This window comes from Salvelinus fontinalis, chromosome 41 (genome assembly GCF_029448725.1).
Source record: "Salvelinus fontinalis isolate EN_2023a chromosome 41, ASM2944872v1, whole genome shotgun sequence".
NCBI classification, from domain to species: domain Eukaryota; kingdom Metazoa; phylum Chordata; class Actinopteri; order Salmoniformes; family Salmonidae; genus Salvelinus; species Salvelinus fontinalis.
In genome coordinates this window covers 20,992,304-21,064,392 of record NC_074705.1, presented here as the reverse complement: position 1 = coordinate 21,064,392, position 72,089 = coordinate 20,992,304, and the positions used below count along the sequence as shown (strand labels likewise).

Here is a 72,089-nt window from a genome sequence, read left to right as displayed (position 1 = left end):
AAGTCACTTGGCTCTGTCATATCCTCACATGGTCTCTCCTATCATTGCTATGCAGACGACACACAATTAATCTTCTCCTTTCCCCCCTCTGATAACCAGGTGGTGAATCGCATCTCTGCATGTCTGGCAGACATATCAGTGTGGATGACGGATCACCACCTCAAGCTGAACCTCGGCAAGACGGAGCTGCTCTTCCTCCCGGGGAAGGACTGCCCGTTCCATGATCTCGCCATCACGGTTGACAACTCCATTGTGTCCTCCTCCCAGAGTGCTAAGAACCTTGGCGTGATCCTGGACAATACCCTGTCGTTCTCAACTAACATCAAGGCGGTGACCCGTTCCTGTAGGTTCATGCTCTACAACATTCGCAGAGTACGACCCTGCCTCACGCAGGAAGCGGCGCAGGTCCTAATCCAGGCACTTGTCATCTCCCGTCTGGATTACTGCAACTCGCTGTTGGCTGGGCTCCCTGCCTGTGCCATTAAACCCCTACAACTCATCCAGAACGCCGCAGCCCGTCTGGTGTTCAACTTTCCCAAGTTCTCTCACGTCACCGCGCTCCTCCGCTCTCTCCACTGGCTTCCAGTTGAAGCTCGCATCCGCTACAAGACCATGGTGCTTGCCTACGGAGCTGTGAGGGGAACGGCACCTCCGTACCTTCAGGCTCTGATCAGGCCCTACACCCAAACAAGGGCACTGCGTTCATCCACCTCTGGCCTGCTCGCCTCCCTACCTCTGAGGAAGTACAGTTCCCGCTCAGCACAGTCAAAACTGTTCGCTGCTCTGGCACCCCAATGGTGGAACAAACTCCCTCACGACGCCAGGTCAGCGGAGTCAATCACCACCTTCCGGAGACACCTGAAACCCCACCTCTTTAAGGAATACCTAGGATAGGATAAAGTAATCCTTCTAACCCCCCCCTTAAAAGAGTTAGATGCACTATTGTAAAGTGGTTGTTCCACTGGATATCATAAGGTGAATGCACCAATTTGTAAGTCGCTCTGGATAAGAGCGTCTGCTAAATGACTTAAATGTAAATGTAAATGTAATGATGAAACATCCTGATTTGCGGTTCCTCCTTTAAAAGTTGTGTCATACTGCGGTACACCTTGCGTGCTGCTGCGGCATTCTGGGGCAGTCATTCAATTCTCAGCCATTCTTTCTGTTACAGCAAGTTATTGCTAGTTTGACCACCAGAGGGCATCTTTGAGAAGCATTTAATAGTATTCCGTATTTGCATTACCAGAGAATTTCAAACCTTTCTTGTAATAACATAGTATATGGGATTGATTTTAAGAAATTTGGCCAAATTAATTTGATTGATATTATGGTGTTTCCATTCGGAGAAAGAAGAAAAACTAAACCCTAGGGGTTTCTGTTAAGATGGAATGGAAAATATGGCGCTGTACAACGTGATTGTCGGGAGTAGGCTACAGGATTGGGGAATTCTAAATTGTTTGCCTTCATTAGACAACTTTGTTACAATATTTCTGTAAATCAGTGATATTTATTCCCAAAGTAATTCGTTATGGATCCATAACTAAATAAACATCTGCATTTTGAGAGAGTATTTTTTAAATCTTTATTTTATGAACGAAATGTGTTTATTTGTTTATTAGGCTACTGTGCAGTCTACAATACATACTGTAGTAAACATGGGAAAGTGCCTAATTCCTTACATAAGGGAGAGCAGGCCATGTCTGTAATACAGAATGCAGGTCACACGGGAGGCCAGTGTTATTTCATAGTTGTGATGTCTTCACTATTATTCTACAATGTAGACAATAGTAAAAATAAATAAAATCCTGGAATGAGTATGTGTGTCCAAACTTTTGACTGGTACTTGCTTAATTAATTTGATTAATATTATGATGTTTCTACTCCATGTAAAATGAAAAACCCTCTGGGTTTCCGTCAGGATAGAACAGAAAATATAGCGCTGTACAACGTGACGCTCATAAATTCAGAGCATTGTCGGTTTGTAAATTCAGACCGTTTCGCTCTCGGAGCGCACACTCGACGTTCGTGCCAAGGAGTAGGGTTGATTTGAGCGTTCTGGCCTTACAACGGCCATAACGCTGGCTAGCTACTTCCAGACACAAATGAGACCACTCTGACTATTTTTCTCGCCCTAGCAGAGCTGGTAAGGCAGTTTTTGTGTTAACCAGAGTGTTGATGACTGTAAATGTGCTGCTGGAAATATTCAACGGGTATTGAGCGCTCGTAAAGTAATTATTCTGCGCTCTGGTACACTGACGAGAGTGCTCTGAAATCCGTGTAGATAGAAGGCTGGACACATGACATTTTTAACAACGTTCTTTTCTGATAAAAAACTAGTTAATTGCATCCGCCATGGAGCCCAGTTTCATAATATGACCATATTTCCCAGCTGCTTGCCGTCGTTTTGAAGTAATCACGAAAAAAAACAGGCCTTAGTGCATTTTTCACCCTGCCAGCTCCTATTAGTTATATTGAGCACCGTGGTACCAACTCGCCTTCCGAACGTCCTATGCCCAGTTTATTGTTCAACGTCACAATGCCTGCTTCGCTATTGTTGACAATGAGACCTGCTCACGTTGTTTTATAGTTAAAATGTAAACAACAAAAATAATATTGGAACTCTGCGGCCTTCCCATTGTTTCCTATGGGGGAAATATAGGCATGTCTGTCTATTTCACAAAATATCTCGCAATGTGTATATTTAGATATTTTTTCAAGTCGACGCCATTTTAAACATGAGAATCCCCTCTTTTTAATTATGTAAGCCTGGGCAGCTAGCTCGGGTGTCATCAAATGCTAGCCCCAAAATATTTTTTGCCCTTGGAACGCTGAGCTCCCCCCATTGTTTTCATATGGAAAGGCATACCGGTCTATTTCGCCAAAAAGTTTTTGTTCAAGTAGGGCACCATTTTAATCAGGAGAATCTCCACCTTTGTAATTATATAAGTCTGTGCAGCGAGCTCGTTTGTCATCGATCGCTAGACCAGAAAGTCAGACGTTTTTATTTTTTCCCTACTTTTTCTTTCAGAGACATAAACACAGTTGACACCATCGAGGTGCGGATGATACTTTCTACACAAGTAGTTTTTTTCCAGTTTCGTCCCACAAACAGATTGTAGTGGTAAAAGAAAAAGGGATACATTTTTTATGGAATTCTAAGCATCACTCCAGTAAAAAACGGCTCTGCGAACATTCGATTCAATTAATTTGCTATGGGCTCGCGCTAGTGTTCCAGTTTAGCCAACATTCTTAAGCTGTTTTTCAGCCTTGGGTGATTTTTGACTCGTTCTATTGTCCAGCCTATAGATAGCCAGAGCGAATATACGAAAGCACCCAAATGTTCATTGAGAAAGCACAACGACTATACTATTTAGCTAAACTAAAAATTACGATTATAATCAAGTCAATAAACATTGGGTAGTTAGTTAGCCTATAGTTAATATACTGGCAAGTTTGATGTATAACTACTAACGTTAAGCTGACTGTGACGACCCTCCCACTCTGTCTGCCGAATTCTTATTCTTGGCTCTTGTTTTCCTTAAATAGGATGTCGGTGGGCGGAACCGGGAGGGTGGTCAGTGAAATGGGACACACCTGGGCTCGGCTGTGTCCCAGGATAAATGCACCTCTTCCCCAATCATTGAGGAGACTCTCCATACAGACACAGGCAGATTTTGGTTGTGGCTATTTGGTTTGTTTGCGTTGGCACCTTTCAACACCCCTCATGACATGTATACACGTGACCACTCACTTACACTACTGACTAAACACACACCATTGTTAATTGTATTTACTTTACTTCAGTTAATAAATATGTTTTGTTATTTTTTATCTCCACGTTGTCTCCCTTTTTGTTACGGGCTTCGAGCCGGTTCGTGACACTGACATACCAGTACATACTGCTGTAATGATATGCTATGTGGTTCATAAGGACAGCGTAGCTAGCAAATTGTCAGCCAACATAACATGCAAGGTAATTAATTTGAAAAGTAATTACTGTATTACATTGAGTAGCAAGCTACCCCTTGGTCGTTAGGTCAAATCTGGTCTGTGATAGGAGTTTTTTTTCTTCTCACACCTAGCTCAGCTATTAGACTATTCTTTAGTAAAGGTTTTATAGTCTATTGTTCAGCTAAGAGCCCCCCTCCCCAACTTGCAACAAATTGTTGTTGCCATCTCATTCCTTTTCCTCTTCCATGTGTCATCATTCTGCTCCTGAGTGGCTCGCTTGTGGGCGTGCTGGCAGGATATGGCAGCATCTTCGGTTGTGTGTCAAGAATTCTGCATACAGTAGCACATTTGTATGAAAGTGTGGTTCTTCACAGGCAAATTGTTATATGCTATGGAGGTACATTTTGTGTCTTTTTGTCGAGAGAAAAAACTTTTTTATTTTCAATCAAAAATAATTATTCTGAAAGCAACTTTTTCTCGACACAAAGGAAGTCAAAGCGGACACCTACGAAGATGTCATCTCAGGTAAGCAGCACTGGGCTGTATTGACATATCCCAAAAAGGACATATGCTGATTTAAATTGAATGGTCATATCTCAGTTATTGTTTTCATATCTATAAAAAATAAGCTGTTTTCTTAACTTTCAGAGAGCGAGCTGATCAAGGGGTCGAAAATGTAGATATTGCCAGATGTTCACTGTCCGAGGAACAGGCCATGGAAGCTTTATTGCTGGCAAAAGTGTCCATAATTAATTAAACTGTTCTGTGTTCTTTTTCTCCATCTCTGTCTGTTTTTTTGTGCATTTTTTGTACCTGTCTCACATGCATTAATTTAAAACACTTTAAGATGTCAGCTGCTAATTTTCAGATTTACACCACATTAACACAGCCATTTTTTCACCTGTTGTTGTTCTGTTGCTGCCAAGTCATGATTTCCCTGGTGGTGAGACACATAGCCCTCTATATTTAAATGTTTCACGTACACTCCGATAGGTGTCTGCGTCACATACAGTATCTTCTATTGACATTATCTTCCATTGTTTGTCCTCATGTGTCTGTTTTTCAGCATAAAGTACTCTGTAGCCACTTAATGTGGACACCAGGTGAGACCACACACACACACAATAACAGTCTCTCTTCTTCACTTCATCCCTCTCCCCCTTCTCCCTAAATCCTCTAGGTTATATCAGCTGTTTAGGTGAACCCCTCCCGCATCTGAACTGGCTGACACTGAGGGCACAGCATGATCATAGGTGAGATGTCAGTTGGTCTGGTCAACAGGAAGTATTATTAAAGAGATGCTTTACATTGAATTACAGACAGAGATGTAGTAGTCCCAGAGTTAATGATCCAAGGTCAGTTTAGCATTTCACCTCCTGATTATGATGACTGACCCTGTTAGAATAAAAAAAACAAGGCTTAATCATGCTCTCTCTCTATCCATCTGTCACTCGTCTGCAGGTATGTTTGGATGTGAGAGAGGAAGCCAGTCCCGTCATCGCCACCTCACCCGCTCTTAAGATAAACAGGGGGCCCAAGGAGACTCCGCAATTGTGATGAACTGAGAGAATATTAGGGTAGCACTGTAATTCATGAATCATATGCTGTCTGCCAATGTTCTTACCTCTTTCCCTTTCTGTCTTCTACACCTCTCTCCCCACCTCAGAGCAGGAGTGGTAAACACTGTTGAAGTGTATAATTGTAATACATACATGCATACTTGCAGATATGCAAGCAGACCGTGTTTAAACCACGTACAATATGCACTCAAGTTTAACTGAAGTATTATCAGAAACCTGTTTCATCGTTTTCTCAGCTTCTCATTTCGTAAAAACCGGTCAAACTGATGACATTTCGCACAGGAACAATCTTTCCACTGTTTTGGAGTTATTGCATTTATTCGGTCCCTAAACGAAATACAACTTAACTCAGTGTTAATTAGAATACTAATACATCATCTTTTTTGATGTAAGACATTATTCTGGTGAGCACTACTTTATTTAGTCTTCTGGAGAAACAAGTTATGACAGAAGAGAACCTGCATGTATCTAACTACAGTTAACAAATAAATGGCCTACCAAATGTCAGAAATTATAAGCAGAAATGTATCTAAATTAGGGATAAAAGTAGCCTAAGCCAGTAGACTACAAGGTCCAGTACAGAGCATCGTCAAAATAAATTATTATGGTGGATAGAACTGCTCAGCTAGCCTACATTCTGAAGTGATTTGTTTGACAATTGAATGAAAACATCACACAACACCCATGATCTCCGAAACTAAGCCTACGCAGACCGTGAAAAACAACTGTAAACTGGATCAGATCAGTTTACATGCCACAGTATCCTGTCTAAAATCAGCATATCCCAGGCATCTTATCCGGGTTTCTCATAACCAGAATTCAAGGTTTTCGGGTTATTGTAAATGGGATATGATGTTTATAGGAGTCAAAAACAGAATACTTGAGTATCCCGAATAACAATGGGATATTGGAGTGCATGTAAACGTGATCAGTGATATGCATGGGCATATTTTGGGGAGGTTGTGATGCAGCTCTTCCTCAGTGTAGAATCAACTGGACATGTACTGTTACTGTCCTGACCCCATTCAGAATGTACCCCATACACTTGATTGACCCACATGCAATCCACAACCCGCCACACCATAGTCCCTGTGTTTATGCATGAATGCCTCCGGCAGTGTATGTCTGTCTCAAACATGTATATAGCGAGAACACATCTGACTTCATGTACAGTATCAGCACAGGTTTTTAAAATGTTTTTTTTTTTTCACTTGTAATAAAAAGGGCAACCTTCATAAAAAAATATATTTTTAAACAAGCATTTTGTTTGCTTTATTCAAAACGAGAAATACCAGGATGTAATGCAGAGATGAAGAAATTGAGCGACGTCGCCGTGATATATTAACAACCATCTAATTTTGCCATTCATCTTAAATAAATATTCTACGGAATGTTAATTGTGTAGCTCCACTGTGTAACCCACAATAGATCAGGTGAAAAGAGCAACGTTAACTTTGCTGCACATTATGCACATTACAAAAGGCTACATACAACCACATAACATGCTAATAATATCAGAAATAACTCATTATAAAACACAGCAACACAATTGTGACCTTATTTGGGGATGAACATCTGTTGAAACAATCAATCAATCAATCAATATTATTTTATATAGCCCTTCGTACATCAGATAATATCTCGAAGTGCTGTACAGAAACCCAGCCTAAAACCCCAAACAGCTAGAATGCAGGTGTAGAAGCACGGTGGCTAGGAAAAACTCCCTAGAAAGGCCAAAACCTAGGAAGAAACCTAGAGAGGAACCAGGCTATGAGGGGTGGCCAGTCCTCTTCTGGCTGTGCCGGGTGGAGATTATAACAGAACTATGCCAAGATGTTCAAAAATGTTCATAAGTGACAAGCATGGTCAAATAATAATCATGAATAATTTTCAGTTGGCTTTTCATAGCTGATCATTAAGAGTTGAAAAACAACAGGTCTGGGACAGGTGGGTGTTCCATAACCGCAGGCAGAACAGCTGAAACTGGAATAGCAGCAAGGCCAGGCGGACTGGGGACAGCAAGGAGTCACCACGGGCGGCAGTCCCGACGCATGGTCCTAGGGCCCAGGTCCTCCGAGAGAAAGAAAGAGAGAAGGAGAAAATTAGAGAGAGCCAAGATTTTCAAAATGTTCATAAATGACAAGCATGGTCAAATAATAATCAGGAATAAATCTCAGTTGGCTTTTCATAGCCGATCATTAAGAGTTGAAAACAGCAGGTCTGGGACAGGTAGGGGTTCCATAACCGCAGGCAGAAGAGTTGAAACTGGAATAGCAGCAAGGCCAGGCGGACTGGGGGCAGCAAGGAGTCACCACGGCCGGTAGTCCCGACGTATGGTCCTAGGGCTCAGGTCCTCCGAGAGAAAGAGAGAAGGAGAAAATTAGAGAGAGCCAAGATTTTCAAAATGTTCATAAATGACAAGCATGGTCAAATAATAATCAGGAATAAATCTCAGTTGGCTTTTCATAGCCGATCATTAAGAGTTGAAAACAGCAGGTCTGGGACAGGTAGGGGTTTCGTAACCGCAGGCAGAAACAGTTGAAACTGGAATAGCAGCAAGGCCGGGCGGACTGGGGACAGCAAGGTGTCAGCATGCCCGGTAGTCCTGACGTATGGTCCTAGGGCTCAGGTTCTCAGAGAGAAAGAGAGAACGAGAGAATTAGAGAGAGCATACTTAAATTCACACAGGACACTGGATAAGACAGGAGAAGTATTCCAGGTATAACCAACTGACCCTAGCCCCCCGACACATAAACTACTGCAGCATAAATACTGGAGGCTGAGACAGGAGCGGTCAGGAGACACTGTGGCCCCATCCGAAGAAACCCCCGGACAGGGCCAAACAGGAAGGATATAACCCCACCCACTCTGCCAAAGCACAGCCCCCACACCACTAGAGGGATATCCTCAACCACCAACTTACAATCCTGAGACAAGGCCGAGTATAGCCCACAAAGGTCTCCACCACAGCACAACCAAGGGGGGGCGCCAACCCAGACAGGAAGTTCACGTCAGTAACTCAACCCACTCAAGTGACGCACCCCTCCTAGGGACGGCATGAAAGAGCACCAGCAAGCCAGTGACTCAGCCCCAGTAACAGGGTTAGAGGCAGAGAATCCCAGTGGAGAGAGGGGAACCGGCCCTGGAGAGACAGCAAGGGCGGTTCGTGAAACAACACAGGAAACCATTTCAGGTTGTTTATTTGTAAAGGCGTCATTCACGTTTTCTGGTAAATCTTTTACAGCTTGCTGTAATTATATAATTTTTTCTGACTATTCATATATGACTCAACACTATACACGCCAACTACTACAGCAACTGAAATGACTGCAAACCTTAACAAAGAGCTGCAGTTAGTTTCAGAATGGGTAGCAAGGAATAAGTTAGTTCTAAATATTTCCAAAACTATTGTATTTGCGACAAATCATTCACTAAACCCTAAACCTCAACTATGTCTCGTAATGAATAATGTGGAAATTGAGGTGACTAAACTGCTTGGAATAACCCTGGTTGGTAAACTGTCATGGTCAAAACATATAGATATAACAGTAGCTAAGATGGGGAGAAGTCTGTCCATAATAATGCGCTTCTCTGCCTTAACAACACTTAACAACACTATCAACAAGGCAGGTCCTACAGGCCCTGGTATTGTTGCACCTAGACTACTGTTCAGTAGTGTGATCAGGTGATATGATATGTGGTGGTGTAGGGACGTTATGTGATGTACTGTTTTATCTTTAGCTCATTCATTACAAACAGTTCACTGTTTTATCTTTTGTTTTATATATAATGTGGGTGCTTTGGTGTGTTTGGACCCCAGGAAGAGTCTAATGGGGATCCCTAATAAATACAAATTATACACTGAGCATACAACACATTAAGAACATCTGCTCTTTCCGTGACAGACTGACCAGGTGAAAGCTATGATTCCTTATTGATGTCACTTGTTAAATCCACTTCAATCAGTGGAGATGAAGGGGAGGAGACAGGTTAAAGAAGGATTTTTGACACAACAGTGGGAAGCATAAAGCATTGAAGTCAACATGGGCCAGCATCCCTGTGGAACGCTTTAGACACCTTGAAGAGCATGCCCTAACTAATTGAGGCTGTTCTGAAGGCAAATATTGAGTGCAACTCAATATTAGGAAGGTGTTCCTAATGTTTGGTAAAACTCTGTGTCTGGGACAATCTTCACTTTATGGGTTGGCTCAGCTAAGTTCCTCCCCCGTCAGCCATGTTTGTGACATTAGTGAAGTGATGTGGTGACTAGTGTCGTTGTGAGCTCGTGAGATAACAGCGGCGAAGACTTGGCTTCAGAAGCTGGACAGAATCCAGTATATAGCTTTAAGGATATGTTCTGGTGCATTTAAATAAACATCTGTATGTGCCTTACTAGTGGAGGCAGGTGAGATGCCTTTGGATATACAGAGTAAAAAATTGTCATTAGCTTATTGGGTTAGGTTGAATGGCTGTGAGGTTGAGCATCCCACTGCTACACTTCTAGATAACGGTTGGGAATATACTAGTAGACAGGCAGTGGTTTTGGTTGGACAGTTGGACAGTTGGAAGCTTGCTAATGAGAGTGGTTTGAAGGAGTTGGAGGTTGGCCCTTCTGTGGTGATAGGGGATGTTCCTCCATGGTTACTCCCAGATCCTGTTGTTGATCAAGCCTTGGTAGAGAAAAGAGACGATTGGTCACAAGTCAGTGATAGAGGGTAACTGGTTAACAATTACATTGTCGGAAGTTTTTCACAGATGGATCCAAGGACCCAGAATGTGGGCGCACAGGAGCAGGCGTTTATGTTCCTGAATTTGATGTGCAGATATGTAGAACAGTTACAGATGAACTGTCAGTATACTCAGTTGAACTGTTGGCGATAATAGTTGCCTTCCAGTGGGTGGAGGAAGTGTAACCTGTTAGAATTATAGTATGCTCAGATTTGCTGTATGTATTGAATAGTTTATCATATGGTAAATGGAATAGGAGTGACCTACTATTGGAGGTATTCATGTTATTATGGAGAATTGAGAGAATTGGTGTATTAGTGAGATTCTGCTGGGACCCAGCACATTTGGGTGTGGAAGGGAATGAAATTGTAGACCAGTTCTCCAAAAGAGCTTTAAAATGAGATATAATTGATATTAATGTTCCACTGGGTAGAGGTGAGGCCAAACATAAGATGTGTGGCAGAAGAGATGGGACTCTGAGAAGAAGTATTTACAGTGCATTCGGAAATTATTCAGACCCCTTCCCTTTTTCCACATTTTGTTACGTTACTGCCTTATTATAAAATGTATTAAATAAAAAAAATGTCCTCATCAATTGACACAATACCCCATAATGACAAAGCGAGAACAGATTTTTAGAAATGTTTGCTAATTTGTTCAAAATAAAAAACAGATACCTTACACCCTCTAGTGGTGTGGGGGCTGTGCTTTGGCAAAGTGGGTGGGTTATATCCTGCCTGTTTGGCCCTGTCCGGGAGTATCATCGGATGGGGCCACAGTGTCTCCTGACCCCTCCTGTCTCAGCCTCCAGTATTTATGCTGCAGTAGTTTATGTGTCGGGGGGCTAGGGTCTGTCTGTTATATATGGAGTACTTCTCCTGTCTTATCCGGCGTCCTGTGTGAATTTAAGTATGCTCTTTCTAATTCTCTCTTTCTCTCTTTCTTTCTTTCTCTCTCTCTGAGGTCCTGAGCCCTAGGACCATGCCACAGGACTACCTGGCATGATGACTTCTTGCTGTCCCCAGTCCACCTGGCCGTGCTGCTCCTCCAGTTTCAACTGTTCTGCCTGCGGCTATGGAACCCTGACCTGTTCACCGGACGTGCTACCTGTCCCAGATCTGCTATTTTCAACTCTCTAGAGACAGCAGGAGTGGTAGAGATACTTTCAATGATCGGCTATGAAAAGCCAACTGACATTTACTCCTGAGGTGCTGACCTGTTGCACCCTCGACAACTACTGTGATTATTATTATTTGATCATGCTGGTCCTATATGAACATTTGAAAATCTTGGCCATGTTCTGTTATAATCTCCACCCGGCACAGCCAGAAGAGGACTGGCCACCCCTCGTAGCCTGGTTCCTCTCTAGGTTTCTTCCTAGGTTTTGGCCTTTCTAGGGAGTTTTTATGCTCCTACACCTGCATTGCTTGCTGTTTGGGGTTTTAGGCTGGGTTTCTGTACATCACTTTGAGATATCAGCTGATGTAAGAAGGGCTATATAAATACATTTGATTTGATTATTTACAAGTATTCAGACACTTTGCTATGCGACTCGAAATTGAGCTCAGGTGCATACTGTTTCTATTGATCATCCTTGAGATGTTTCTACATCTTGATTTGAGTCCACCTATGGTAAATTCAATCGATTGGACATGGGCTCCTGAGTGGCACAGCGGTCTAAGTCACTGCATTTCAGTGCTAGAGGCATCACAACAGACACCCTGGTTTGAATCCAGGCTGTATCACAACCGGCGGTGATTGGGCGGTGCACAATTGGCCCAGTGTCATCTGGGTTTGGACGGTGTAGGCCGTCATTGTAAATAAGAATTAATACTTATTAATACTTAATACCACCAATACTTTTCCTAGAGCTGGTTGCCCGGCCAAACAGTAATCGAAGGAGAAAGGCCTTGGTCAGGGAGGTGACCATGAACCCGATGGTCACTCTGACAGAGTTTCAGAGTTCCTCTGTAGAGATGGGAGAACATTCCAGAAGGACAATCAATCTCTGCAGCACTCCACTAATCAGGTGTTAATGGTTGCGTGGCCAGACGAAAGTCACTCCTAAGTAAAAGGCACATGAAAGCCCGCTTGGAGTTTGCCAATAGGCACCTAAAGAAACAAGATTCTCTGGTCTGATGAAACCAAGTTGGAACTCTTTGGCCTGAATGCCAAGCGTCACATCTGGAGGAAACCAGGCACCATCCCTATGGTGATGCATGGTGGTGGCAGCAATTTCTGCTTCAACAAAGTACTGAGTAAAGGGTCTGAATACTTATGTAAACGGAAGGAAGAGTTGGTGTTTGCTCGATTGCGCTTAAGAAATTGTACATTGAACTTGTCATTACATGTGGCTGGCAAGCATGTGAATGGTTTGTGTCTGGAGTGTATGGTCGATGAAACGGTGGAGCATATGCTGTTATTTTTGTAAGTATGTTGAAGAGAGGGTTGGATTGAAGTGTAGGGTCATTCAGGTTGGGAAAGGATTTTGTGGATGGGGGAAGGGTCTATTAGAAGTTAGTAGTGCTCTTTTTTGTTTTCTCAGAAGTACTGCGTTAGGTAGGAGGATTTAGAAACGTTATAAACCGTGAAGGACCACACACTCCAGCACAGTAGGTGGCGGCATGCACCTTTAACGTTGGTTTGCGGACCACTATTATATCATAGAAGAAGAGCTCGCGAGATCTGGATGTATTGTACGAGGCTAGTTGTGAACGGAATGCAACTTTGTAACGCCGAGTACAGCAGCTTTCAAGATTCGGTTTATGCACGTGGGCTTTACAATCAAATATTGAAGCATGTCGAGGTAGCGATCAGGCACAACGGACGACTTAACGACACATTTGGAAGTGGCAGTTGAGTTGCCTGCTAATCTACATTACTTAGCTATATTGAGAACTGTCAAGCTAGCTAGCTACTTGTCTGTCACACTTGACACAAGAGACTGGACGAGTGGCTCCGTCGCCGGGTACATCCTATTCTTTTGCACTCAGTTGTAACCATGTGGCCCTGCATAACAATATTTAGGCCGCTTCTATTGAAATTAAGATGCCGGTATGCTTTCTCAAAGGACATTCAGCTAACGTTAGTGTCACCAAGCAAACTGATCTTCAGACCCAGTGCATCATGTACAGGGGTGGGGAAGAAATGGACTCGACCAACAGGATACGACACGGGGTTGAAGACCTACAACAGCCTCACCAAACAGAAAGAACCACTGGTATTGGCGAAGGAAGGAATTGCTACTTGGTATGGAAAACATGGGATTTCATATAGCTAATTTACTGCTGCTGACAGGGGTATTGACGGTAGTAACTATTTGTACTGTTACTGCAGGTATAGCTGTGGACCCACTGTCTATGACCATGCTCACCTGGGGCATGCATGGTAACCCACTCTCAAAGTATATTTTCAATGATACAAAATGAAATGTCATAAGTTGATTTTGCTGTACCCAAACGGCTGAACTTGAATCTCTCTTTTAGTTCCTATGTCAGATTTGACATCATCCAGAGGGTTCTATCCAGGGTCTTTGGCATCAATGTCATTCATGTCATGGTCATCACTGACATCGATGATAAAATCATTAGAAGAGCTTTGGAGGTAGGCTTATTATACCTCCAATTCAGACCCTATAATCGAGATGCTGATGATATTGATGTATTTTTTTGTACTTTGATTATATTTTTGATGACATTGCAGAAAAGCATATCTCCAACAGTCCTCGCCAGAATGTACGAGGAGGAATTTAAAAATGACATGTTAGCCCTGAAGGTGTGTGAGTATGTAATGTTTGCTGGGTGGAAGACATTTGAGCTTTTGTTAGCTGTGTATTATATAGTACTTACCCTGCATACATTAATTACTGCACATATATTTGATATGTTAGCAAAGATATGCATGTTTATTTATATTTTTCAAGGTTCTTCCTCCTGCTGTGTACTTGAGGGTCACTGAGAATATACCTCAAATCGTGGCTTTCATTGAGGGCATCATCAGAAATGAACACGCCTATGCCACAAAACAAGGTATGTCTATATGTAAAAGTCATTGTTGATACATTCTCGTTGTTACTTTCTCAAGCCAAGATCAGTTTGTAAATAGTTGCAGGATCTGAATTCCGGGTGTTCATTCTTCTGCAGGGGACGTGTATTTCGATATCGGGTCCATCGGGGACCGTTACGGCAAGCTTATGGGTGCTAGAGATGCAGCTGGTGAGCCTGGTACGTGTTTACATCACTTCATTGTGACATTTTTTTGTCATACTTTAAAAAAAAATGTATTTCACCTTTATTTAACCAGGTAGGCCAGGTAGACCTGGCCAAGATAAAGCAAAGCAGTTTGACAAAAAACAACAACACAGAGTTACACATGAGATAAACAAAAGTACAGTTAATAACAATAGAAAAATCTATATACAGTGTGTGCAAATGGAGTAAGGAGGTAAGGCAATAAATAGGCCATAGTAGTAAAGTAATTACAATTTAGCAAATTAACACTGGAGTGATAGATGTGCAGATGATGATATGCAAGTAGAAATACTGGTGTGCAGAAGGGAGAAAAAAACAATACGGGGATGAGATAGGTAGTTGGATGGGCTATTTACAGATGGGCTGTGTACAGCTGCAGCGATCGGTAAGCTGCTCAGATAGCTGATGCTTAACGTTAGTGAGGGAGATACGTCTCCAACTTCAGCGATTTTTGCAATTCGTTCCAGCCATTGGCAGCAGAGAACTGGAAGGAAAGGCAGCCAAAGAGGTGTTGGCTTTGGGGATGACAAGTGAGATATACCTGCTGGAGCGCATGCTACGGGTGGATGTTGTTATGGTGACCAGTGAGCTGAGATAAGGCGGTGCTTTAAGTCAGAACCTTTCAGAGTAGTGATGCTGGTCGGGCGAGCGGGTGCAGGCAGCGATCGGTTGAAGAGCATGCATGTAGTTTTACTAGCGTTTAAGAGCAGTTGGAGGCCACGGAAGGAGTGTTGTATGGCATTGAAGCTCGGAGGTTTGTAAACACAGTGTCCAAAGAAGGGCCAGATGTATACAGAATGGTGTCGTCTGCGTAGAGGTGGATCAAGGAATCACCCGCAGCAAGAGCGACATCATTGATATACAGAAAAAAGGGTCGGCCTGACAATTGAACCATGTGGTACCCCCATAGCGACTGCCAGAGGTCCGGACAACAGGCCCTCCGATTTGACACACTGAACTCTATCTGAGAAGTAGTTGGTGAACTAGGCGAGGCAGTCATTTGAGAAACCAAGGCTGTTGAGTCTGCCGATAAGAATACGGTGATTGACAGAGTCGAAAGCCTTGGCCAGGTCGATGAAGATGGCTGCACAGTACTGTCTTTTAACGATGGCGGTTATGATATCGTTTAGTACCTTGAGCGTGGCTGAGGTACTAAACGCTGTGATTGCACAGCCATGATTGCAGCTGTGATTGCACAGCGGAAAAGGTACGATGGGATTTGAAATGGTCAGTGATCTGTTTGTTCACTTGGCTTTTCGAAGACTTTGGAAAGGCAGGGCAGGATGGATATAGGTCTGTAACAGTTTGGGTCTATTGTCACCCCCTTTGAAGAGGGGGATGACCGCGGCAGCTTTCCAATCTTTAGGAATCTCGGACGATACGAAAGAGAGGTTGAACAGACCAGTAATAGGGGTTGCAACAATGGTGGCGGATTGTCTAGCCCAACTGATATGTACGGGTCCAGGTTTTGCAGCTCTTTCAGAACATCAGCAATCTGAATTTGGGTGAAGGAGAAGCTGGGGAGGCTTGGGCAAGTAGCTGCGGGGGTGCGGAGCTGTTTGCAGGGATTGGGGTAGCCAGAAGGAATGCATGGCCAGCCGTAGAGAAATGCTTATTGAAATTCTCGGTGGTGATAGTGTTTCCTAGCCTCAGTGCAGTGGGCAGCTGGGAGGAGGTGCTCTTATTCTCCATGGACTTAACAGTGTCCCAGAACTTTTTGGAGTTAGAGATGGAAGGATGCAAATTTCTGTTTGAAAAGGCTAGCCTTTGCTTTCCTGACTGACTGTGTGTATTGGTTCCTGACTTCCCTGAAAAGTTGCATATCGCAGGGACTCTTCGATGCTAGTGCAGTACACCACTGGATGTTTTTGTGCTGGTCAAGGGCAGTCAAGTCTGGAGTGAACCAAGGGCTATATCTGTTCTTAGTTCTACATTTTTTGAAAGGGGCATGCTTATTTAAGATGGTGAGGAAATTACTGTTAAAGAACAACCAGGCATCCTCTACTGACGGGATGAGGTCAATATCCTTCCAGGATACCCGGGCCAGGTCGATTAGAAAGGCCTGCTCGCAGAAGTGTTTTAGGGAGCATTTGACAGTGATGAGGGTTGGTCGTTTGACCCCGGACCCATAACGGATGCAAGCAATGAGGCAGTGATCGAAATCAGCTGAGATGTATTTGGAGGGCAAGTTGGTCAGGATAATATCTATAACGGTACCCATGTTTACGGATTTAGGGTTGTACCTGGTGGGTTCCTTGATAATTTGTGTGAGATTGAGGACATCGAGCTTAGAGTGTACTTCCTTTGTGTTTGGAAGACTACAGTATGCTTTTTCAAAACCATAGGCAATGATTGACTAACTGATACATGTTTTGGGTAGGAACTAAGCTTTAACATACTGTTTCCTAGGGGACACAGAGAAACGGGACAGCAGAGATTTTGCCCTGTGGAAGGCTTCCAAGCCGCAGGAGCCCTCCTGGGAGTCTCCCTGGGGCAAGGGAAGACCCGGCTGGCACATCGAATGCTCCACCATTGCCAGGTGCCAACCTCATTTTACTAACCCTTGGTTATTGAAGAATAACCCTATATTCATCATTTAGGACTAACATAGTACCAGATCTGTTTGTGCTTTCTTGCCAATGAAAATGACCACTGGAGTTGGCAAGACGGCACAAACAGATCTGGAACCAGGCTACTTTAGGTCATCATCATGTCTTTGCTTTTGTTTTCAACTCATTCTCTGTCACAGCAAGAAATATTTGCCTACCTACCATGGCCTCTGTTTAATCTGATAAAATATGCATTTTATTATCACCATGTAATTTATATGTTGGGAGTTCACCGTATGGAGTTAAATAATCCCCCTGGTGTCTGTCACTTTGGGCTGAAAGTATATGGGAATGCATTTCGATCCGTTTTCCGAAGGTTTACTTTCACCTCTCCGGTCTCCAGCTCTGTGTTTGGAAGTCAGCTGGACATTCACTCTGGGGGCGTCGATCTGGCCTTCCCTCACCATGAGAATGAGATCGCCCAGTGTGAGGCCTACCACCAGTGTGGCCAGTGGGGGAACTACTTCCTGCACTCAGGTAGGACTCCACAGTCCTGTGACACGTAGGTCGTATTCAGTAGGGCACACCGTAGCAAAACGGAAATGATTTTCTTCTTACTGTACATGTCCAAGGGAGTCTCTTTATGTTTCAGTCGGTTTTATTTAGATTGAAAGATAATTAACATGACTGTGATGTCCACTTACATGGATAATGCTTTACTCACGACCTCCATGGGTAACGATAGAGATGATTCATATCGGTATTTCTACTTTTACTTTCTTTTCTTATGCAGGACATTTACATCTTAAAGGAAGTGCTGAGAAAATGTCAAAGTCCTTGAATAATTATATATCGATAAAGGTAAAGTGTTGATCTACAGTACATTACTACTTTTAAATCGGTAAACATCATTACATGGTTTCAGGCTTGCACTATAGAAAAGGTCATTCGTTTTATAACAAGCCTTCGTTCTTCCTAATTTGAGGTAATATGTACTTCATGTGTATTCATCTCTCTCACTTGTAGGATTTCCTAGAATCGTACTCCGCCAATGAATTCCGAATGTTCTGCCTTCTGACCAAATACAGATCAGGTGTGAACCCTTTTTGGTTGTTTTGATGATGGTAAACTGGTTTTAATTTTACTCAAGTGATGTTGAGCTCTGGGGTCATCTTTTTTGTTGTTCGCAGCAATCGACTACAGTGACGCCAGCTTGAACGAAGCTCAGAGCTCCCTGGCAACCATTACTGCCTTCACCCATGATGCCCAGGCCTACATGAGGGGCCAGCTGCAGTGCCAGGCTGTGCAGGAGGGGGCATTATGGGAAAGGTAGGGCCTACATCTCCTTTCTGCTATTATACTTTATATGCAGTGTAGTACCGCATTGAATACACACACACACATTCATTCTAGTGCAGGAACGTCGCATCAGGAGAGTCACGTGCATTCTCAGTTCATTGAGACATCACTGCCATTTTCGTTTCTGATGACGCCTTTGTCAGGGTGATACGTTCACTGGCATATTTTACACAAGGTGGGTCACTTATCTATGTTTAAGTGTCGTAGGTCAGGTTGAACAGTTCATTTTCCTACCATATCACATGTCCTTCGGAAGGTAAGCAGATTAACCTCGACCAATTCCTTGGCGTCTGTGTTTTCAAGGTTAGCTGAAACCAAAGCAAACGTTGTCAGAGCGCTGGCAGATGACTTTGATACGCCAAGGGTCGTTAATGCCATCATGAGCCTTGTTTACCATGGGAACCGCCATCTTCAGCCCGTCACTAAGGTAACCTGTCCAAGATGAGAACCATGACAAATGTAGCGTACCACTCTGAGGAACAGTTTCAGGCAAAGAAAGTCAACGTCTCAGCATGTCAACACACAACTAACCTGAATAAGATGTAACATAATCACAAGTCATACCTTCACACATTGCATTGAATTGTTACAAAGATGACACAATTTCTCATGTAGATATTCCTGTGTTTCATAAGGGGATGGCTTATACTGTATGGTGAATGGTTCACTGTTACTTGTTGTGCCTTGTCTGAGTAGCCTGACAGTTCACCAAGGAGCCCAGCTGTGTTTGGGGCCTTCCTCACCTACATCAGGGAAGTCTTTGATGTCCTGGGGGTCGACCTGCTGGACAGAAAGGTCCGAGATTAAAGTTCATAGTAACACACAGCTGGCTGACATTATGACGGCACAATAGGAGTGTATCTCCTCAAATACTCAGCGCACCACTAAGGCCGGGGTTCAATCCGATCGGGCTCTGCACCTTTTAAAGCAATGTTCGCGGAGACCGTATTCACATTAAATGCAGCATATGTCGGCTCAATCAGAAATAGACTTTAAATATCAATAAGCACTATTATACGGATCTACCACTGATTGGATTGAATCCTGGCCTTATTCCAGTGCAACATATGATTGTGTGTCTGCACCGTTTTAATGGTAAATGTCCATAAACGATTGCCACCATCTCTTTGATGTAAATGCCAGCAGTATTGGTAGTATGTTGTCTTTTTGATGCAAGTTACTTTTTTTCTGTGGTTAAAATGGCACCTATTATTGGCCTAAAATCAGGTTAATTATAACCATTTTATGTTACATTTGACATTTTAGTAATTTAGCAGACACTTTTATCTAGGGCGACTTAAGTGTAAGTGCATACACGTAAGTGCATACATTTTTGTACTGGTCCACCGTGGGAATCGAATCCACAAACCTGAGCCACACAGGACCATAACCCTAACTGCTTTACTTGTTCCATATCTCACCTCTCTTCATCTTCAGGAGGCTCATTCTGTTGATTCTTCGGGGACCCTAGAGAACGTGGTGGAGCAGTTGGCTCGTTTCCGTAGCGATGTGCGGGCCTTCGCTTTGTCCGTGGAAGACACGCTCCCTGGAGAGCCCGCCTATGCCAGTCCAAGACAACGCTCCGAAAAGTTACCCCTCCTCAAGGCCTGCGACACCCTGCGGAAAGACCTTGCGTCTATGGGAGTGCACATAAGGGTTAGTGTGTGTGGAGGCTCCTCAAAGGAGGAAGGGGAAGACGATTGTACTCAGTGAGTTTCATTAAAAATAGTGAAACATTAAGAAAGTTATCATTTTTAGATAAATCTATACTAAATATATTCACACCAAATAACTGATTAAAACACTGTTTTGAAATGAAGGTCTACAGTAGCCTCAACAGCACTCTCAGGTAGCACCATGGTGTAGCCAGAGAACAGCTAGTTTCTGTCCTCAGGTTCTGTATTGAAGTCAATAAACCCAAGGAGGCTTATGATTCTCACCCCCTTCCATAGACTTACACAATAATTATAGCGACTTCCAGAGGACGTCCTCCAACATATCAGAGCTCTTGCAACATTAACTGACATGTTATCCTACCAATCAAATGTGTGGACATTTAAAAGCTAAAATGAACGAGAGAAACTGTGCAAATTACTTGTGCTAATTTTGTTAGCATTTTGGTAATAGACACCCAATGGACTTTTTGCATTGTTAGCGCCCCCTTGTATGCTAAACTGGTAATAGCATAAATCCCAGAATGGCAGAATAACAGTATAAAAATCTCGATAACACCCAAGCATATTGTAGCGGGTTTACTAACGCGTTTTCTTCTAGTAGCTATGTTGACTGTGACATTAACTAATATGGTGATAATTGTAGGCTGTGTGTAGCGGTTAGCGGGTATGTTATGAAAATTTGTCTTGGAGAGGTTTTTTCACTGGGTCATAGACAGCTGTTGTGCACCATGGTCCACAAGTGAAGAGAAAAGGTAAGATGCGAGAAGGAATTATTCATCGAGCAAGGTGATGATGCTGTTTGTATGTGGCTGCTATGAAAGTGAACTGTGTGTGGGTGATCAGAGGTGTATTCCTTCTGCCAATTCTGTTGCAAAACTTTTCTTAAATGTAAGTAAATGAGATGGACCGACCTGCAATAGAAACTCTTGTTTTGGTTGTAAAATGGAACAAATGTTTGGACTAGATGCAGGCAAGAGTGTGCAAGGCGGTATTGAATGTGTCACTGCCACCTTTCTCTCAAACTCCTGTGCACCTATGTTAATACGTTATGAACTTACATATGTAGGTTAGGTTGTAGCAACCTCATGATGGGTATAGGGCAAATTCAAGTATCATGTAGAAGCCTAAACCTATCGATGTTACATTGAGCGGGGTGAATGGAATATGAATGACATGAGTAAAGAACGTTTTGGAAGCACTGGATTAGCTCTCATTTAGCATTTAATTGTCATTTCCTTTAGGCAAGTAATATTTGAATGAAGAAAAAAATCACATTTAACACTTGAAATATTTTTCCTCAAAAGTAAAACCTTAGGTTTTAAAGTAAAACTAATCCAAGAAGTTGAACACTTAGAAACTTTATGCCATCTATTGTCTAAAAATACATCCTGCATAGCTATGAACTGATATTGCAAAATATGCCATACTGTTATAACTTGCTTGAAAGACTTGAGTGTTTGTAGTATGAGGTTTAACTGGGTGACATTCCTTCATTATGACTCAAGTTGTTCTTTTTTTTCTGGATTCAGGACAGAGGCCCCAACTCCACGTGGGAGATTTCGCAGAAGAGGCCAGCTGGCCAAGACAAGAAATAATAGAACAGAATTGCGAACAGAATGTGCTTAGATTGAGTTTTGTATGAAGATTGAGGACTACCACAAAGACTGGGAGACATGGTTGGAGCTGCTATGATGTTGACGGTTTACTCAAGACTTTGGAAGGATTGGTATAATGGATTTGTCAAAGGGCAGGTTGGACTATATCACAGGCATTGGATATGATACTATCACATAGTTATAAATGGGATTGTCATAAAATTATACTTAGGTCTGCAAAAAAGTGTTGACAGAATTGTATATAAAATATTGTTAATGTAAAATATTTTTCACCAAGCTACTTGATTCAAAGTAAAATGTATTTCAGGGGAATGACTATCAAATATGTAAATCTTTTGAAATCAGAATTGTCAAATTATTCCTGTGCAAAATGCCATTTAAATTATTACACACTAAAACAAAATATAAATGCAACATGTAAAGTCTTGGTCCCATGTTTCATGAGCTGAAATAGAAAATCAAAGACATTTTCTATATGCACAAAAAGGTTATTTTCTCAAATGTTGTGCACAAATTTATTTACAACCCTGTTAGTGAGCAATTCACCTTTGCCAAGATAATCCATCCACCAGACAGGTGTGACATATCAAGAAGTTGATTAAATGGCATTACACAGGTGCACCTTGTGCTGGGGACAAAAGGCCACTTTAAAAGGTGCAGTTTTGTCACCCAAAATAATGCCACAGATGTCTCAAGTTTTGAGGTAGTGTGTTATTGCCATGCTGACTCCACGAATATCCACCAGAGCTGTTGCCAGATAATTTAATGTTCAATTCTCTACCATAAGCTGCCTCCAACGTTGTCCAGTGGATTTTGCCTGCTATTTTTGTTCAGTGTTTGTCTTTCTGTTGTTACATTATACTAATTGCTACTGATTTCATCAACACACACACATTAGAGGGGGAGGAAATATAGAAGTAAAAAGATGCCAACCATTGTGATAAAATGTTAATTTCTCAGTTTATTAATTGTTATCAAATAAACGTCACAAGACAAATATAGCACAACAAATACAATAGCTACAACCATGCAAATATAAAGGGAAACTCCTCTTTGGGTTGGTGGAGAACATTTACATTTTCCAATCAAATCTCAGTAATTTGATTGATGTTTCTGCATGCTCGTTGGCCAGATACTACTTTAAATCGACCAAGTTTCCCCTGTCATCATTTTCTGAGTGAACTCTGATCATTGAGCAAGCTGTGTCACAATTTCATTGATATATCCGTTCATGTAGAAACGAGTCATATGCTTTTTATTCTGCGGTGGATGCTAAATGGGTAGAAGTTGACTCACGGTTGGTTTGGTAAATCCTATGCATTCTTTCGCTTTAGACCGACAGATGTTCTATGCATGTCAAAACCGAAGGCCACCTGACAGACTGGAACAGTAAGGAAGCTTAATTGCTTTGACAATTTTATCAAATACGTTTTTAATGAAAGTCAATTGCACTTTTGAGATCGTGTCGCCTGTTCGGGTGTCTAGACGGAGAATGAAAAGACCCATGCCTGAAATGAAAAGGGCGAGGAGGCCCGACGTGAAACTGGTTATATTGGGGGACATGAACGTTGGGAAGACCTCTCTGTTACACAGGTACATGGATAAACAGTTCAATGATACCATTAGTACCGTCGGCGGTGCGTTCTACTTAAAGCAGTGGGGACCCTACAACATATCGCTTTGGGACACCGCAGGTAGTGTAATAAATACCATTTAAAATAACACAAACATATTGTATTTTTTATGATAAAAATGTTTTATTTCCAGTACTAGTATAGCACATGGGGAAAGTGCAGTGTCAATTTCTACTTTTATTTAGCATTTTTAAGTGCACAGACAGACTAATTGCAACTAATTATACTATACCCATCAAGCGTAATTTGTTGACAGACGCAAGCATTAATATGTATTTTCCAAATTCACAGGGTTTCAAGAAAATATCTTTTTGAAATTTGTATTTTATGTCTAATTTTGGGGGAGGATTGTTTACAGTGAGGAAAGAATGGGTGGAGGTAGTGCTTGCCACAGTAGTTAGGTCTACTTTACATACAGAGCTCAACTGAAGATAACATCTTATCTTGAGTGACTGGATTGAATGGAAAAATCCAGCAACCAGTAGCTTTTGTGTGTGGAATACCCACAGCATAATACAAATGGGTATATATGGTAAAAGTTTCTGTCTGCCCATGTATTGTGGAGCGACCGTGCATTCATAAACGCATATAAGGGAAAGGGGCTTATAATATAAAATAAAAAATGGTGGAATCTAATTGGAAAACATGTGATGTGGTTCCATTCACTGGCTTAATATATTACCTCATATTGACTCCCGCAAGGGAGATGGGTTTCTTGGAACAGTTCTTAGCGTGCAAGTCTGTTACCCAGAAGGCTGAGGGTTCGCAGACCACCTTGGACAAGCTCACTCTCCCTTCTTGATTCCTTACACTATGTAACCATCTAATCATGCTTAATGTTTCACTACTAGGTCGGGAGCAGTTCCACGGGCTCGGCTCCATGTACTGCCGGGGCGCGTCCGCTGTCATCCTTACCTACGACGTGACCAACTGGCAGAGCCTGGCCGAGCTGGAGGAGCGCTTCCTGTCTCTCACCGACACAACCAATCACGACTGTATCTACGCCGTGGTGGGCAACAAGGCTGACCTTACTGACCCCCCCAATGTGGAAGAAGACTATGAGGGGGGTTACCCCGTCCACACACCGCTCTATGCCTGCCACCTCATCCCTCCAGCCTCCCCTACTACGGTCTCCCCCGTGGCCAACCGAGAGGTTCGAAAGGAGGACGCCGTGGCGCTCTACCAGCGTATCCTCCGGTACAAGGCGCTGGATGAGTGTGTGAGCCCGCCTGCAGAGCGGATGTGCTTTGAGACGAGCGCCAAGACGGGTGCCAACGTGGACGAGTTGTTCGAGACGCTGTTCGAATTGGTGCTGCCGTCCATCCTGAGGATGAGGTCGGAGAGCGAGGCCTCACCCACCATTGACCTGGAGGACTATGGGCCGGTGTCCAGCAAGCAAACCAAGGGGGGCTGCTGCTGAACGGTGTAGGGTGAAGTAGCCCCAATATGCTGATCTTGGGTCTATTTTGCATTTTCCCCACATGGGTAAGGTTAGGATTGTGGGAGGCGAAGCTGATCCTAGATCTGTACCTTGGGGAACGTTTACCCCAGAGCCTGCTGAAGACAAGGAAGTAGTCTTGGGGAGAATCTCAATTGTATACTCCTCGCCTCTTCTCTCCTAGTATTCTTCTCATAACCCATTGGATAAGAAAGCCTGAGGTCCCTTCCCTCTGACCATCTCCAAACCTATTGGAGGAGCTGGAGAGAGGATGCGAGGAGTATGCAATTGAGAATCTTCCCTGGAGTTAGGGGTTGGTATTCACAGACGTACACATACGTACACCCACATTGTTTCTACTTTAATACAGAGGGATTACTCATCAAGTGAGCTCAACTGCTCAGCTAGGCCAGGTTACCGAACAGGCACTGGGCATGTGCCCCCGGGCCCCTAACCCATGTTTTTGTTGCATATGATACCAAAATGTGTAGAATTGTAGGAAATGTAGGTTTAAAACTGCAAAATTATCTTAACCTCATGGCAAAATGTGAACAAAATTAGATGCATTATAAAATACCAATAAAACCAAAAATCTGCCCAATGGCAAAAGTGTAGAATTGTATGAAATTGGCTTTAAAACTGTATTTGTCAAAATTTGCTCTTAACCTGATGACAAAATGTGTAGAATAGCATTAGAAAACTTCACTTTTTTCTCTCTGCACCATGGCAAAATGTGCTAATTCTGTAAGTAAATCCAGTAGTCCGGCACTGCTGTTCAGATTTGATGGTTTCACACTAAAAAGGAAATGTCACTTGTTTTTTAGTCAATTCTGATCTTGGGGAATTTTTGGACTGAGTTGCACAAAAATGTCACTTTTCTGAGCTGTTTGTCCTTGATAGAAAAATGTAGTTTCACTTGATTTTTGTGGCATTTGCCATTTTCAGACACCTTTTTATTTCTTTGTCTTTGTTTACCATCTGCCTAAATTAAAGCCATTCTACCTCCAATAATAGTTATTGAATTTCTGCTTTCTGTGAATAACATGTTTTTTAATTTCGAAGGCACCATGTTATTCAACATATGGTGTAAAATACTACCACAAGGGTGTAGTGTAGGGACTGTTTTTAGAGAGCTCCTATTGAAAATGGAGGACTAGGAATATGGCCAAAGAACCAAAATATCCTCTTTACCCCAAAAGACATTATGTTGCCACCTTGACTAAGAAATCAAACAGAATTGATGTACTGGTGAGACTGAGTCCCTGATGAGATTTCAAACTACTGTGCTTCATTTTAAACAACATTTTCACACATCCACTACTCAATGTTCTTCGAACATTTTGATTCTCTGGGAATTTAGAACGGAAACATTTCGAGATGTTCAGAATCCACAACTAGGGCTGAATGACATGTTATTGTGGCCACTTTACTCACCTGTCACCTTAGCCTTTGGAACAAGTGTTCTAGTAAGAGGTTTACATGCCCGAGTGTCAGTCTAGAACTGTGCCGTGGATATGATGGTGTTTGTTTGTCTTGAGCTGGTTAAATTAAGCTCCCTACCTGACAATCTGGGATGGACTGGGACCAGAAATGTTCTAGATAGATACTCAGCCAAAATAAAAATGTCCCTTTTTCAGGACCCTGTCTTTCAAAGATAATTTGTAAAAATCCAAATACCTTCACATGTCTTCATTGTAAAGGGTTTAAACACTGTTTCCCATGCTTGTTCAATGAACCATAAACAATTTATGAACACGCACCTGTGGATTGTTCATTAAGACACAAACAGATTACAGACGGTAGGAAATTAGGTCACAGTTATGAAAATGTAGGACACTAAAGATACCTTTCTACTGACTCTGAAAAACACTTTGCGTTTATCGTCAAAGGAATGAGCGTTACACCGAGGCCTGTACTCTGGAGCGGGATCGAGGTGTAGGGTCCGTCGTGGTCTGGGGCGGTGTCACAGCAGGCAATCTCAACGCTGTGCATTACAGGGAAGACTTCCTAATCCCTCATGTTGTACCCTTCCTGTAGACTCATCCTGACATGACCCTCCAGCATGACAATGCCACCAGCCATACTGCTCGTTCTGTGTGTGATTTCCTGACAGGAATGTCAGTGTTCTGCCATGGCCAGCGACGAGCCCGGATCTCAATCCTCGAGCACGTCTGGGACCTGTTGGATCAGGGGGTGAGGGCTTGGGCCATTCCCCCCAGAAATGTCCAGGAACTTGCAGGTGCCTTGGTGGAAAGTGGGGTAACATCTCACAGCAAGAACTGGAAAATCTGGTGAAGTCCATGAGGAGGAGATGCACCGCAGTACTTAATGCAGCTGGTGGCCACACCAGATACTGACTGTCACTTTTGATTTTGACCCCCCCCCCCCCCCCTTTGTTCAGGGACAGATTATTCAATTTCTGTTAGTCACATGTCTGTGGGACTTATTCAGTTAATGTCTCAGTTGTTGAATCTTGTTATGTTAATTCAAATATTTAAACATGTTCAGTTTGTTGAAAATAAACGTAGTTGACAGTGAGAGGACGATTCTTTTTTTGCTGTGTTTAGAAAACTCCCGTTGGCAAAAAAATGAAGTGCAACACAAATAATTTGTTCCGAACTGAGAGCATGTCCACGATGTGTCATATGAGGGCTGAGAATATTGTTCAGATGAATGATCAATTGTGCAGAAAAATGGAAACGCTCAAACAGATAATCATCAGGGAATGGTAAAACATGCAAGCAGAGTCTGATCACCCTCTTCCCGACTGAGATTTCTGCGGAGTATTTGTGCTTCTATATCAACTGGCTCTTCAAGAAAAGGACACGCCATGTCTGACACCTCCTTCAGTCTGCAGGCTTTTGATAAAGAGGAGAAACTCGGGGTAAGTTGAAAACCTGCCAGCGAGCAGGTTAGCTTAATGGAGTATGTTGCCATAGTGACTGACTCAGAGTTAAGCTGAACTGGCTTTGTAAAATGGGGCCCAGGTCATCTGATAAAGCAACATCAATCTCCTTATTGGTCAATAGCCCTTACACCGCCTGGAGGTGTGTTTTGGGTCATATTCCTGTTGAAAAACAAATTATAGTCCCACTAAGTGCAAACCAGATGGGATGGCGTATCGCTGCAGAATGCTGTGGTAGCCATCCTGGTTAAGGGTGCCTCGATTTTCTAAATAAATCACCAATAGTGTCACCAGCATAGCACCCCCACACCATCACACCTCCTCCATGCTTCATAGTGGGAACCACACATGCAGAGATCCTCCGTTCACCTACTCTGCATCTCACAAAGACACGGCGGTTGGAACCAAAAATCTAAAATTTGGACTCTTCAGACCAAATGACAGATTTCCACTGGTCTAATGTCCATTGTGTCTGTTTCTTGGCCCAAGTAAAGCCTTTTCTTCTTATTGGTGTCCTTTTAGTAGGTGTCTCTGCAGCAATTTGACCATAAAGTCCTGATTCATGCAGTCTCCTCTGAACAGTTGATGTTGAGATGTGTCTGTTACTTGAACTCTGTGAAGCATTTATTTTGGGCTGCAATCTGACGTGCAGTTAACTCTGCTGCAGAGGATACGTTAATTAGAGATAACTCTGGGTCTTTCTTTCCTGTGGCGGTCCTCATGAGAGCCAGTTTCATCATAGTGCTTTATGTTTTTTTTTACTCATTAGGCTCAAACGCATTAAGAAGGAAAGAAATGCCTCAAATTAACTTTTAACAAGGCACACCTGTTAATTGAAATGCTTTCCAGGTGACTACTCTATGAAGCTGGTTCAGAGAATCCCAAATATGTGCAAAGTTGCCATCAAGGCAAAGGGTGGCTACTTTGATTAATCTAAAATATATTTAAATTTGTTTGACACTTTTTTGGTTACTACATGATTCCATGTGTTATTTCATAGTTTTGAGGTCTTTACTATTATTCTACAATGTAGAAAATAGTAAAAAATAAAGACAAACCCTTGAATGAGTAGGTGTGTCAAATTTTGACGGGTACTGTATATGATGGGTACTGTGTATATATACAGTATCTGTCGAAAGTTTGGACACACCTACTCATTCCAGGGTTTTTCTTTTACTATTTTCTAATTTTAGTACAAATAAAGAAAAACCCTTAAGTAGGTGTGTCAACTTTTCCCTGGTACTGTGTGTGTGATATATCTCTATCTTGTCATTGGTCAAGCTCTTTGACTTAGATACTCTGATCACATGGATGTTGTCAACACTCAGATCAACACTGAAAACAGTTGGGCCTATGTTTATATCCACTGTAAGTAAAGCAGGTTGATCTTGACTTAAATATTGACCTACTGTTTGACTCCCAGACGTCTGTTTTCTTACCATGTATTGTATTCATAAAGGCTGTGTGCTTTCTACAATAAGTTTCTCTTCGCCCACACATGCTAAAGAAGTTTGTCTTGTGTTTGTCAGTGTAAATTGATTGGAAAGGGGTATAGCACTGTAGTGGGAAAAAAATTCTGTTTGTACTTCTCACTGTCTTTGCATTTGCACAGCAGCTGAATACGTCTCGATGTAATATGTTAGCATTTGTGCTACACTAGTAAGCATGCATGTTTGCCAATCCATATAGTAGGGCTGCACGATTAATCGAGTTCAGATCGAAATTGCAATATTGACATGTGCAATATCCGTATCGCAAGAGGCTGCGATTCTCCTTTGACACTCCATTAATACAACAAAAACTATACTATGGCACCTCTTCCAATGAGATGCGCTAGTGTTTCCCAAACTCGGTCCTTGGGATCCCAAGGGGTGCACGTTTTCATTTTTGCACTAACACTACACAGCTGATTAAAATGATCAAAGCTTGATGATTAGTTGATTATTTGAATCAATTGTGTAGTGCTCGGGCAAAAACAAGAATGTCCACCCCTTGGGGTCCCGAGGAGTGAGTTTAGGAAACCCTGATTGCTGACCAAGCGGGCTCTCTCAGTTTTTGCATGGCATGCACATGCTGGCCAATCACAAGTGTCCTAAGCGCAGTTAGATGCTAGAGAGGAGAGCGAGAGCTTTACCTCAATAAACCTCGGGGAAATGAGTGCGCGACTGCTAATGGAGATCGATTTGGTGCCAAAGCATCTTCAGTGGTATGGCAGTATTTCGGCTATAGGCAAACAGATATCAACCAACCATGTTGTGTAAAAAGTGCTTCAGAGTTGTGACGACAACAAATGTTTTCAATAATCTGAAGAACAATCCCCTACGACGACAATCCCCCGCGCAGCCACAGCCAGCCACCTACATTAAACAGGCATTGATTGACGATTAGTTTTCAAAACATCCCGCAGACAAAGAAATCACAGAGGCTATCACCTCCACTGAATATACAAAGCATTAAGAACATCTGCTCTTTCCATGACATAGACTGACCAGGTGAATCTGGGTGAAAGCTTTGATCCCTTATTGATGCCACTTGTTAAATCCACTTCAGTCAGTGTCGATGAAGGGGAGGAGACACGTTAAAGAAGGATTTTTAAGGCTTGAGACAATTGAGACATGGATTTTGTATGTGTGGCATTGAGGGGGAATGGGCAAGACAAAGGATTTAAGTGCCTTTGAACGGGGTATAGTAGGTGCCAGGTGCACCGGTTTGTGTCAAGAACTGCAACTCTGCTGGGGTTTTTCAACGTCAACAGTGGTCCACCACCAATGGACATCCAGCTTACTTGACTCAACATGGGAATCACATAGCCAAAGAAATGGTTCTTATTTACACAGTCAGTAAAGACAGCTTCAAGAAGATGAAAAACAAGCTGGACAGCACAGATACAAGATTCCCCCTCCCAAGTCACCATCCCAATACTGTAAAACAAAATTAAGGGAGAAGTTGAAACAAAACTCACACATGTTGATTATTAGGTTACTTTATTTGTATTTATTTTATCTTTATTTAATCTGTATTTAACTAGGCAAGTCTTTAACTGGGCTCCCGATTGGCACAGCGGTCTAAGGCACTGCATCTCAGTGCAAGAGGCGTCACTATAGTCCCTGGTTCGATCCCAGGCAGTATTACAACCGGCTGTTATTGGGAGTCCCACAGGGCGGCGCACAATTGGCCGGGGTAGGCCTTCATTGTAAATTCAAATTTGTTCTTAACTGACTTGCCTAGTTAAATAAAGGTTACATTAAAAAAATAAGTCAGTTAAGAACAAATTCTTATTCGTAGGCTGTCATTAACAATGGCGGCTTACTACGAGACTACAACAGACCTTTGGTCTAGTAAAACAACGGAGTCCTACTGTACATTAGTTTGACAGTAGACTTCATTGTTGAGGAGTTTCAACTGAACGGTCAGTGCTTGCAAACATCATGGGCTACTTCTCCAGAGATCACACAGAAGAAAACATCGCTCTTGGGTTGAGAGAATGACCGGGGCCTGATTGAGGAGCAGCAAGTGTAGAAAAGGATAACAGAGCAAATGTTTTAAAGGCCATCGCATTGAATGGACAAGACTCCATTGTTTTGGACACGGGCTGCACCTTGCAATCATTAGGCTACGTGCTACAGGTTTTTATTAAGGCACTTAGACTCATCATTTAAATTATAATAATGATTGAGCCTCCACATACAGGGTAATTACACAATCATGATCTTCCTATTCCATCTGCAGCCTATGGCTACCTGAATAAATAACTTAGGTTATTTAAGAACTCAATGGTAAAATAGGAAATATGAATTCAATGTTTGTTAATTAATGAACAAGGGCTGCACTTATTGCACATTAGATTTTAATGATCCTGTTAAAAATGTATGTTTGTTAATATGTGTATGTAGGTTCAATAATCTTGTCTATTATGTGTAACAGTGTTGGAAAATATTTTTTTTTCATTTAGTTTTGTATTCAGTTAGCACAGTATGTATTAATTCATACGAACTCATTTTAGAAGTGATGCTCTCTTCCCTGACGCTTGTTTTAACCATGTCTGATGCAGTTAAGTTTTCACCTAAGTGTTTGAAAATCACAATTCATAATCGCAATATCTGCCCACAAAAAATCACAATTAGATAGGGCTGCACGATTTTGACAAAACTATCATATACTGTACCTTCCATCCATAGGATGAGCTCTGGAGGACCTCCTCAGCTCTCCCTACCTGAACAGTGGGCTTCCTCCCTGGGGATATTAACCAGGTGACCCATCCCTACTTCTGGAGCCGGCTTATGCCAGTAAAGCTAAATCACCCTTGTGCTAAGTAGCTGAGTTAATTCCCCATAGACCAATCCCAGAGGTGTAAAATGGCTCACAGCGAGAGGAAGTTGTGGTCAAGTGTCTAGCACTGGCCCTATAATTCCTCAGTAGGATTATACAGTAAACGAAAGGGCCAAAGAGTAGCATGGTCCTAGATATGTTTGGTGTAACAATGACCATAGGAGTTGGCAAGGCAACACAAACAGATCTGGGAATACGCTAGCTCAAGGGTCCCCTTAAAACAAAATGATGTCATAGGGTACACATGGACTCAAATGGCCACACCCCTTGATGCCCTCTCTGGCGCTCTCTCTGGGTGAAGTCTCTTGGTCTGACCCCAGTGTGGATTTAATCCCACCCCACACTGGCACTATGTTTGGGCACCATATGGATGAATGAGGGGGTCAGTATCCTCAGATCGTATGATTAAAGCACAAGTGGTTAAACTTTAAACTCACCTAACCTTACCCTCAACAACAACCTGCCATGTAGCCTCCCGGGTGGCGCAGTGGTCTAGGGCACTGCATCGCAGTGCTAGCTGCGCCACCAGAGTCTCTGGGTTCGCGCCCAGGCTGGGCTGGGTTCGCGCCCAGGCTCTGTCCCAGCCGGCCGCAACCGGGAGGTCCGTGGGGTGACGCACAATTGGCATAGTGTCGTTAGGCAGGGTTTGGCCGGTAGGGATATCCTTGTCTCAGTATGTAAAATGTAAAAAATGTAATAAAATGTATGCACTCTACTGTAAGTCGCTCTGGATAAGAGCGTCTGCTAAATGACTAAAATGTAAAAAATGTAATGGCCCACAAGGGAATTTGGGAATTCTGTTATGGGACAGCAGGATTAAAGAATGTGCTTACTTCACACTCTAGATACTGGCTTGACACTATTCCAGCTCCCGCCTGTATTTTAACGATTTAAGGGAAACAACTGAATGCTGAGAGGGAAATGCCACCAACAGCCTTTCTCATCTTTTACAATCAGGCCAGTCATCTGTATTTATCTACCATAGCTTGAAGTTGTAAATAATTTCAGAATACAGCAATAGAGAATGTGATTTTAAGATTATTAACTTTTTTTGCAACAGCAGCAGCTTATTTGTTTCCTTGGGCATTCATCAATTGTTGGCTATATGTAGTATGTTTGTTGGCTATATGTTGCTTTGGATATTGTGCGTGTGTGTTTCTGTGTGTGCGTGCCCCTGCAAGTGCATGCATGTGAACGGGGGGCCGTTGGAGGAAAGTAACAGATTATTTTTAGATCAGTGGGACAAGGTTACAAACACTGCCTGAAAAGAACTGCTATAACTTGATAGCATGTCAACAAAGTGGTTATTCCTAAATACTCTGCTGCCCTTGCTAACACGACCAGTCACCTCCAGAACAGCTGGCTAGCCTCTCAATCACTGACCAATCAATGAGCTGTCCTTCATCTGACATAGCCATTAACGGCCTCTTTGTCTTTCCTTAATGTGACCACAGGAGTGAATGATGAATAAGGGCCTATAGATAGAGATACAACCCATAACAGAGACCCACAGCAGCAGGGACATGGATGATTGACAGTTAAGGGGGTGGTGGACCATTCTTGATACACGTGGGAAACTTTTGAGCATGAAAAACCCAGCAGCATTGCAGTTCTTGACACACTCAAACCGGTGCGCCTGGCACCTATTACCATACCCTGTTCAAAGGCACCTAAATCTTTTGTCTTGCCCATTCACCCTCTGACTGTGGGATGCAACAACTAACAAGGAACTTTGTTCCGGTACGTTGTTTTTTTGTCACTGATCGTTTGGACAAATCACAATTTCGCAGCTCGCATCTTTAGAATTTCGGAAGGGGATGGGGCATTTGGCCTATACACTTACCCCGAAACGTTCTCTGAGTTTCTGTTCAGAGGGTTGGAGACTGTGCTAGTCCCGTTAGTACCTTTTCTAACACATCTCCCCCAGAACTTAATCGAGCATCTGATGCAATTACGCAACATTTTTGTTCTGGGTGTTCATTTGAAGCTGACAATGAGTACGGGGTGATTCTCATTCAAATCAATCTGTTTAGAAGTCCATCACTGAGGACCTATACTCCCATCTGCTGCCCTGAGCATGGCCTACCCAACCCAGACACAGTGCACGTATGGCTGGGGTAGCTACCTAGGGATGACATGGTTTTCCAATGTTAACCTGTGAGGCAGTGTGTGCCCCACATAACCTTTTAGAAAGAAATAGTAGATATATTGTAGATGCACCAAACTCACTCACTCACTTACTCACCCAACCATGCCTCTCGGAACACAAGGCCTTTGACACAAGATGACCAATGCTTTGTGGACTGCTGGTGTCTCCAGCCTTCCTCCACCTATCCTTCACCATGTCTCACTTTTCCCTTCAGTGCCTCTCTTTTCCCTTCAGAGGCGAGGAGAAAGGAAGCGAGGAATCAAGGAAAGGCTAATGAGATTGACCCAGAAAAGGCTGCAGACACTGGATATGGCCGTCGTACACGCTTTAATCCACCTTCCAGTCACGTCCCAGCCAGGCCAGCTGTACACCTGACATCAGCAAACGCTAATCAGATATGAAAGCAAATATGTAAATGACCCAACCACTTGAAGAGGGGCTGCAGACTAATTGGCACTGATGTATCCATGTGTCAGTCATGTCTTACAGTGATTAACTGTTAATAATTCAGTAATTATGGTGCTGTGATTAACTGTTTGTGGTGACCCTGTCGTCATGCTGTGCCGAAACATGAATCTCTCAATCTCTCAAGTCTCTTATGATTTCACTGTTCTTTTAAAAGCTTCATAATCCTTTAAGAAACATTAGGTGGACAGCTTAAGTGTTTCTCAGCAGAAGTTCTAACTTGCGCCACCATCTTGTCTATGCTGGTTGGTCCTTGGCTAAAGTAGGATGCTGTTTCAATGTCATTGTGGCTGCAGTAACTGCCCTTTATGCCCCAAATACTGCATCTCTTACGGCTCCACACCAGATGGGTGCAACACTGTGAGGAAAGGGGGCCTCCTGATTTGAATATCAGATGGACTTGCCTGGCATAAACAAAATACTTGTTTTGAAATATCATCTGGGCCTAATGGTTATTGAATGTAGGGCATTGGTATAAATAACAACTCATAACCTGAATATGTATAGAATACATTAGTGAGTGTACATTAGTACATTAGATGTAGTGGCCATCTGGCCATATTGGGATTGTAGGAAAGAAGAAGGCTCAGGACTATTCAATGTTCACCATCCCCTTTTGAGGAAAACAGCACTCAGCCTTTTTCTATACATATGTTTTATGAGATTGGAGAACACATTGGAAGGAATCTTCCAGAGGGAGGGATCTTCCTCCTTACAGAATCTTTCCAGATCCTTGATATTCTTCGGTCTGCGCTTATGGACTGCCCTCTTCTATTCAAACCACAGGTTTTCAATGGGGGCAAGTCGGAGGACTGAGATGGCCATTGCAAAACGTAGATTTTTGTGGTCAATTAACCATTTCTTTGTGGATTTTGATGTGTGCTTGGGGTCATTGTCTTGCTGGAAGATCCACTTGCAGCTAAAGTTTCAGCCTCCTGGAAGAGAAACCAGGTTTAGGTCTAATATGTCCTGGTACTTGTTCAACTTATCGTAGACATTAACAAGGGACCCAGGACCAGTGGAAGCAAAACAGCTCCATAACATCAAAGATACACCACCATACTTTACAGTAGGAATTAGGTTATTTTTTGCATATGCATCCTTCTTTTTCAAGGCAAAACCAACCACTGGTGTGCATGGCCAAAAAGCTCTATTTTGGTTTCATCTGACCAAAGCACCCAGTTCCAATCCAAGTGCCAATGCCGTTTAACAAATTCCAGGCATTTACATTTTTTGGTTGCTCTCAATAAAGTTTTTTTTATGGCAACCATTCCAAATAGCCTATTAACATGGAGGTGGTGTCTAATTATAGGTTTGGAGACTTGGTGACCCCAAGATATGACCAAGTTCTGTAATTCTCCAACTATGGCTTTTGGACTTTTCTTTGCCTTCCAAACCATCCTCACTGTACGTGGGGACAAGATACACTTGCGTCCTTTACCAGGCAAGTTTACCACTGTTCCAGGGGTTTTAAACGTCTTAATTGTTGCCCTAATAGTGGTAAGTGGTATATTAGATTTTTCAGTTGTTATTATTGCCTGATTTATAAAAGTCACAACCCATTTTTCTATTTTTTTCCATTGAGAGTTCTTTGCCTTTCCCAATGGTGATGGAAGACAAGGGGACTGTACGTCTCTTACCTCATTTTTATACTTTCAAAATAAAGAGAGTCGCACACTCCGTATATAAACTCCCAGTAGTTTATTGGGTGACCCTGAAGAAGGCACAGTGATGCCGAAACATTGGTAAATACCCAATAAATGACTGGGAGTTTATATATGGAGTGTGCAACTCTCTTTATTTTGATAGTTTCTAGTTTATTCGCCGTTAGCACCTCCACACAAAATAATCTTTCTGGGTCTGCGCCAGCTCATGTTTTCTATTTTAGCTAATTTTTTATACCCCAGTGAAACTGGAAACCTTGGAAGGCCACATTACTTTTCCTTAAAATGAGATGAACCTAAAAAAGTTGAATGTTAATGCAGATTTAATGTTGTTTATTTTGTTTATTTTATTTCTAAAAATCTTTTGGGTTTCCAACAATTTTTATACCTACGATCACATACGCTCTGTGTAAATTATTATTATTATTATTATTTTTATTTATTTATTTTTTTTTTTTTTAGCCCATTTTCCCCCCAATTTTCGTGGTATCCAATCGCTAGTAATTACTACCTTGTCTCATCGCTACAACTCCCGTACGGGCTCGGGAGAGACGAAGGTCGAAAGCCATGCGTCCTCCGAAGCACAACCCAACCAGCCATACTGCTTCTTAACACAGCGCGCCTCCAACCCGGAAGCCAGCCGCACCAATGTGTCGGAGGAAACACCGTGTACCTGGCCCCCTTGGTTGGCGCGCACTGCGCCCGGCCCGCCACAGGAGTCGCTGGAGCGCGATGAGACAAGGATATCCTTACCGGCCAAACCCTCCCTACCCCGGACGACGCTATGCCAATTGTGCGTCGCCCCACGGACCTCCCGGTCGCGGCCGACTGCGACAGAGCCTGGGCGCGAACCCAGAGACTCTGGTGGCGCAGTTAGCACTGCGATGCAGTGCCCTAGACCACTGCGCCACCCGGGAGGCCCCTCTCTGTGTAATTAACGTACACACACACACACACACACACACGCACACACACACACAATGCCACTAATCCAGTTTGACAGTTTAGATTGGAGACCAATCGACTTCCTGAAACTGGGGGTGATCATTTGGTTTACCGGGCCTCAGGGAGGCCGGGCCTCAGGGAGGCCTAATCCTATGAATCGAATGAAAACAAACAAGCAGCATCTGAAATTGCACCCCTATTCCCCATGTAGTGCTCTACTTTTGACCAGGGTCCATATAGGTCAAAAGGCTGCGTCTGAAATGGTCGTATTCCCTGCTTGCAGTTTTTAGTATGATCAATGGGCCCCACCCCTGTCGGTATTTCGACCAGGCTTACCACAAGTTGAGATAGCTGGCCCCTATCTAAAGATTTTTATCTGACATGGGCTAATTGAGTGACTGCTGCTGCACAACCACATTTAGAAATTGCACATTGTGCATTCTATTATTCTAACTCTCAACAGTAAGTTGAGACCGACTGAGCCCCCCCCCCCCCCCCAAAACTACAAAAGGGGGACCGCAAGCCGTCGCCAGTTGCCCACTCCTGCACTATATAGTGCACTACTTTTGAGCAGAGCCCATATAGAACCCTCGTCAGAAGTAGTGTATTATATAGGGGGTATGGTGCCATTTCAGACACAGCCAAAGACAGGGCTCAGCACATGGACACATTTCAAATGCTAGTCCTAAATTAGTCCATATTCTTGTATCACCCTGGAGCTGCAATACTCTGAAATGTTAACCACATAGTTACTACAGCATATTACTACCAATATTTGGCTGGCCATAGCTAAAGCCCCACGAAGGGATGCTCATCTAAACAGCCAGACCCTAAAAAGCCAGTCCCCTGGCAGAGGGACTTTGCTAAACATGCTGGCAGACTGTTAACAGGTGCCTTTCAATCTCATTGACGGCGGGGGGTCAGACACGCTAGTGTCAGGATTTATTACCCGTCTGTATTGAGTGTTCCCTAGTTCTCCTTGTAGCTTTCCTCCCATTCCGTGATGGTGGAGATGACCGGTGATTAGGCTGTTGGCTGCTATGGACGGCCGCCGCTGAGGTGAGGTTATTTCAGGGTTGTTGTTGTTAGTTGCTGTCGTGTAAGGGAATAGATCCCTCGATGTCCTGCCTGTTTGTCCGTCTGACTTCCTAGCACCTGCATATGCGCACATGCACAGGCACACATAAACACACACCACACATACGCAAATACTGCACGGACACACGCACACACACAAATGAAAAAGGAGAAATAATGTCTGCTTACCCCCTCTGCTTTTGCCCTGTTATTATTTGTATTATTTATTTGTTATCTTGATCTTTGAACTCTGAGCTTTCTATTTTAGTTTTTTCATTCAAGTTATTTCCATTCCATTGGATGGCCCTTTTCCATCTTCCAACAAAATGTAATCCAACTCCTTATGATCTGCCAATGCAATGTCAAATCAAATCCACGTTTATTTGTCACGTGCGCCGAATACAACAGGTGCAGACCTTACAGTGAAATGCTTACTTACGGGCTCTAACCAATAGTGCGAAAAAAAGGTGTGTGTGTGTGTGTGTGTGTGTGTGTGTGTGTGTGTGTGTGTGTGTGTGTGTGTGTAGGTAAGTAAAGAAATACAATATAAGTAAAAATACATTTGAAAATAACAATAGCAAGGCTATATACACACGCAGGTTAGTCAGGCTTATCGAGGTAGTATGTACATGTAGGTATGGTTAAAGTGACTATGCATATATGATGAACAGAGAGTAGCAGTAGTGTAAAATAGGGGTTGGCGGGTAGTGGGACACAATGCAGATAGCCCGGTTAGCCAATGTGCGGGAGCACTGGTTGGTCGGGCCAATTGAGGTAGAATGTACATGAATGTATAGTTAAAGTTACTATGCATATAAGATAAATAGAGAGTAGCAGCAGCGTAAAAGAGGGGTTGGGTTGGCGGGAGGGGGGGGGCACACAATGGAAATAGTCCTGGTAACCATTTGGTTCCCTGTTTAGGAGTCTTATGGCTTGGGGGTAAAAACTGTTGAGAAGCCTTTTTGTCCTAGACTTGGCACTCCGGTACCGCTTGCCATGCGGTAGTAGAGAGAACAGTCTATGACTGGGGTGTCTGGGGTCTTTGACAATTTTTAGGGCCTTCCTCTGACACCGCCTGGTGTAGAGGTCCTGGATGGCAGGCAGCTTTGCACCAGTGATGTACTGGGCCGTACGCACTACCCTCTGAAGTGCCTTGCAGTCGGAGGCCGATCAATTGTCGTCCCAGGCAGTGATGCAACCGGTCAGGATGCTCTCGATGTTGCAGCTGTAGAACCTTTTGAAGATCTCAGTACCCATGCCAAATCTTTTTAGTTTCCTCAGGGGGAATAGGCTTTGTCGTGCCCTCTTCACGACTGTCTTGGTGTGTTTGGACCATTCTAGTTTGTTGTTGATGTGGACACCAAGGAACTTGAAGCTCTCAACCTACTCCACTACAGCCATGTCGATGAGAATGGGCGTGTGCTCGGCGCTCCTTTTCCTGTAGTCCACAATCATCTCCTTAGTCTTGGTTACGTTGAGGGATAGGTTGTTATTCTGGCACCACCCGGCCAGGTCTCTGACCTCCTCCCTATAGGCTGTCTCGTTGTCGGTAATCAGGTAATCACTGTTGTTTTGTCTGCAAACTTAATGATGGTGTTGGAGTCGTGCCTGGCCATGCAGTTGTGGGTGAACAGGGAGTACAAGAGGGGACTGAGCACGCACCCCTGGGGAGCTCCAGTGTTGAGGATCAGCGTGGCAGATGTGTTGCTACCTACCCTCACCACCTGGGGGCGGCCCACCAGGAAGTCCAGGATCCAGTTGCAGAGGGGGGTGTCTAGTCCCAGGTTCCTTAGCTTAGTGATGAGCTTTGAGGGTACTATGGTGTTGAATGCTGAGCTGTAGTCAATGAATAGCATTCTCACATAGGTGTTCCTTTTGTTCAGGTGTGAAAGGGCAGTGAGTGTGGAGTGAAATAGAGATTGCATCATCTGTGGATCTGTTTGGGCGGTATGCAAATTGGAGTGGGTCTAGGGTTTCTGGGATAATGGTGTTGATGTGAGCCATTACCAGCTTTTCAAAGCACTTCATAGCTACGGACGTGAGTGCTACGGGTCTGTAGTCCTTTAGGCAGGTTGCCTTTGTGTTCTTGGGCACAGGGACTATGGTGGTCTGCTTGAAACATGTTGGTATTACAGACTCAATCAGGGACATGTTGAAAATGTCCCTGCCAGTTTGTCAGCACATGCCCAGAGCACAAGTCCTGGTAATCGGTTTGGCCCCGCAGCCTTGTGTATGTTGACCTGTAAAGGTCTTACTCACGTTGGCTACGGAGAGCGTGATCACACAGTCATCTGGAACAGCTCTCATGCATGCCTCAGTGTTGCTTGCCTCGAAGCGAGCATATAAGTGATTTAGCACGTCTGGTAGGCTCGTGTCACTGGGCAGCTTGCGGCTGTGCTTCCCTTTTGTAGTCTGTAATAGTCTGCAAGCCCTGCCACATCCGACGAGCGTCGGAGCCGGTGTAGTATGATTCAATCTTAGCCCTGTATTGACGCTTTGCATGCTTGATGGTTCGTCGCAGGGCATAGCGGGATTTCTTGTAAGCTTCTGGGTTAGAGTCCTGCACCTTGAAAGCGGCAGCTCTACCCTTTAGCTCAGTGCGAATGTTGCCTGAGGAATTCACCACATCAGTCACTGGCTTTATCAATAAGTGCATCGAGGACGTCGTCCCCACAGTGACTGTACGTACATACCCCAACCAGAAGCCATGGATTCTGGTGGGGGAACAGTCCTCGATGCACTTATTGATAAAGCCAGTGACTGATGTGGTGAATTCCTCACTGTCATCGGAAGAATCCCGGAACATTTTCCAGTCTGTGATAGCAAAACATTCCTGAAGTTTAACATCTGCTTCATCTGACCACTTTTTATAGACCAAGTCACTGGTGCTTCCTGCTTTAATTTTTGCTTGTAAGCAGGAATCAATAGGATAGAGTTGTGGTCGGATTTACCAAATGGAGGGTGAGGGAAGAGCTTTGTACGCGTCTCTGTGTGTGGAGTACAGGTGATCTACAATTTTTTCCCCTCTGGTTGCACATTTAACACGTTGATAGAGATTTGGTAGAACTGATTTAAGTTTCCCTGCCATAATGTCTACGGCCACTAGAAGCGGCACCTCTGGGTGAGTGGTTTCCTGTTTGCTTATTTCCTTATACAGCTGACTGAGTGCGGTCTTAGTGCCAGCATCTGTTTGTGGTGGTAAATAAACAGCCACGAAAAGTATAGTTGAGAACTCCCTAGGCAAGTAGTGTGGCCTGCAATTTTTCACAATATACTCTACTTCAGGTGAGCTAAATCTAGAGACTTCCTTAGATTTTGTGCACCAGCTGTTGTTTACAAATATGCACAGACCGCCCCCCCCCCCGTCTTACCGGAGTGTGCTGTTCTATCCTGCCGGTGCAGCGTATATCCCCCTAGCAGAATATCCATGTCGTCATTCAGCCACAATCCCGTGAAACATAGGATATTACAGTTTTTATGTCCCGTTGGTAGGATATTCATGATCGTATCTCGTCTAATTTATTGTCCAATGATTGCACGTTGGCGAGTAACATTGACGGTAACGACAGCTTTCCTACTCGCCTTCAGCGGGTCCTGACGAGGCATCCGGCTCTTCGTCCTCTGTACCTGCATCTCTTCCTCTTGCGAATAACTGGGATGTCGGCCCTGCCGGGTGTTTGGAGAATATCATATGAGTCTTGCTTGTTGTCAAAAAAATCTTTGTCTAATCCGAGGTGAGTGATTGCTGTCCTGATATCCAGAATCTCTTTTCTGCCATAAAATACGGTTGCAGAAACATTATGTACAAAATAATTTACAAATAGAAAGAAAACACATAATAGCAAAATTGGTTGGGCGCCCGTAAAACTGCTGCCATTTCTTCCGGCGCCATTTTAGAACCAATCTTGATACAAAAACGATTTATTATAATAAATTATTTCTACACTGATTTATGTTTCTCTCTCTGCATATTCTCCTATGTTTATTTACACTACACAGCTCTATTCGTTTCCGTACGCCACTTATGTCAACATCCCAGACACATAAAATGATATTTAATTGAAGAAATTAGGATTATGGCAGGCTAGCCCTATCAGGCTCTGCTCTCTAATTTCATGTGTAATTCTGCACCGCTGAAAAACATCAACAAAAACAGCCTGTCAAGTGGAATGTAAAAGGGCTTAAAATTATCCTAACTAATCATACTCAAATAGAAATAGCACCGAGCCCAAACAGGCGGTTTATACACAACCTAACGTTGACATAATCCACATTTCCTGATATACTACAATAGCTAGTGGGAACATGATTCTAGGGCCATTTTAAGTTCAATCGAATAGGGAAAAAACTTTTTTGTATGAACTATGATAGTTGTTTCCCAAATAGGAGAAAAGCATGATCTTAATTGTAGTATAATAACCAGAGAGGAATAACAGACTTATGTATATACCATATCATAGGATTGGTATGTACATGCAGTTACTTTTACTTGATTGGTACCACTTTTACATCTAATGTTCTTTTTCCCATTTTGATAGGGACATAGCTGTGATTCAGAACACAGATAGGGGTAACTTGATAGTGTACTGTGCAGGAACTTAGATTATAGGCTTCACATACACAGTAAGGTAAAATATCAATGAACCTCATTTGGGATCTCTATTGTTTCCCAAGGGTTTTGCTTAGTCAATCACGAAGAGTTGGGGATTTGCAATTGGCCACGGACTGCATGCAATGCAAACAAAAACGAGTAAATAGGATGTCACTAAATGGTCGCCTAAAGTGTCATGGTCCCCTGGAGGTGTTGTCTAGTTCCCGGTTGGTCACGGGTACGTCACCTAATGGTCGCAAAGAAACGTCCCCCCAAGGGCACGCACACCATTGCCAAGCCCATCAAGACCCTGATTGGTGATCCAATCACAGCTCTTTGTCTTTTGGCAATGCTAGGGACACCCCACCCCACACACACAAGCAGTGCTTTTAACATACAGTGTTTTGAACTTACATATTTGGCACACTTTGACATACATGATTACATTGTATATATTTATTCATACAGTGTTAATTCCTTAATGTGTCTGGGATTGGAACTCATAACCTCTTGGTTCATTGCGCCGAAACCCTTAAGGGACCTAATGGGAACGTCGCCCAATATTCTCAGGACTTCCCCTGTATGCTGGGTAATCATGTGGATTTATGTATTGTGACAGGTGGTTGGGAGGGAGAGTAGAGCAGCTGCATCTCTTAGGCAGATGGCACGCTATTCCCTAGTGTAGAACTTTTGACCTGAGCCCTGTACTATATAGGGAATAGGGTGCCATTTGGAACGCATCCTCATGAGACAGCTGTGAGTCTTTAGAGGCCCCTCTCTGCCCTACTCAGCTCTGTGATGATTACATGTGTTGGGTTAGCAACATTGTGAATGATCATCATGGCAAGACATTCCTCTGTGCTCCCTCTTCTATGGCTTTGCCTGGCAATCACCCAGAGAGGAGTATATTCAAATCATAAAAATGTTACCACACACAGTACCAGTCCAAAGTTTGGACACATCTACTCATTCAAGGTTGCTTTTTTTGTGTGACTATTTTCTACATTGTAGAATAATAGTGAAGACATCAAACTATGAATAATACATATGGAATCATGTAGTCACCAAAAAAGTGTAGAAAACATTTTAAATAAAGAAAAACCCTTGAATGAGTAGGTGTCCAAACTTTTGACTTGTACTGTACATGGAGAGAACATGTGAATGAAGAGGGTGAGGTGGTTGAACGAAGGACAAAAACAAAGAAACAGAAATACATTTGCTAGACAAAAATATATATTTGAATCATAAAAATCAGTTATCACATACATGCCGAGAACGCGTGAATATAGAGGGTGAGGGATTTGAAAGAGCGAAAAAAACAGACAGACAGAAACATAGCTGTGTGAAGATGCACCCTCAGCACCCCATTTCCCACAGCTATGGAAATAAATATATTTGAATCATAAAACATAAATATGTTATCACATATATGGAGAGAAAACGTGATTATAGGCTAGATAATGAAGGATTGACATAAAAAACGACAACTGAGAAAAACATTACCATTCAAGAGAGCGAAACAGGGTAAGAGAGCATTGAGGGAGCGAGGGAGAGAGTGCGTACATTCTGTTTCTTCTAGAACACTACTATACAGTGAGCCACGTGCATTCTCTGTAAACATGTATGTATTTACAGCTTGCTGTGAGTCAGCATTTACTTTTTTACCCCCTTTTCTCACCAATTGGTAATTACAGTCTTGTTCCATCGCTGCAACTCCCGTACGGACTCGGGAGAGGCAAAGGTCGAGAGCCAAGCGTCCTCCGAAACACGACCCTGCTAAGCCGCACTGCTTCTTGACACACTGCTTGTGTAACCCGGAAGCCAGCTGCACCAATGTGTCGGAAGAAACACTTTACAACTGGCTACGTGCATGCACTGGCCCGCCACAGGAGTCGCTAGAGCGCGATGGGACAAGGACATCCCGGCCGGCCAAACCGTCCCCTAACCCGGACGATGCTGGGCCAATTGTGCGTCGCCTCATGGGTCTCCCGGTTTTGGCCCGCTGCGACACAACCCGGGATCGAACCCGGATCTGTAGTGACGCATCAAGTTCAGAGAGCAGGACGAGATAAATCAAAGGTAGCTAGTATTTAGCATCGTGGCCCACAATTGGCAGGATGATCCAAGAGTTCGCAGATATTTGCTCCCTTGCTGCTTTTTGACTGTAACACCAGTGTAACTATAATGTTTATACCCTTATGTTATACCAGGGAAATTGTGTTTTCATAGCTAAGGCTGACAGTGTAGACTTGTGAAGAGCATAGCCCAAAGGCCGGCAGATGGCGATATTGAGTCATTTCATCTTACCGTCCAAAGGGAGTGCATGTAGCTGGCTATACACTCATATCCCCCGTGGACCGGTTCGTACATAATACATTCTCCATTCAGGCTGAAAAGGTGGCGATTTCCTCCTTAACTCTATTTAATGGCGAGAAGGCAGACAAAAATGGGGGAAATATGGGTACTTTCTTTATGAAACACCATTTTCTACCACCATGCTAGAGTGGCTAAGGCTTCTTGCTGATGTTGCGCTCTGCGTTCAGCCAGGGGTAATCAACACACTGCTGTTACCTGATTGGCTGAACGTTATACGCAACATCCAAGACTAACATTCCTAGCCATTAGCCACTCTAGCATGGGTGTGGAAAATGCATATTTTCCCCTTTTTTTCTCGCCTTCTTGCCAATATAATTTAGTTAAGGAGGAAATCAACACCTTTGCAGCCTGAATTGAGAATGTTTTATGTACGAACCAGTCCACGTGGGGTACGAGTGTATAGCTGGTTGCATGCACTCCCTTTGGACGGTAAGAAGAAACGATTCAATATCGTCATCTGCCAGCCTTTGGGCTAGGAGGAGCAGAATCAACAACCTCTGCATAATCAAAACAGTTGCTTTGTGAGAAGAGTTAGCCATTGTTATGTAAAGGACAACTGAAAAGTACCAGTGGCCCCAAGTGAGAGCAGGTCCCCCAGAGCCATGGCCCAGTGAGACACGGATGCCAGGCCGCATAGATGGAAACAGAAAAGTCTGAGCCTTTTGTATAAAACACTGGGGTAAATTCTCTATGGGAATGCGCCATAAGACAAGTCAATAAAGCAGTAGCTTTACAAACAGGTGTTTTTATATGCAGGGACCACGAGCTTAGGTTAGCCTATATGAAGCACTTGTTTTTCCAGCACAACGAATAACAAGTGTGTTGATGACGCATAGCTTACACACCGAATGGGAGTAGGGGGCATCATTTATCCATGAGTGAGAATGTTGTGTTAGCTGAGAGGTCAACTGTGCATGCAGATTTGTATTTTAGAAAAAAACAGAATAGGGCTTCGGGGTCAATGAAATAAAATAAATGGTATTAAATCTAGTCGAGTTTCTCCAGTAGGCCTTTATGTAACATCCCCAGACTGGAAGTGTCTGGTGGGACTATTACATTTTTTCCCACGGGAGAAATAAAGTTATTCTAATTCAAAATAAGCCAGATGGTGGCAGCATTTCAGGCTTTTACACGCAATAGACGCTCCTGACGCACCAAGTAAAGAGAACCCAAAACAACACACATCTCATCCATGTCGTCACCATCACGATTTAAACACCTATACTCTAACCTAAACGTGATTCCCACACTATGACAAGCGATTTAAATGATTTCGTTGAAAAACTATCTATATGCATTAGATATGTGTGCACTAAAACACAATTAGCACAGGTCCATCTGCGAGATCAAATGGTGTAAATTGCAGGCCTGTTGATGAACCATAAGTGGAAAGTAGAACGCATATAGAGGTCGAAAACGCAGCGCACTGCTGGAAAGGGACAGGGATATCCAAGCGCGCAAATATATATCACAACGCACGGTTACTTTTAGGTGGAGCGACGCTTACTCAGCAAGTGGGGCGCACCATGACATGAGGGTGTTGATAATTTTACAGCATAATGTGCTCTGCACTACAGGCTCACAATACGAATGGTGCCCAGCTACATATTGTGCATTTGATTAAGAATAAACATTCACAGTTTCCCACAATATAAAGGGTAGGCCTATTGTATTTCCACAGCAAAAAACTACAACAAATGTAATCCTTTATATTATGCGCCGATGCTGACGGCAAAAAGATCATAGTTCAATGCAAGAAGCAACACCGAGCTTATTTCTGCTATGTAGAATGCCTGCTTTTGGACACTAATCAGTTATTACATCGTTATTACAATGTAGCGGAAGGAGGCGTTAATTGGCTATTTTGATACATTTAGCCTACGTTACAGTGATCTCTGCTGTACTGTACATGGAAATGAAAAACTGGCAATATAGGAGGCGGGCTTAAAAGAACGAGAGGGGAGGGATAAGGCTGCTGTGCGTCGGGTCCCGTTTACTAGCTGTTCGTTCGTTCCACCAATGAGTCCAATGAGCTGGGCAGAATTGGCTAGATTGACAGGCACGCCTCTTCAAGGTTGCGCCGCCTTTTATGATTGTAGTTTTCTTCTTTTCTTTTTTTTTACTGCAAGACAAAACTGGAAAAAGAACGTCACATGTTGTTTTTCTCTCCAGCGCAGTCACTGTGGCGTTATTTGGTGCTCAACTGTTGCAGATAGCGGACGGGAATATCGGGTCATGGAATAAGTAAGCGGATTCTCGGTGCTTTGGAAAATAGCGCAAAACAACTTCTCTCAAAGTAAGTGAAGCGTGCGCATCAGAATGGCGAGTCCCCAAACGAATGGAGGACACTTGTTGTCTAATGTGACCAATAACAGTAATAACATTAAGAAATGTGGATATCTAAAGAAACAGAAGCATGGACACAGACGTTTTTTCGTATTGAGAGAACCCAGCGAGAGTTTTCCTGCGCGGCTGGAATACTACGAGAGCGAGAAGAAGTGGCAAAACAAGTCGGCTGCTAAAAGGGTGATACTGCTGGACTCCTGTCTTTGCATAAACAAGCGAGCTGACTCCAAGCACAAACACCTCATCGCCTTTTACACCAAGGACGAATACTTTGCAGTGGCAGCCGAAAACGAGCAGGAGCAGGAGAGCTGGTTTCGAGTGTTGTCGGATTTGATCGAAGAGGGGAAAGTCTATGACAGCCCCGCGTCTAATTCCACCTCTCTTTTCTGTTTCGAGGAGGCGAATTGCAGTATGATCACGCCGGCCACTGCCTCTTGCAAGGAGGTATGGCAAGTGAATTTGAAATCCAGAGGACTGGGTCAAACAAAACATTTGACAGGGGTGTTTAGGCTGTGTTTATCCAGTCGGACTATCAGCTTTGTGAAACTGAACTCGGAGGTTGCAGCTGTCAGTCTACAGCTCATGAATATCCGGAGATGTGGCCACTCCGACAGCTTTTTCTTCATCGAGGTTGGTAGGTCAGCTGTCACTGGCCCCGGTGAGCTCTGGATGCAGGCGGATGACTCGGTGGTTGCGCAAAACATCCACGAGACCATCCTGGAGGCGATGAAAGCCATGAAAGAGCTGTCAGAATCAAGACCGCGCAGCAAGAGTCAGGCGGCTAGCACCAACCCCATTTCCGTGCCCACAAGACGCAACTTGAACAATCTGCCCCCAAGTCAGACAGGGTTGGTGAGGAGGTCGAGAACAAACAGCATAGTGGCCACATCCCCAATGAGCAAGTTCACATCCTGTCGGATAAGGACAGCTAGTGAGGGGGATGGCAGCATGGTCAGGCCAGTGTCTATGTCAATATCTATGAGCGGGAGCCCCACCAGTCCCTTCTCCAACCGGAACCCTCTGAGCAGGTCCAATACGCTCTCCACTGGTCGCACCTGCCGGATACTGGAGTCCAGCCTCCAGCACAGCCGCTCCATGCCCATCTCCAACTCCCCTCCCACAGTCTGCAGTTCCATCTGCCTCTCCCCCATGAGTGGGACCCTCCCCACCCCTGTTGCGGTCCACCGCCCCTTCAGCTGCAGCGCCTCTATCTCAGGCTCCCTCAGCGACGCAAGCTTCATGCTATGCAACGAGCACAGCTCCAGCCCAGGCGACACCTCCAGGCTCCTACCCCTCACCAGGAGTGACACCCACGACTCCCTCTCCAGCACTCCTCCCTCCCGGGAGATCAACGACCTCTGTGGCTACATGATTATGGACAGGACGAATGACCAACGGCAGGTGTGCCAGGAGGAGGACTTGACATCGGGGAAGGCGTACAGGAAGAGGACATACTCCCTCACCACACCACGCCATCAGAGGGTGCCCGCCCAGCTGTCCTCAGCCTCGTTGGATGAGTACACCTTAATGCGGGCTGCCCACCACACCAACAGCGGGCACCACTCCGGGCGCAGCTCCACCTCCGCCTCCCCAAAGGTGTCCTACCCCAAATCCAATGGTAACCAAGTAGGGGATGATGGCTATATGCCTATGATGGCGGGCGTGGCAGCCCCGCCCGGGGGTAACCACAGCAAGGCAGATGCTTACATGCCCATGAGCTCCATGTGTGTCTCGGCTCCCAAGCAGATCATTAGCCCCTGTGCCCAAAACCACCAGTACGAGGCCGGCGACCAGACCAACTCACCCAGCAGCGGAGGCTCCTTGGAGGACAGTGGCTACATGAGGATGTGGTGTGGCTCCAAGTCGTCCGTTGAAAGCCCAGACAGCCGCTCGACCTACATGAACATGTCCCCTCGCAACGCCGCTTACACCACCTCGCAGACCCCCCCGGACTACTTCCTAGACCAGCTTCCGGGTGGTGAGCCTTCCATCACACCCATCTACTCCACAGACTCCCTGCCACGCCCCGTCAAACTCCACCAGGCTTCCAAGGAGGCGGGGGACACTGGTGACCAGTACGTCCTGATGAGCCCGCAAGGCCATCAGTCGCTAGGTAGGGAGTCAGACAACTACTACTCGGTGATGACCAATCCGGCCCCGCCCAACTCCTCGGTGCCCTCGCCCATCAGACATAGCCGGGGGACTGAGAGCCTGACGTCCCACCGGGGGAGGATGGGGCGGCCCAACCGGCTTTCTCTGGACAGCTTTAGGATCCTACCCTGCATGAACGAGCACCTCTTGCCCGGGGAACCCAGGAGCCCGGGCGAGTATATCAACATAGACTTCAGTGAGGGCACCAAGTACTCCCCGCCGTCAGCATCCAATGAGAGCCAGGAGTCGTCTCTGGGCTCCTGTGGCGGCCAGCCGAGGTCCCCTCTCTCCGACTACATGAACCTGCACCATGTCGTCTCACACTCACCCAAGGCTGGAGACACCCCTGCCGGACGGTTGGACACGGTCCCTGAGTCATCCCTGTGCCCTTGTCCGGATGGGGAGGGAGTGTACCGTCTCAGATCGAAGAGGGATTCCAAGTTCCCCCAGAGAGGCAAGGATGAGTACACCGAGATGACATTTGGACTTGGAATGGCCAACATGCCTCCCCAGTTCGTCCCTCAGACCTCAGCAAGGTACAGTACACTCAGTACTTTAGCCATAATATCAGTTGTAATAACGTTATTCAGCAACGTTATTTGGCTAGTTATAGATTAATAGATTCCCCTGGCACAGCGGGCACTTTGTGGTGTTTTGTAGGTGAATTGAGTTCAAGGGGATTTGAGTTCATGATAAGGATAAAATATTTTCTGTATCACATCTATCTATGGCTGTTTTGTAATAGACCATGTATTGTAATACATATTAACTCTGTTTATTATCTTCAGTGCCAGAGAGAAGAGGCTATCCCTGGGTGAGCAGGTCCTCCCGGGGGGCATGGGGGTGTTCCGTCTTGGCGCTGCCACCCCCGTGGATCCTGACGGGGCCGCCAAGGTGATCCGGGCCGACCCCCATGGGCGCAGGCGGCACAGCTCCGAAACCTTCTCTTCTACGGCTACCGTCACCCCCGTGTTCCCCTCGTTCGCCCATGGGGACGCCAAACGCCACAGCTCGGTGGAGAACCTGTCGGTGCGGAGCAGCGAGAGCTCAGACGAGGAGGGTGGCAGCCCCATGAGTAGAGAGACCTCTATGGGCTTCCAGAATGGACTGAACTATATTGCCCTGAACCTGATGGAGGACAGGGAGGGACCTTGTTGCGATGACCTGACCACGGTCAGCTTTAAGCCGGCCAGCAGCTGCAAGGGAGCCCTCCATGGATTACATGTCGCACCGTACGTCTGTTTGGGGTTCAAGGAGGCGGTCACCTCTGTCAAAGGTGAGTGATGCTTCTCTGTGTGTGTGTGTGTGTGTGTTTAGTAGCTGGCTGGCTTTAGCTGCCCATTTCATGGCTGGCCAGAGTTTGTAAACGTAGGGTTAGAGGTCTGCAGTGGTCATATACTTATGGCAATGGTGCTGAAAACAACTTTGTCCAAACTTTATAGGAAGAAAACATGATACTTAAATCAACACGTTTTTAGACATTGGGGAATATTTCAATGTTTGTTGACTGGCTGCCTTAGAGACCATACTTTGATTCTATGTTTGGGGTGAAAAATGTGTCCAGCTCTATGGTGATCATGGACATTTTAGTTTATACTGGAGGGTGCTGTCACTGTCAACAACGATAAGGGGAGAACTGGCATTTATGAAGGACTGGCAATGAGTTAGAAATGAATGTTATTTCAGTTCGTACAGCATAGGCCCCTTCCTACTTTTCAGCTTGCTATTCTGCCATGTGTATTGCGATAGACGAGATAATGAAAAACACATGAGGGGAAAAACATATTTCGAAATGGACACGTTGAGATTACTTGCTGTGGCGCCCTTGGCTTTCGACTGCACACAATTAGATTGTTCTGTTTACCACCAAAGATGCGTAGGTGGTACATGAATTCAAAAACGGACCCGCAGCGTGACGAACGTCGGACTTTTGAAGCACTGAAGTAAACAAGTAGTGGGTGGGTACGTAGGCACCATGACACCGTTGGCGTTATGCACGTCCTTTTCCAAATATAAATTACAGCTAAATTGATTTTGGGCACCAGCCATCTTATAAAACAAGTGTTTATTCTCCGTGTCATACTAATTATATTAGAGAAGGCACACGAACGAATATGGTTGCTCGAATTACACACTGAAATGACACACAGTGTGCAGGCGGAGTGTATGCATGAACATGGACAGTGAAGAACGAAGGGTTGAAATAATGTCATTATTGATTAACGTTGATGTAATGGCTGAATCTTGGTTTGTTTATATTAAACTTACATTGATCTCCTATTGACAAGCATGTTTATAGCAATTATCAATGCATTACATGTTTAACACATTGCGCAATGGCATCATCTTTAGGCTTGGGCGGTATACCATATATGGGGTATTTGCAAATAGCCACAGGATGGTTTTTCAATACCATCAATACTGTTTAAATGATATCTTAGAATTTTTTTCATAAATTTGAATATTTGTAGCTACTTTTTAAGTAAATACCTGCAGTCAACTTGTGCAATACGTTAGGAGATAAAGAACATTGCATTCTTAATTTCATAAGCTACATAAACTACATTATGAAGTTTATGGTAGTCCCCAGTCACGTGGTGTTTGTTTACAAGCGCATAACAATGAGACTGGAGCCTTGTAAGTCACTCACTGTTGTGCAGCACGTGCCAGTTGATCTAATTACAGTATGGAATTCACAACTAAATATTTGCTATCTAGATATCTTAGAACTGTTAACTGTCTAAAATTTGCTAAATGCTCTACAGTTGTGCATTTGGTTTGCTAATTTAGTAGCTAGTTAGCTATTTGGCTGAGTGGTTAGCTTCTTCCAAAATCAAACATTTGCTTGGTAACAGCAGAGAATCCCTTCTTGGATCAAGAGCCTTTCTGGATAACATTTGTTTTGTACGTGCAGCAAACTAAGTAGCATTTTTGAGTTGCTTGTATACTTGTTTAGGTCAGAAACTGTACAAAATGTTCGCAATGCGCTCGTTAGCATTTCGTTAGCATTCTCAATCGGATTTTACATGTACTTGTTAGCATTGCTAACCTAAGAATTAGAGTATAGTAGGGTTTGAAAACAGTGCCCCTTGTGTTCAGTGCGGTATTACCGGATGTCCTTGTATGGGACAAGGTCGGTATGACAACCTGGATACCGCCCAAGACTAATCACCTTATTATTTGTTTTAAAGCGTTTGCTAAAAAAACATCTACTATACATAAGCAATAAGGCCTGGGGGGGTGTAGTACATGACCAATATATCACGGGTAAGGGCTGTTCTTACGCACAACGCAGCCGTAGTGCCAGGATACAGCCCTTAGTCGTGGTATATTGGCCATACCACAAACCTCTGAGGTGCCTTATTGCTAGTATAAACTGGTTACCAACGTAATTAGAGCAGTAAAAATGTATGTTTTGTCATACCTGTGGTATATCACGACTGTCAGCCAATCATCATTCAGGGATCGAACAACCCAGTTTATAATGTCTGATATACAACGGCTTTCAGCCAATCAGCATCCCAAACTACACGGTTTATAATGACTGTTAATATACAGAACCAGTCAAAAGTTGACACACCTACTCATTCAATGTTTTTTATTTTATTTTTTACTATTTTCTACATTGTAGAATAATAGTGAAGACAGCAAAACTATGAATAAACACACACGGAATCATATAGTTACCAGATTCTTTCGATTCTTCAAAGTAGCCACCCTTTGCCTTGAGAGCTTTGCACACTCTTGGCATTCTCTCAACCAGCTTCACCTGAAATGCTTTTCCAACAGTCTTCAAGTTGTTTGCACATATGCTGAGCACTTGTTGGCTGCTTTTCCTTCACTCTGCGGTCCAACTCATCCCAAACCATCTCAATTGGGTTGAGGTCGGGTGATCGTGGAGGCCGTCATCTTATGCAGCACTCCATCACTCTCCTTATTGGTCAAATATCCCTTACACAGCCTGGAGGTATGTTGGGTCATTGTTCTGTTGAAAAACAAATGTTAGTCCCACTAAGCGCAAACCAGATGGGATGGTGTATCGCTGCAGAATGCTGTGGTAGCCATGTTGTTTAAGTGTGCCTTGAATTCTAAATAAATCACCGACAGTGTCACCAGCAAAGCACCCCCACACCATCAAACAACCTCCTCCATGGTAGGAACCACACATGCAGAGATCATCCGTTCACCTACTCTGCGTCTCACAAAGACACGGCGGTTGGTCCCAAAAATCTCAAATTTGAACTCATCAGACCAAATGACAGACTTAATGTCTAATGTCCATTTACTCGTGTTTCTTGACCCAAACAAGTCTCTTCTTCTTACTGGTGTCCTTTAGTAGTGGTTTATTTGCAGCAATTCGACCATGAAGGCCTGAATCAGTCTCCTCTGAATATTTGATGTTGATATGTGTCTGTTACTTGAACTCTGAAGCATTTATTTTGGGATGTAATTTCTGAGGTGCAGTTAACTCTAATAAACTTATCCTCTGCAGCAGAGGTAACTCTGGGTCTTCCTTTCCTGTGGTGGTCCTCATGAGAGCCAGTTTCATCATAGCTCTTGATGTTTTTTTGCGACTGCACTTGAAGAAACTTTGAAAGTTCTTGAAATGTTCCATATTGACTGACCTTCATGTCTTAACGTAATGATGGACTGTCGTTTCTCTTTGCTTATTTGAGCTGTTCTTGCCATAATATGGACTTGGTCTTTTACCAAGTAGGGCTATCTTTTGTATACCACCCAGACCTTGTCACAACACAACTGATTGGCTCAAACGCGTTCAGAAGGAAAGAAATTCCACAAATGAACTTTCAACAAAACTGGTTGAGAGAATGCCAAGAGTGTGCAAAGCTGTCATCAAGGCAAGGGTGGCTATTTTGAAAGAATCTCAAATATATAAAATATATTTTAATTTGTTTAACACTTTTTTTGGTTACTACATCATTCCGTATTTGTTATTTTATAGTTTTGGTGTCTTCACTATTATTCAATGTAGAACATAGTAAAAATAAACAAACCCTTGAATGAGTAGGTGTCCAAACTTTTGAGTGGTACCCTACTACTATAATAACACTTTTCACGTTATTCATTCATAAATATTTATCTGCAGAGCTAGTATGCAAATCCTTCAGAGATCTGTTTAGGAAAGTGCTGTGAGAATGCTGTACTCAAAGTAGGGATCCATCCTAACCAAGCTAGATCATCTTGTCAGTGTTTTTATGACATGTCAGCCCTTGGCAGCTCCTTATACACTGCCTGTTCCTTCCATGCCTCAGTCAGAAAGGCAGGCAGGCAATAAAATGTTCTGCAGCCCCAAGCAACCATCACTAAATCATCCAAGGCATATCACAGGTCCATCTCACAGTCCTGGTGTCACTGGGGTCAGTATTCTGGCCCAGAATAGTCCCTGTGGCGGCTATAAACAAACCAATATTCCAGTCTCAGGGGCAAGGCACAAGACTCAGTGTTTTGGCAGTCATTCACTCATTGTACTTTGTAAACATTGAGGTGCAGGAGACTTGTTGACAGGTGAGGGTATTTTAGTTGCCCTCTCCTTGTACTTTTGTCAAACACAATTAGTGTGTGTGAGAGAGAGACTGTTTCTCTGTGTGTGAGGCCTCATCCATGTTACGCGTCCCTTGGGAGGTGGCATCCGTGCCAATGTCTTTCATGAGTTTGGCTAGTCGCTCCGCAGGTCAGAAAAACAAGTGAGCTCATTGTTTACTAGACGCCAGGTAATGACGAGGTGTCACGCTCAGAATTCCTGTCTGTGTTGCGAAGGCTGCTGGGAGGGATGGGTCAACTGAACACTATTGGGTTTTTGTTCCCTATTGGCGCAATGAGGGGCCTGGACTGGGGGGATTGAGGCCCCGGGATGGGGCAACAAAAAAACATCAAAACATGTACATGTGGACTGGCATGGACACAGTACATACGACAGAGGTGGTTGCTGTTGTTGTTGGCAGGTGATGTAATTGTTGTCATGGTTACCTGTGTCAAACCTTTTAGCTCTGATTTTATTGAAGTGATAATGCCTTCGACGCCGGTGTTTGGAGGATATATTGGCACAGATGTTGTTAGGCAAACCGTGCCAATACATCCTCCAAACACCGGCTTCGAGAGCATTATCACTTTTTATACAACGGGTTACCAACATTGACGTTTTTTGTATTTTTATTTATTCATACTATTTCTTTCTTCCACAAGATATAGTCCTACGCAAGCCGGCTGGTCGTTCGTTCTATCGTTTCGGTTTCCAGAGAGGCGAACCAGTCGTTCAGTTTTTTTTGTTCTGTATCTATGGACGCGACCCAGATGTTCGTTCTAAATGTTCCATTGCCATACTGGCTGGCAACATTCTTATCGCTTGCTAGCTAGCCAACTGCGACTAACTTACAGTCACGTCAAGTGCAGCCAGAGTAACAGCAAAGTAGCAACGTTTGCATTTGTTTAACCTTTCTGGCGCAGGCGTTCCGCTAGCGACCCACCTCGACAACATCCGGTGAATTTGCAGAGCGCCAAATTCAAAATACAGAAATAGTCATAATAAACATTCATAAAAAATACAAGTGTTATACATCGGCTTAAAGATGAACTTCTTGTTAATCCAGACGCTTTGTCAGATTTCAAAAAGGCTTTATGGCGAATGACTACCATGCGATTTTATCTGAGGACAGCGCCCTGCTTACAAAAGCATACAAGCATTTTACAACCAAACCAAGTAAAAGAATTACAAAAGTCAGAAATAGTGATAAAATTCATCACTTACATTTGAAGATCTTCATATAGTTGTAGTCACAAGAGTCCCAGCTACACAATAAATGTTCGCTTTGTTCGATAAAGTCCCTCTTTATATCCCAAAAACTCTGTTTTGTTCAGTAATCCATTGGCTCCAAGGCGGTCAAAACATGCAGACGAATACATTCTAATAGTACCGGTAAAGTTCGTCGAAACATGTCAATCGACGTTTATAATTAATCCTCAGGTTGTCATTTGTCTAAATAATCGATAATATTTCAACTGGACAATAGCGTATTCAATAGAAAGGAAAAACAACGAAGGGCGCGCAATCGGTCACGTGTGCAAAACCAGCTCTGCATTCTACCTCAGTCCACTGACAAAAAGGTCTCATTCTTCTTCGTTTTTCAGAAAACAAGCCTGAAACAATGTAAAGACTGACATCTAGTGGAAGCCATAGGAACTGCAATCTGGATCATAACCCATTAGATACTGTATAGGCCTTCAATTGAGAATACCCACATCAAAAAAATCTGAGTGTTTTCCTCAGGTTTTTGCCTGCCATATCAGTTCTGTTATGCTCACAGACATTATTTTAACAGTTTTGGAAACTTTAGAGTGTTTTCTATCAAATCTACCATTTATATGCATATCCTTGCTTCTGGGCCTGAGTAACAGGCAGTTAACTTTGGGCATGCTTCTCATCCAGACATCGAAATACTGCCCGCAAGCAGTTGTGTTAAGCTGTTTTTTAGTGACATTTATTTGGATACATCCATAACAATGAGCCAATGAGGCGCAATTTCGCCTGGCATACAAAATATGCTTTCGGCAGGACACTGTTCAGAGCTAGCCAACAACACAGCTTACACGATCACTTCAAACTGAAGCTGGAAAGACCGGAAACTAGCTGCACTTTGTTTCGTTTTACCTTTGTTCAATTGACATGTTTGTATATATCCCCCAAAATTATGCTAGCTAATTCATGATTTTGACTGGCTGAGGATCACTGCCTGCCTGTCTGTCTTTTCCCAACTCCCAAAACGTTCATTACTATGGGACAGTTGGAGATCGAATTTTAATATTGAAACAATGTTGCAAATGTCAGAGACAGACCCCAGCTAGCAATGAGGAATCTACCACTTTTCCTGGGGGCCGGAACTGATTAAATCGGCCCGGTGTCGGACTCAAAATGGATGACTGCACAGAATCGGCCCAAGTACATCGGGCCGTTTCCGTCTACCGGAATTCAGCCGCCTTTGCCGGTATCTTACCAGAATCCCCCCAGAACCGTCCCGATGCAAATTTAAATACATTTATCCAAAATTATCAAATTTTATTTTTTACATTTTATATATATATTTTTCAAATATTACTATTATACATTTTATACATACAAATTATACCCATCCACAAAAAAAAACGTTGGAGGAAACGCCATACACCTGGTAACCGTTTCAGCGTGCATGCACCTGGCCCGCCACATGAGTCGCTACAGCGCGATGGAACAAGGACATCCCGGCCGAACAAACCCTCCCTATTCTCGGGAGGGTTTGGCCGGCCGGCATGGGTCTTGAACCAGCATCTGTAGTAATGCAGTTAAATACTACACAGGACTCTTAAAGAATTTCATTTAAATGTTAATTGTATTTTTTTGATTACAGAAACAATGAAAAAAATATGGGGGAAAATATAATGAAATGTTAATTATATAAAGCAGCCCGTGTAATCATCTGCCAGAGAGTAGCCCCAGTCGTCCAAAGCCCCAAGTAATACATTTGGGCCAGATAACTCACGCCGGAATCGGCCCGAGCTCAGTCCCTGCATCTTAGCCATGAGTAATACTGTCATAATAACAAAGGGAAAACAACATGTTTTTAGACATTTTTTGCAAATTTATTGAAAAAAATTAAATACAGAATTATCTCATTTACATAGCTATTTACACCCCTGAGTAAATACATGTTGGAATCACTTTTGGCAGGAAATAGCTGTGAGTCTTTCTGGGTAAAGCTTTGCACACCTGTATTGTACAATATTTGCACATTATTTGTTTTATTCTTCAAGCTCTGTCAAGTTGGTTGTTGATCATAGCTAGACAGCCATTTTCAAGTCTTGCCATAGATGTTCAAGTAGATTTAAGTCAAAACTAAGTAAGCCACTAAGGAACATTCAATGTTGTCTAGGTAAGCAACTCCAGTTGTTAAGTTAACACATTTGGCCTTGTGTTTTCGGTTATTGTCCTGCTGAAAGGTGAATTTGTCTTCCAGTGTCTGTTGGAAAGCCGACTGAACCAGGTTTTCCTCTAAGATGTTGCCTGTGCTTAGCCCTATTCCGGTTCGTTTTACCATAAACTCCCTAGTCCATGCCGATAAGATGCATACCTATAACATTATGGCGCCACTAGGGTTGCAAAGGGTCAGAAAATTTCTGGGAAATTTCTGACATTTTTCTGGAAATTTTCCATGGGATGTTAAGCCTGGGAATTTTGGGAATTTTGTGCATGCACAGTGCATTCTTCCATCACATGTGCATTGCACTCTTCCATCACATGTACAGCTGATTCTCAAGATATTGCACACTAATGAGATGCTATTGAGCCCACACTACTACACTGTCTGAGCCAAGGATTACATGCTTTCTGGTAAGTTTTGATTACAATTGTAAAGGTAGTCATTGTTGTTCTCCCCCTTAGACGAGGAGGAGCATGGATAGGACCAAGATGCGGATTGAGGGAAATAAGCCATCTTTTAATGAAAACAAGACACTACAAAACTACAAAACAACAAACGTGACTAACCTTCAACCGTCCATGTGTGGACACAGGAACAAACACCCACAAAACCCCAGTGAAACCCTGGCTGCCTTAGTATGACTCTCAATTAGAGACAAACGATACACACCTGTCTCTAATTGAGAATCATACCAGGCCGAACACAAAAACCAACCTAGAAATACAAAACATAGACTACCCACCCAACACTCACGCCCTGACCAATAAAGACATACAAAACAAGAGAAAACAGGTCAGGAACGTGACAACAATACTGGGTGGGGGGAATATATTTTATGACACCATTTTTTGTTAACTAGTAAATAGTAAATAAACTAGTAAATAGTTTTTTTGACTCAATGGAGGAACGTAGTCCGAGAAATGCTGATGAATGTCTTGCTCGAGCTGTGTATGCAACTGGTTCACCTCTGATGCTCACAGACAATGTCTGTTGGAAGAGATTTCTGAATGTTCTTCACCCAGCATACACCCCTCCAACCAGACATGCTTTATCTACTAATTTGCTGGATACAGAGTTCAAGTGAAGGTCAAGCAAATTATAGAGAAAGTGGACTGTTTTGCAATCATCTCTGATGGGTGGTCAAATGTTCGCGAGCAAGGAGTAATTAACTAAATCTCCACCCCTCAACCAGTATTTTACAAGAGCACAGACACAAGGGACAACAGACACGCCGGTCTCTACATTGCAGATGAGCTGAAGGCAGTCCTCAATGACCTTGGACCACAAAAGGTATTTGCACTGGTGATAGACAATGCTGCGAACATGAAGGCTGCTTGGTCTAAAGTGGAGGAGTCCTACCCTCACATCACACCCATTGGCTGTGCTGCTCATTCATTGATTCTGCTCCTCAAGGAAATCATGGCACTGAAAACAATGGATACACTCTACAAGAGAGCCAAGGAAATGGTTAGGTATGTGAAAGATCGTCAAGTTATAGCAGCAATCTACCTCACCAAGCAAATTGAGAAGAATAAGAGCACCACATTGAAGCTGCACAGCAACACATGTTGGGGTGGTGTTGTCATCATGTTTGACACTCTCCTGGAGGGGAAGGAGTCTCTCCAAGAAATGGCCATATCACAGTCTGCCGTTATGGACAGCCCCATCAAGGGGATCCTCCTGGATGATGTAATTTGGGAGAGAGTGGTAAGCAGCCTGACACCTATAGCAGTAACCATTGCATGGATTGAGGGAGACAATGCATTTTACAGATGTATGTTGAGCATGTTTTTGGGAGATGTGATGGATCAATAATCAGTAATTATGTCTACTTATGATAAGGTAAAAGGTTAATGTTTCTGTCTCCATATGATATGGTAAATATATCCAATGCAAAAAAACATCTACATTTATATGGTATTAATATTAATTTGCAATATATTCCTGTTAATTCCCATATATTCCCACGGAAAGTTTCCACCTCTGAATATTTCCCAAAATGTGCAACCCTAGGAGCCACCATCATTCTTGAAAATATAAAGAGTGGTACTCTGGCATATGTTGTTGGGTTTGCCCCAAACATAACACTTTCTATTCAGGACATAAAGTGAATTTCTTTGCCACATTTTTCTGCAGTTTTACTTTAAGATGCATGTTTTGAAATATTTGTATTCTGTGCAGGCATCCTTCTTTTCACTCTGTCATTTAGGTTAGTATTGTGGAGTATGATCCATCCTCAGTTTTCTCCGATCACAGATATTAAACTCTAACTGTTTTAAAGTCACCATTGGCCTCATGGTGAAATCCCTGAGTGGTTTTCTTCCTCTACTGCAAGTCAGGAGGGGCACTGGTATCTTTGTAGTGACTGGTTGTTGGAGGCATTGGAAAACCTCCCTGGTCTTTGTGTTTCAATCTATGTTTTGAAATTCACTCTTCGACTGAGGGGGCTTACAATTATCTGAATGTGTGGGGTACAGAGATGAGGTACAGAGATGAGGTAGTCATTCAAAAATCACATTAAACACTTATTTCACAGTCCACAGTTTATTATGTGACTTCTTATGCACAAAGAGGTAACAAAGAGGTTGAATACTTATTGACTCAAGACATTTCAGCTTTTCAGTTTTTAATAATTTGTAAAAATGTCTAAAAACAATTATATTTGAACATTATTGGGTATAGGCCAGTGGGTCAAAATCTCAATTGAATCCATTTTAAGTGTAGGTTGTAACACAACAATGTGTAAAAAGTAATGAGGTGTGAATACTTTCTGAAGGCATTGAATATGTGACTACGGCACGCCGGATGCTTTTAAAAGCAACAAACAAACCCAATTGTGAGGCGCCCGAACAAGGTGTACAGCCTCGGGCGGCAAATTGAGCCAATCGGTTGTTTTACTGAACAGTCTGTCGGACCAAAACAACCATCCGCGATAGCGAACTGGAGGGGTCAAAGTGCTTCAAGGTACACTAAACAGTACATGCTTTTGTATGTGGACATCCCTTCAAATGAATGGATTCGGCTATTTTCGCCACTCCTGTTGCTGACAGGTGTATGAAATCGAGCACACAGCCAAGCGATCTCCATAGACAAACATTGTCAGTAGAATGGCCTTACTGAAGAGCTCAGTGACTTTCAACGTGGCACCGTCATAGGATGTCACCTTTCCAACATGTCAGTTCGTAAAATTGCTGCCCCGGTCAACTGTAAGTGCTGTTATTGTGAAGTTGAAATGTCTAGGAGTAACAACGGTTCAGCCACAAAGTGGTAGGCTACGCAAGCTCACAGAACGGGACCACCGAGTGCTGAAGCAAGTAGAGCGTAAAACATAGTCTGTCCTTGGTTGCAACACTCACTACCGGGTTTCAAACCGCCTCTGGAAGCAAGTCAACACAAGAACTGTTCGTCGGGAACTTCATTAAATGGGTTTCCATAGCCAAGTATCCGCACATAAGCATAAGATCACCATGCGCAATGCCAATCGTCCATACAGAAATGGTTTGTCGAGATCAGTGTAGAAGAGCTTGACTGGCCTGCACAGAGCCCTGATCTCAACCCCATCAAACATCTTTGGGATGAATTGGAACGCCGACTGCGAGCCAGGCCTAATTGCCCAACATCAGTGCCCGACCTCACTAGTGCTCTTGTGGCTGAATGGAAGCAAGTCCCCGCAACAATGTTCCAACATCTAGTGGAAAGCCTTCCAAGATGAGTGGAGGCTGTTCTAGCAGCAAAGGGGGGACCAACTCCATATTAATGCCCATGATTTTGGAATGAGATGTTGGACGAGCAGGTGGCCACATATTTTGGTGACTTCTCGCTAGTCAGAGGCCTAATACGGTGTTTATCATTCAACTTCAAAGCCACACATTGAATGAGTGGGAGGAGAGGGAGAGAGACATGGCGGTTTTGCTAGGTACAAAGTACCAACCCAGCTCCAGCCATTCCAAGTATTTAGCGCCTCCCCGACATCATGTGCGTCTGCCTGGAATGCCACCACAGGATTGTATTTGGACAAACGGCGCCCCTCAGACAAACTCAAACTCCCTCTTCTCTCTCCGTCACTGTCAATCAGTCAAAGGAGTTGGGACTCGGTGGTGACACTGTTGATCGAGATTTAGTGTGATTATCTAGACGACAGTCAGTTGCATAAATAGAGAGGTCACAGGGACAGTCACTGTGTTTCTTTATTTTCTGCCTCAGCAGGCCAGGCTACCAACTCTGTTTACCTCTGTGCTACTGTTTACCTCTGTGTGCTAACGTAAACCCTATCACACTGACCTGAGAGTGTGCTAACGTGAGCTATCCCCATGATCTGGGCGCTCATCCTATGTGAACAAGGTGTTAAGAAATTAGTAGACGTGGCAGGCAGAGGCTAGGTTTAGGGACGTCTCTGTCTCTTCCTCTCTGGAGGCTAATAGCCTTTTATCTGATCAGGTGTTTGTCTCTCTCCTTTCGCTCTCTCATATATATTTGACCACACTCTCTGGGGTTTGACGTAAGGTGTTTTGCCCTAATGGCTGTTAGCAGCAAGGGTAAACACCCAGAGTGTTTTTGTGTGCAGACACACACACTTGGGCCTCCTTGAGAGGGGAGTGCGTGCTCCTACGAGCGGCGCGCGGTGAAAACGGCAACTTCTTCTTGAGTGGTGGCGGATGGCTGCATCCGGGAGGAAGGGGGGGGGTAATACACCTGCCGTGCACCACTATCTTACCCTCAACCCCCACATTTGCCCCCTCCTCCACCCCCACTTCCTCCACCTCATTAACCGATGGACCACGAGCATGTAGCACACACGTGTCTCTGTCCCAAATTGCGCCCTATATGATGCGCTACTTTTTATCAGAGTGCAATGGGCCCTGGCCAAAAGTAGTGCACTATATAGAGAATAGGGTGCCATTTGGGACGTAGGAACAAGCATTAGTCACTGGTGAGCACTGGACAGTAGGCTAGCACCACCCACTACTGTACACTAATAACTACACACCATGTGCTGCATCTGCTGCTGCAGGTGCAGCCCAGGGGCCAGTCTAATGTCCATCAACCCGGGGGAGGGGGGGGGGGGGGGGGGGGGGGGAGGAGAGGTGGGGGGATGAAGCCGTAGCGAGTAGCTCACACTCTAGCACAGCTATCTGATATCCACTCCATCCAACCTGTCCGTGACTGTGAATCTGAGCCGCGATTGTTCATCTCCAGAGTGCGTGTTGAATCGGATATGATAGATCATCATCGTCAGCATTTGTCAGTGCTGCTTTCGGTTTTAGAAACACGCAAATACAGTAGAATAGTGGAACGTCACGCACGACAGATGCAGATTCTTTTCGCCCTGGGCCAGGCCTAGTGTGTGTGTGTGTGTGTTACGTGTTTTGTTTGTTCTTAGAAGAGGTCATCTGGTTTCAAAAGCACAACACACACTCTCCCCTCACCTCTTTTACTTTCTCTCTCTCCCTCACTCCGGGATCAGAAGTCAGGGCGCATGCTCAATGAGGCTCTGCATTCATTTCGAAAGTAGATGAGATTATAGAGAAGAGAATATTAGAGCCTGTTCGATCCTTCCTCGCTTGTTTTGTCTGTCTCTCTTTCCCGCTCTTTTCCTGTTCTCTCTTTCTTCTTTTGGTGTTCTTTTCTTGTAGTTCTTTGTTGTTGTTGTTGTTGATATCTCTGTGCTACCTCTCTTTCCATGTTTCTCTCTCACTCACTCTGTTTGGTAGTACACACAAACATCCCCTCCCAACACACGCACTGCTGTGTCAGAGTTTCCGGCAGGTGGCGGTTGCAGTGCAGATGCTGTGACACGGTGACTAAACTAGGCCAGGATGTTCCCGGCTCCAGATAACCCACGCGGCAGGCGTCGCCAGGCAGCGCTCCCTTGCATTTAGCCTCAGCAGCAGCAGCCATGGTTAGAGTTAGAGATGAGATTATGCACTGTGTGTGGCTGGGGATTAGACACCGCCACCCTGTCCAGGTTGCTCATTCTGGAGGTGGGATGACAGTGTGCATACACACTCTCAATCTCTCTCTCTCTGCCTTAGACTCGCGTAAACACACACCATCTTCCAAAACCATTCACAAGTTTGCTTTAGTTGTTAGCTGCGCTGAAGTTCAGTTTCGGCATTGTAAACTGCCAAAGTCCACCATAGTGGCATGTGTATTATGTGTGAATAAGCAGTCTATAAGATGTACAATCACTGAACAGCAACATATCAGAGCCTTTGCAGTGAGGTACAAGGGCCTCTGCCCCAACCGTGCCGTCTGTAATGAGGTTTGCAGCGCCACTCTGCTCTCCTGCTCTGCTCCCTAAGCCCCTCCTACCATCACCAGTGGCCGGGCCCATTCTTAGAAAACCCAGATGGCATAGAGGAGCTCCACAACTGAAGGTGCTTTATCCCCCTACTGCAGTACTCCTAACCCCCCCCTCCTCCCTCCTCAGCCCCTACAAAGCTGCTGCTGCTTGCTTGGCGTGATACCGTCCAAAACGCATCGCCCCCACTGAGCTATAATAATAATAATAATAACCGTCCTTTTTCTTAATCTCTTTATTGTTATTATCACTATTATTGATATGATAATCATATTATTTTAATAATAACTAATGTCATTATCATTAGTAGGCTTAATATAGAAGCCTTGTGTAACCACCATCGAGCTGTAGGCCGAAGAGTGCATCCTGTTAAGTCTTAATACCGTAACTTACTTAGGCCTATATTTCAATACTTGCAGTATATAAGCTACAGTAATGTATCAGCTACAGTAATGTATCAATCATGAATTAATTCATGTCATCACACAGCATACGAGTCATTCATGATTTGAAATGCAATCAAGCCTTTAGTTTTTTTTTTAAATGGCAAAGTGACTTTTGAATAATTAGCATAAACAACAAATAAATAAACCGTGCATTTTGGAAATTGCATTCATGAATGAATGCGACTGGTTTTAGTCTTTGCTGTAATAAAGGCTTTGCAAAAAACAATAGACTCTGGTGTGCTTGTAATTTATTTAGTGTTCCAAACGGTCAGAGAAATGATTGTACCTGTTTGGTACACACAATATGCACGCGGCGCTTGCTCCTTACCTTACTTTTCTCGATCTCCAGTATTTTCCACAACTAGTCAAACTTATTCCAAACATCTGGCTTTCCCTTTACCTCATTAGCAACCAGTAAACATTCCCCCATATCGAGTTTGTCAAGTCCTCTGCATCCATTTTGCTGTCACGTGTTAAGGCGTTCGGAGTTTGTTGAATTTATTGATGTGATTATGATATGCTATAGTTCAGGCCCTATCGGTCACATGCGATGCATACCTGTGTCACGTAAAGAGAACAAGGGTTGAGGGAATAAGGAATATTTTTCCTTAACAAATTAGGGATTTCGGTAACAGACTTTCTCAGTCACAAATGGCTGTAGTTATTATTGCAGCTTCGGCAACATGGACAGCGCGATAAACACAGTTGATGTTATGTGGCGGTCGCTCCAGCAGGGAGAAGAGCGAGACAATGGGTGCAAGTCACACAGTCACTCGCTGTAATTTTTTGTAACACAGCTCAGCAAGTTTGAGCCCGGCCCGATCAAATCAATTGCGGTCGGACTCCCTAGTCGTGTGTGTGTGAGAGAGAGGTGCGACGCACACTTGCTCTTCCAGTTGTCTAGCTTTTTTCCCCCGACAGCTACAGATGTAGGATGTTAATTTGAGCCAGTTTACTACAGCAGGAGATTAATCCTGCATCAACAGGAAATGTGGATTATAGTTAATGGAAATGTTTTGTAGGGGTTGATTTCTTAGTTAGGGCCTTGACCCAGAGTCTGACACTTTAAAGTGGAAATTACAAACTTTAGAAGCCTTTTTAAACCTTGAATACACTAAGTTTGCTGCGCCGGACAATTCTCAGAAACAAAAGACTGATCAAATTAACATCCTACATCCTATAATTCGGAGTGTGTTGTTGTGACACACAAACAGGCTCAAAATGTATCTCTCCGAGGATGGAATGAATGGTAACAGGAGGCTGTTTTACATCCATCTCTCTCCTAATTTCAGATACCAGCGTGGGTTTTTTGGTCTATAGGAGTTGTTTGTGGTATTGTGGTAGCAATGGAAACTAAGAACCCTAACTTGAGGCAGCATAACCAAATAATCATAGGAAATCTAAGAGATTTATAAGCAATCCAAGAATTTAAGCTAATTGCAGTCTGTACTACTCTATGTAATGCAATGCTTTTCTTTCATTCCCCCACAGACTGAACAGGACAGCGGACAATCCAAGCCCTCATCATGCTGGCTCTGAGACGGACCGTCATACATTGGGGTGGCCGAGACAACCTGCTGCTGTAAATTAAGTCAGTCGGTGCCTCGTGACCCAACAAACACCCCCACCATGACTAACTCTCTCGCCCACGAAGGGGAATCCTAACACTGGTGCTGTCCCAGAGACTCTGTACTAAAAAGTAGATGGGGGTGCTCCTGTATGTGGGGGGCCTCTATGTGTCTAGAGGCTATATTTCTAGCGCTGTTTATTTGTTTAGAATTTTCTCTCTGGTTTTTGGTTTTGGCTCGTGGACTGTGAGTAGCCTGTCTGTTGACCCCCAGGACATGTAAAGCAAACCATGGTAAGGCACAGTATGTGTACTTACACCCTCCTCAAAAGACGCGCCCCCCCCCCCCCCGCGCACACACACACACACACGGTATGCAGATATTATTTATTTGCTTACATGGGTATGGATGGGTCAAAGTTTGTGTGTGTGTAAAAACGGACACCATGATCGTTTCAGTAACACATTCACTAACAAACCGTTTAAAATAATCCAATCCCTACCTCAGAAAGAGCAAGGTATGAGAAACGTATAGATATATTTAGGTTCTATTTATTTTGGAATGTTTCATGTAGACCAACCCAAAGCCTTGTCTCTGTGGTTCTATTTGTACCGCACAACAAAGAAAATATGATTTATTCTACTATTTTCTTAAATCTAATTTAATCTTAGCATGCTTTATTGTGCTACAGTTGAAGTCGGAGGTTTACATACACCTTAGCCAACTACATTTAAACTCAGTTTTTCACAATTCCTGACATTTAATCCTAGTAAAAATTCCCTGTCTTAGGTCAGTTAGGATCACCACTTTATAAGAATGTGAAATGTCACAATAATAGTAGAGAATGATTTATTTCAGCTTTAATTTCTTTCATCACATTCCCAGTAGGTCAGAAGTTTACATACACTCAATTAGTATTTGGTAGCATTGCCTATAAATTGTTGAACTTGGGTCAAACGTTTCGGGTAGCCTTCCACAATAAGTTGGGAGATTTTTGGCCGATTCCTCCTGACAGAGCTGGTGTAACTGAGTCAAGTTTGTAGGCCTCCTTGCTCGCACACGCTTTTTCAGTTCTGTCCACAAATGTTCTATAGGCTTGAGGTCAGGGCTTTGTGATGGCCACTCCAATACCTTGACTTTGTCGTCCTTAAGCTATTTTGCCACAATTTTGGAAGTATGCTTGGAGTCATTGTCCATTTGGAAGACCCATTTGTGACCAAGCTTTAACTTCTTGACTGATGTCTTGAGATGTTGCTTCAAAATATACACACAATTTACCTGCCTCATGATGCCATCTATTTTGTGAAGTGCACCAGTCTCTTCTGCAACAAAGCACTCCCACAACATGATGCTGCCACCACCGCGCTTCACAGTTGGGATGGTGTTCTTCGGCTTGGAAGCCTACCATTGTTTCATCCAAACGTAACGAAGGTCATTATGGCCAAACAGTTCAATTTTTGTTTCATCAGACATTTCTCCAAAAAGTATGATCTTTGTCCCCATGGGCAGTTGCAAACCGTAGTCTGGTTTTTAAGGGCGGTTTTGGAGCAGTGGCTTCTTCCTTGTTGAGCGGCCTTTCAGGTTATGTCGATATAGGACTCGTTTTACTGTGGATATAGATACTTTTGTACCTGTTTCCTCCAGCATCTTCACAAAGTCCTCTGCTGTTGTTCTGGGATTGATTTGCACTTTTCGCACAAAAAGTACGTTCATCTCTAAGAGACAGAACGCATCTCCTTCCTGAGCGGTATGACGGCTACGTGGTCCCATGGTGTTTATACTTGCGTACTATTGTTTGTACAGATGAACGTGGTACCTTCAGACATTTGGAAATTGCTCCCAAGGACTAACCAGACTTGTGGAGGTCTACAATTGTTTTCTGAGGTCTTGGCTGATTTCTTTTGATTTTCCCCTGATGTCAAGCAAAGAGGCACTGAGTATGAAGGTAGGCCTTGAAATACATCCACAGGTACACCTCCATTTGACTCAAATGATGTCAATTAGCCTATCAGAAGCTTCTAAAGCCATGACAAGATTTTCTGGAATTTTCCAAGCTCTTTAATGGCACTGTCAACGTAGTGTATGTAAACTTCTGACCCACTGGAATTGTGATACAGTGAGTTATAAGCGAAATAATCTGTCTTAACAATTGTTGGAAAAATTACTTGTGTCATGCACAAAGTAGATGTCCTAACCGACTTTCCAAAACTATAGTTTGTTAATTAACAAGAAATTTGTGGAGTGGTTGAAAAACGAGTTTTAATGACTCCAACCTAAGTGTATGTAAACTTCCGACTTCAACTGTGTATGATATTGTGAGGATAATAATGATACAATTTAAGAGGATTTATTACTAGTTCCAGTTAGGTGAGAAATGCATATTAAAGTACATTCATGTAGGAAGAACGCAAAGATGTTGGTCTGTGTACTTGGTCTGTGTACTTCCTAGTAGTAGTCAGAACCTCGGCTATCCCAGGCATTTACTGTATATGCAATACATTACGCATGATCCCTAGCTCTAACCTGATTACATGGTAGAACATCTCAATGATATATAGTTATGGGGTTAGAACCACATGATTTTGGTTCATGGGGATTGCCACTGCTGCTGTAAGCACGAGGAGTACCTAGAGCAAGGGTCCTGTTCATTAGGCATAAAATGGACTGAAACAACCAGAGACTACTTGGACTTCTAAACGTTTGGTGCCCTAATGAACACTACCCAATTTATACACCTATTTCTCACAATTTGTTAGATTGTAATACACTAGAGACACATCTGAATGTATCAAAGCACTCGGTGTCGTAGAAAACGACAATTGAAAATTATGTGGGAGGGGGAGAAATTTTTCAAACTGTATTATTTAATATGTATTACACTTGTGATTTATTTTCTCTGCAAAGGCCTTTTTGTGTAGATTATGTACATAAGAGTTTATCTGAAATATGTCGATTTTGAAGAGATACATTTAGTCAGGTTGCAATGAAATTACTAAACAATGTAAAGAAAATATTTTTCAAAACTAGTTTTTGAATTGTAAAATGTATGCTTTTACCTCCTCACAGTAACTTGTGAATACATCTATAATATTTAAAAAGAGAAATACCTTCAGTATATTTTGTTATCTTTGCCTTGTTGATAACAATTTACCCATATGGCATATGCAATAGTGAAATACATTAACTTAGTTTGGAACCAAATGTTGGTATATTTGTAAATAAAAATTATTAAGCAAACTATTTTGCCCTTAGTATATTTATTTCGGCCAACTTTTGATGCTGTTTTTGTTACTGGAAACGTATAGTGTATATACAGTGGGGCAAAAAAGTATTTAGTCAGCCACCAATTGTGCAAGTTCTCCCACTTAAAAAGATGAGAGAGGCCTGTAATTTTCATCATAGGTACACTTCAACTATGAAAGACAAAATGAGAAGAAAAAAAATCCAGAAAATCACATTGTAGGATTTTTAATGAATTTATTTGCAAATTATGGTGGAAAATAAGTATTTGGTCACCTACAAACAAGCAAGATTTCTGTCTCTCACAGACCTGTAACTTCTTCTTTAAGAGGCTCCTCTGTCCTCCACTCGTTTCCTGTATTAATGGCACCTGTTTGAACTTGTTATCAGTATAAAAGACACCTGTCCACAACCTCAAACAGTCACACTCCAAACTCCACTATGGCCAAGACCAAAGAGCTGTCAAAGGACACCAGAAACAAAATTGTAGACCTGCACCAGGCTGGGAAGACTGAATCTGCAATATGTAAGCAGCTTGGTTTGAAGAAATCAACTGTGGGAGCAATTATTAGGAAATGGAAGACATACAAGACCACTGATAATCTCCCTCGATCTGGGGCTCCACGCAAGATCTCACCCCGTGGGGTCAAAATTATCACAAGAACGGTGAGCAAAAATCCCAGAACCACACGGGGGGAGCCTATTGAATGACCTGCAGAGAGCTGGGACCAAAGTAACAAAGCCTACAATCAGCAAGGGCATTGAAGGTGAAACGTGGCTGGGTCTTTCAGCATGACAATGATCCCAAACACACCGCCCGGGCAACGAAGGGGTGGCTTCGTAAGAAGCATTTCAAGGTCCTGGAGTGGCCTAGCCAGTCTCCAGATCTCAACCCCATAGAAAATCTTTGGAGGGAGTTGAAAGTCTGTGTTGCCCAGCAACAGCCCCAAAACATCACTGCTCTAGAGGAGATCTGCATGGAGGAATGGGCCAAAATACCAGCAACAGTGTGTGAACCTTGTGAAGACTTACAGAAAACGTTTGATCTCTGTCATTGCCAACAAAGAGTATATAACAAAATATTGAGAAACTTTTGTTATTGACCAAATACTTATTTTCCACCATAATTTGCAAATAAATTCATAAAAAATCCTACAATGTGATTTTCTGGATTTTTTTTCTTCTCATTTTGTCTGTCATAGTTGAAGTGTACCTATGATGAAAATTACAGGCCTCTCTCATCTTTTTAAGTGGGAGAACTTGCACAATTGGTGGCTGACTAAATACTTTTTTGCCCTACTGTATATTCAACCGTGCTCTCACTTGTAGTGTTCATCTTCTGTTTCTTACTTGAGAAGATTGAAATGTGAACTATACTGCCCTACCAAGCAAAAAAGGCAGAAACTGCTTGTTTAGTTGAAAATGAGTTGTCATTTTTGCTACATTAAATACCTGCTTAATCATGTGGACAAGTATCCTGCCTCTATTGTGTTTTGGAGAAAATGGGGGTCATGTTAGCTGTAACTGCATAAAGTAAATGTGACAGCAAGGTTAATAAAAGCCATTTTTCTCAGTTCCACGCTATGAGCAGTTAGTTCCTTTTTGCTTGGTAGGGCAGTATACCGAGAGGGCACAGATTTCATCATGTTGTATTCCATTGTACATACTTCATAACTGTTTATTGTGATGCTCTAAGGAGATGATTTAATTCTAATTTAAGTATTGCTTTTGTTTGTATTGATTATGGATAGCAACAGGCAATAATAAATAACTTTATTTAAAGAGA

At 43.4% G+C, this 72,089-nt stretch overlaps 3 protein-coding genes across 4 annotated transcripts; all 3 read left to right on the top strand.

The window, feature by feature from the left end:
* Positions 1-12,917: 12,917 nt before the first annotated feature.
* On the top strand, positions 12,918-22,131 carry cars2 (cysteinyl-tRNA synthetase 2, mitochondrial). Of its 2 annotated transcripts, XM_055908127.1 has the most exons (15): positions 12,918-13,508; positions 13,596-13,646; positions 13,745-13,862; positions 13,962-14,033; positions 14,182-14,287; positions 14,402-14,482; positions 16,919-17,048; positions 17,462-17,595; positions 17,852-17,919; positions 18,085-18,151; positions 18,249-18,387; positions 18,721-18,844; positions 19,114-19,212; positions 19,855-20,073; positions 21,623-22,131. In XM_055908127.1, exons 1-15 carry the CDS (start codon positions 13,261-13,263, stop codon positions 21,686-21,688), a joined length of 1,722 nt encoding a protein of 573 aa, XP_055764102.1. In that variant the 5' UTR covers positions 12,918-13,260; the 3' UTR covers positions 21,689-22,131. The 2 variants fall into 2 exon arrangements, with proteins under 2 accessions (XP_055764102.1, XP_055764105.1); XM_055908130.1 differs by lacking the exon at positions 13,962-14,033.
* A 97-nt stretch (positions 22,132-22,228) lies between these two features.
* Positions 22,229-25,798, top strand: LOC129840331 (ras-related protein Rab-20-like). Its single transcript, XM_055908131.1, has 2 exons — positions 22,229-23,403; positions 24,195-25,798. The coding sequence occupies exons 1-2, from the start codon at positions 23,145-23,147 to the stop codon at positions 24,761-24,763; spliced, it is 828 nt and encodes a 275-aa protein (XP_055764106.1). The 5' UTR covers positions 22,229-23,144; the 3' UTR covers positions 24,764-25,798.
* A 21,556-nt stretch (positions 25,799-47,354) lies between these two features.
* On the top strand, positions 47,355-71,879 carry LOC129840298 (insulin receptor substrate 2-like). The gene is made up of 3 exons (XM_055908097.1): positions 47,355-50,315; positions 50,568-51,055; positions 66,987-71,879. The coding sequence occupies exons 1-3, from the start codon at positions 47,602-47,604 to the stop codon at positions 66,989-66,991; spliced, it is 3,207 nt and encodes a 1,068-aa protein (XP_055764072.1). The 5' UTR covers positions 47,355-47,601; the 3' UTR covers positions 66,992-71,879.
* The last annotated feature ends 210 nt before the right edge of the window (positions 71,880-72,089 follow it).

Excerpts from the sequence above, each read along its gene's own strand:
- cars2 (XM_055908127.1), top strand. The coding sequence starts at position 13,261 with ATGTGGCCCTGCATAACAATATTTAGGCCGCTTCTATTGAAATTAAGA. Across the intron at positions 18,152-18,248 it reads TCTGACCAAATACAGATCAG|CAATCGACTACAGTGACGCC; the intron begins GTGTGAACCCTT and ends TGTTGTTCGCAG. Across the intron at positions 18,388-18,720 it reads GAGGGGGCATTATGGGAAAG|GTTAGCTGAAACCAAAGCAA; the intron begins GTAGGGCCTACA and ends TGTGTTTTCAAG.
- LOC129840331 (XM_055908131.1), top strand. The coding sequence starts at position 23,145 with ATGAAAGTCAATTGCACTTTTGAGATCGTGTCGCCTGTTCGGGTGTCT. Across the intron at positions 23,404-24,194 it reads ATCGCTTTGGGACACCGCAG|GTCGGGAGCAGTTCCACGGG; the intron begins GTAGTGTAATAA and ends TTTCACTACTAG.
- LOC129840298 (XM_055908097.1), top strand. The coding sequence starts at position 47,602 with ATGGCGAGTCCCCAAACGAATGGAGGACACTTGTTGTCTAATGTGACC. Across the intron at positions 50,316-50,567 it reads GTCCCTCAGACCTCAGCAAG|TGCCAGAGAGAAGAGGCTAT; the intron begins GTACAGTACACT and ends TATTATCTTCAG.